The sequence below is a fragment of the Rhinoderma darwinii genome, chromosome 13 (genome assembly GCF_050947455.1).
Source record: "Rhinoderma darwinii isolate aRhiDar2 chromosome 13, aRhiDar2.hap1, whole genome shotgun sequence".
NCBI lineage: Eukaryota > Metazoa > Chordata > Amphibia > Anura > Rhinodermatidae > Rhinoderma > Rhinoderma darwinii.
The window spans coordinates 14,309,493-14,381,581 of NC_134699.1; the positions used below are offsets into that span (position 1 = coordinate 14,309,493).

General features: G+C 43.5%; 1 protein-coding gene across 3 annotated transcripts; it reads right to left on the bottom strand.

The window, feature by feature from the left end:
• Positions 1 to 17,121: 17,121 nt before the first annotated feature.
• CDC27 (cell division cycle 27) lies at positions 17,122 to 45,779 on the bottom strand. Of its 3 annotated transcripts, none has more exons than XM_075846477.1 (19): positions 45,665 to 45,779; positions 39,128 to 39,203; positions 37,945 to 38,092; positions 37,002 to 37,127; positions 34,914 to 35,011; positions 34,545 to 34,702; positions 32,542 to 32,753; positions 32,305 to 32,416; positions 31,566 to 31,681; positions 29,640 to 29,739; positions 28,245 to 28,440; positions 27,084 to 27,253; positions 25,954 to 26,106; positions 22,942 to 23,150; positions 22,343 to 22,460; positions 22,083 to 22,211; positions 21,885 to 21,959; positions 19,939 to 20,095; positions 17,122 to 18,792 (listed from the first exon to the last, which is right to left on the bottom strand). In XM_075846477.1, the coding sequence occupies exons 1-19, from the start codon at positions 45,689 to 45,691 to the stop codon at positions 18,710 to 18,712; spliced, it is 2,463 nt and encodes an 820-aa protein (XP_075702592.1). In that variant the 5' UTR covers positions 45,692 to 45,779; the 3' UTR covers positions 17,122 to 18,709. The 3 variants fall into 3 exon arrangements, with proteins under 3 accessions (XP_075702592.1, XP_075702591.1, XP_075702593.1); XM_075846476.1 differs by having other exon boundaries at positions 27,084 to 27,256; XM_075846478.1 differs by lacking the exon at positions 21,885 to 21,959 and having other exon boundaries at positions 27,084 to 27,256.
• Positions 45,780 to 72,089: the final 26,310 nt, after the last annotated feature.

Here is a 72,089-nt window from a genome sequence, read left to right on the forward strand (position 1 = left end):
AGTGCTGCACTATACTCATGTTGTACTATACCTGTGATGTACTATACTAGTGCTGCACTATACTCGTGTTGTACTATACCTGTGATGTACTATACTAGTACTGTACTATACTCACCCTGTACTATACCCGTGATGTACTATACTAGTGCTGTACTATACCCGTGATGTACTATACTAGTGCTGCACTATACTCGTGTTGTACTATACCTATGATGTACTATACTAGTACTGTACTATACTCACCCTGTACTATACCCGTGATGTACTATACTAGTGCTGCACTATACTCGTGTTGTACTATACCTATGATGTACTATACTAGTACTGTACTATACTCACCCTGTACTATACCCGTGATGTACTATACTAGTGCTGCACTATACTCGTGTTGTACTATACCTGTGATGTACTATACTAGTGCTGTACTATACTCACCCTGTACTATACTAGTGATGTACTATACTCACCCTGTACTATACTAGTGATGTACTATACTCACCCTGTACTATACTCCTGATGTACTATACCCGTGCTGTACTATACTAGTGCTGTACTATACTATACTAGTGCTGTTCTATACTCATTCTGTACTATATTTGTGCTGTACTATACTCACCCTGTACTATACTAGTGCTGTACTATACTCCTGATGTACTATACTAGTGCTGTACTATACCCGCGATGTACTATACTAGTGCTGTACTATACCCGTGATGTACTATACTAGTGCTGCACTATACTCATGTTGTACTATACCTGTGATGTACTATACTAGTGCTGCACTATACTCGTGTTGTACTATACCTGTGATGTACTATACTAGTACTGTACTATACTCACCCTGTACTATACCCGTGATGTACTATACTAGTGCTGTACTATACCCGTGATGTACTATACTAGTGCTGCACTATACTCGTGTTGTACTATACCTATGATGTACTATACTAGTACTGTACTATACTCACCCTGTACTATACCCGTGATGTACTATACTAGTGCTGCACTATACTCGTGTTGTACTATACCTATGATGTACTATACTAGTACTGTACTATACTCACCCTGTACTATACCCGTGATGTACTATACTAGTGCTGCACTATACTCGTGTTGTACTATACCTGTGATGTACTATACTAGTGCTGTACTATACTCACCCTGTACTATACTAGTGATGTACTATACTCACCCTGTACTATACTAGTGATGTACTATACTCACCCTGTACTATACTCCTGATGTACTATACCCGTGCTGTACTATACTAGTGCTGTACTATACTATACTAGTGCTGTTCTATACTCATTCTGTACTATATTTGTGCTGTACTATACTCACCCTGTACTATACTAGTGCTGTACTATACTCCTGATGTACTATACTAGTGCTGTACTATACTCACCCTGTACTATACTAGTGATGTACTATACTCACCCTGTACTATACTAGTGATGTACTATACTCACCCTGTACTATACTCCTGATGTACTATACCCGTGCTGTACTATACTAGTGCTGTACTATACTATACTAGTGCTGTTCTATACTCATTCTGTACTATATTTGTGCTGTACTATACTCACCCTGTACTATACTAGTGCTGTACTATACTCCTGATGTACTATACTAGTGCTGTACTATACCCGCGATGTACTATACTAGTGCTGTACTATACCCGTGATGTACTATACTAGTGCTGCACTATACTCATGTTGTACTATACCTGTGATGTACTATACTAGTGCTGCACTATACTCGTGTTGTACTATACCTGTGATGTACTATACTAGTACTGTACTATACTCACCCTGTACTATACCCGTGATGTACTATACTAGTGCTGTACTATACCCGTGATGTACTATACTAGTGCTGCACTATACTCGTGTTGTACTATACCTATGATGTACTATACTAGTACTGTACTATACTCACCCTGTACTATACCCGTGATGTACTATACTAGTGCTGCACTATACTCGTGTTGTACTATACCTATGATGTACTATACTAGTACTGTACTATACTCACCCTGTACTATACCCGTGATGTACTATACTAGTGCTGCACTATACTCGTGTTGTACTATACCTGTGATGTACTATACTAGTGCTGTACTATACTCACCCTGTACTATACTAGTGATGTACTATACTCACCCTGTACTATACTAGTGATGTACTATACTCACCCTGTACTATACTCCTGATGTACTATACCCGTGCTGTACTATACTAGTGCTGTACTATACTATACTAGTGCTGTTCTATACTCATTCTGTACTATATTTGTGCTGTACTATACTCACCCTGTACTATACTAGTGCTGTACTATACTCCTGATGTACTATACTAGTGCTGTACTATACTCACCCTGTACTATACTAGTGATGTACTATACTCACCCTGTACTATACTAGTGATGTACTATACTCACCCTGTACTATACTAGTGCTGTACTATACTCACCCTGTACTATACTAGTGATGTACTATACTCCTGATGTACTATACTCCTGATGTACTATACTAGTGCTGTACTATACTCACCCTGTACTATACTAGTGCTGTACTATACCCGTGATGTACTATACCAGTGCTGTACTATACCCGTGCTGTACTATACCCGTGCTGTACTATACCCGTGCTGTACTATACCAGTGCTGTACTATACTATACTAGTGCTGTACTATACCCGTGATGTACTATACCAGTGCTGTTCTATACTCATTCTGTACTATATTTGTGCTGTACTATACTCACCCTGTACTATATTTATGCTGTGCTATAATCACCCTGTGCTATACTCACCCTGTGCTATACTCACCCTGTGCTATACTCACCCTGTACTATACGTGTGTGTGTGTGTGTGTGTGTGTGTGTGTGTGTGTGTGTGTGTGTGTGTGTGTGTGTAAATATATATTTGTGTGTATATGACTTATTATAATTATTTATTTAAATATAGGTAAGAATATGTGTGTGTATAATTATATGCGCATGTATGAAGATTTCTGTACGCATATCTATATGTGTGTGCGTGTACATGAATATATGTGTGTGTGCTATCTATATTAACTCTTTAGTGCCCAGTGCCCCATGAGCCTCCTGGCATGCCCTCCTGTCATGTACCAGCTGCATCCTACACTATGCACTGGCACAGAGTATCATAGCACAGCTGATCATACAAAGTTCCAGTATCTGGCCTGTTTATTGCTGAGGAAGAGAGAGGCATATATTACAGCTATTCTCCACATCCAGCCACTACAATACAGAATACCTAGCCTGCCCCCGCTTCCCTACATGCCCAGGGGTGCCCCTCTCCCCCCACCCAGTGCCACCTGGTGCATGAACCCCACTCCCCACGCACCCCTCTGCTTGCACCTACCTGCACAGCTCAACCAGGGCTGCTGGCTACGGCCTCTCCCATCTCCCGCCCCTGTGAAATTCTGATTGGAGAAGTGTCCGGAGCTCGTTATCTGATTGGCTGATGAGGTGCCAGTCAAGCTGTTGAAGGCAGGCAAGTGGGCGGGGTTTAGTGCCGTTACTGTGTGCCTGGGTTCAAGCTTGTTAAGGGGGAAGGGGGGCAGGGGGGCAAGCATGTCATGGTATGAGAGTGTGACCCATGTCTGTGTGCCCTGGCACTCACTATATATACACCATGCCCACTGTAACCCCCTGTCTAGTAGAGGGGAGGCTGGCATCAATATTGGGGGAAATGCACCCTTAACTCCATATCACACATCATATATCTGTGCCCCCAGTTTTTAAGGGGTTAAACTGATATTGTAATGACTTTACTTATCAGTGGAGCTGAACCCCTGAGGTTTTGTTTCCCTGTATCCTGCGTTATGTACTTAGGGCCATCAGACAAGGCCATATACAGCATATTGGGCCTATGTTTACATAGCTGTACATTGGTAGCTGCAGCGGCGACAATAAGCGCTCCTGATAAGTTGTATGTCGAAAAGATCATTTCTGACCCGAAACGCGTTGCCGTATTATTTATCGGATCTGCACTTTTTTGCGTGCAATACGTAAATGACTAACATCGGTCTCATATGCCCTATACTGCTCCTACAGAAATGATTGAGATAAGCGGACCATAGGCGGAAAGATTTATTCTGCGATCAAACGTGAACAGATATTTCCCACCATCGGATATTTCGGGTATATTGTATTTACGGCCATATTCAAATAAACGGCTGACTGTTATACATAGACGAGACAGATCTGCCAGATTTAGAGCTGTTGGCGACAAAATCCCTTTCCCGTACCCCATCATGTATGTGGTGGTGGTGGTGGTCAAGCGTGCGCGGAAACGGATTCACAACCACCCTCTTGCTCTAGCATCTGGGGTTTTCTACGTTTAACCCATTCAGCACCGCAATCCATACTGATTGCGGGGCTGACAAAAAGAAGGGGTTCACTTTGTCATCCCACCGCCAGCCCAGTATTGCGATTGCCGAGGCTGACGGATTTATACTGTCAGCCAGGAACTTAAAATATGTTACCAGGGATGTCCAGTATATAGTATTGTCGCTGCTAGGACACAACTTGTGTATGTCCCAACAGATGCCTGTGCTTGTGTGTTCTAATGACCCATGCAATAAAATGATTTTGTCAATTATTGTAAACGGTGTAAAAAATTATTTGGAAAAAAAAAACATGCGGCAATTGAATTTTTTTATGCTTTTCGCCATTGTAAAAAAAATCATATACATTAAACTTTCACTTAGGCTCTGTTCACCTCTGCGTTGGGATCCCGTTCTGATGTTCTGTCAGAGGTTTCCGTCAGAACGGGACCCTGAGGAGACACAAACTGACACCGAGGGAAACCAGAGGTTTCAGTTTCCATCACCATTGATTTCAGTGGTGACGGAGCCGGAGCCCGTGGTTTCCGTTTGTGTCTGTTGTGTACCGGATCCGTCATTTTGCCGGAAGCAATGGCGTAGTCGACTACGCTACTGCTTCCGGCAAAACGACGGCTGTATGAAAGCTTGTTGGTTTTTTTTTACAGGAGGAATATATAATGTATTGTATAAATTTTATTTAAAAAAATTGGGGGGGATAGAAAAACAAACATACAGCAATTCCGACCTTTGTTTTTGGTGTTTTTGTTTAGTAGTGTAGTTTTGTTTTTTATAGTGGTCACCCTGCAGTTAAAATGATTTGCTAATTTTATTCTGCAAATTTTGACGTTTGCAGCAATATCAAATTTCGATATTATTTGCATGTTTTACTATTTTTCCACAATAAAACCATGTGATTTTTGTGTTGCCGCATTCCAAGACCTATAATATTATTTTTTTTCCATCGACGTAACTGTGTGAGGACTTTTTTTTTTGTTTTGCGGGACGACTTGTAGTTTTTATTGGTACCATTTTGGGGTACATATGACTTTTTGATCACTTTTTATTCTGTTTTATGGCAGGCGGGATGACCAAAAAAACAACGATACAAAATATGTATTTTTTTTCTTTTTCGTCAGCACAGGAAAATCTTGTTTTTTTTTTTGCTTTGGGATTTTATATTATTTTTTATTTAATTAAAAAAAAAAAATCTTAGTCTCACTAGGGGACTTGACCATGCGATGGTTTGATCGCTTCTGTAACATACAGTAATACAGTATTGCAGTTTATAATGCCTGTCAGTGATCAGGCAGGGCTTGATGGTAGTATATATATGGCAGACCTGGGGGCCTACATTAGGGCCCTGGCTGCCATGGAAATCAATCGGCACCCCGTACTCGGGTCACACCGATGTGGTGATAGAGGGAGCCCCCTCCCTTTGTGTAACCGCTTAGATGCCGCCATACCTATTGACTGCAGCATCTAAGGGGTTCAATGGCTAGGATCGGAGCTAGATCCAATCCCAGTCATTGCAGCACGGTGTCAGCTGTATTTTACAGCTGACACCTGCTGCTTATAGCGGCTGAGCTCGCCCCATCTCCTCGCCGTACACTTATGGTGCTTTGTGTTAAGGTACAGTCGTCCGCGTCAGCAGTGTATGGCGCAGGACTGGAAGGGGTTAATCAGTGCACCCTACATTACATTTTGCCTATTTCAGCACATACACTTTTGATTTAACCTCTCGTCCTCACATATTGTACCTCCATAATTTACTACTTTTCTAGATGATTTTAATATTGGCCAACAGTAGAGACCTAACTTGAAGCTTCTGGTCCCCAGTACAAAATCTGTAATAGGGCCCCCAACTATGATATAGCACTGGTCTCCTCCTGTGGAACAGAGAGGGACTTTTTTGTCTCAGGTGTGACCCCATATGTGTACTCCACTGGCACACAGTACCGCAGCGCAGAGCAATTGAACCTAGTAGTAGGCATAGCAGCCAAAAAGTCAAACTACACTTAATACCTCCCGACATTTGCTTCACCATTCACGGGACACTTTTAAGTCCTACCCCCAATCCGCCAGGTACTGCAAACAAAAATACCCCGAGAGCGCCCACTTTTACGTAAATGTGCATAACCCCAGCCAACTTTACGACCGGTTTGCGGGACAATCCCACAAAAAATGGGTCGGTTGGGAGGTACGGGTGACCTGCAGCTAGTGATCACTGTGGATGATGGGGAAGAGGAGAATGCAAAGGGGTTGTGGAAAATTGAATGCTTATCTGATCCTGAGGGTATGCCATAAAAGTATGAGTGGAGAATATCCCTTTCTAATGGGGGCCACATGCATCAGAAAAATATGCAGCAAAATCCGCTTGTGTTTCATGTCAATTTTGTTGCGGATTTCATACTCCACTCCTCTACATTAAAAAGGTGAAAAACTTTGTAAAAATCTGCAGCGGAAATGAACATTTTAAAATCTGTACCACAGGTCAATTTCTGTGTCAGGACTTTGCCAGGGCCTGATGTGGCAGCCGGAGTGGATCCTGGGCGGGGGCCCCCTGAAACTATGTTTGTTTCGACACTGGTCATAAGTATGCTTTCTTCTATTGGGGGGTCCAAGTCTCCTGCTTTCCGTCATAGAGTTAAAGGATAGATCTACAGCCGCCATTAGCACCTTTCCTACAGAATTATACAGCTAGTATTGAGTTCAATAGGAGCTGTATGCAATGTGCTCCCCCGAGTAGTAGCTGCAATTCAGCACCCTTTTATGATTGGATGTGTTAAGGGAAGAAAAGTAATTATGAAAAATTGGACCCCTGTATATGTACAGTATCGGAGACTACAAACAAACCTGCTAACCTGAAAAAATTATATTAATAAAATCTGTAATAGTTGGAGAGAATTAGGTAACTTTCCTGATCTAATAGTATTGATGTGACTAATAGGCGGTAAGCCTGCATATTGCGCTACACATAACTGTCTAACTGGCACCTTATAGAAGTCTTATCTGTGAGCCATTATTATACTAAGCAGTCCCCCCCTTGGATGATAGGTGTGATAGTGGCTGTTCATAGGTATTTTACTCATGTGAGACCTCCCACCATATAAGGCCTCGTGCACACGACCGTGCATTACAGTCCGCATACTACCCGCACTTGCGGAGCCGCAATCGTGTACAGTATAGGACACAGTCTATTCTATAGGCCCATGCACATGACCGTGTTTTCCACAGTCTGTGCATTGGCCGGGAGCCCGGACCGCAGAAAAATAGGACAAGTCATTTTACGGGCCGCATGTGCATTGTCATGTCAATGCACATCTTGTAAGTGCACAGTCAGTGATTGCGGACAGCCCGCGGATGACACTCTGCGACCGTCCGTGCCCACAATCACGGACCATGTGCATGAGGCCTAACACTGTGGCTGGTCTGCATCCTGCTGGGAATCAGCATTTTAACCTGCCCTACTAACAGTAAGTACGCCCTTTTTCTGTGATATTCTGACATATACATAGCTTATTTAGACGAACGTGATATACGTCCGTGCAACGCGCGTGATTTTCACGCGCCTCGTACGGACCTATGTTAGTCTATGGGGCCGTGCAGACTGTCCGTGAGTTTCACGCAGCGTGTGTCCGCTGCGTAAAACTCACGACATGTCCGATATTTGTGCGTTGTTCGCACATCACGCACCCAATGAAGTCAATGGGTGCGTGAAAATCATGCGCAGCACACGGAAGGACTTCCGTGTGACGCGTGTGATTCGCGCAACAGCAGTAAAAAGTATGAATGAAAACAGAAAAGCACCACGTGCTTTTCTGTTCACTAACATACAGAGTGTCATAATGATGGCGGCTGCGTGAAAATCACGCAGCCACGCATCATACGCTGCTGACACACGGAGCTGTTAAGTGCCTTTGGTGCGCGCAAAACGCACACGCTCGTGTAAACTCGGCCCTACTCTCAAAATTCCTCGCTGGTCCCCTGAACTCCACTGTGACAACTAATAAACAGGGACGTTTGGCACAGTCACATTTTGTTCCTAGGGACGTAATGTCACTATGAATTTAGTCTCACTGCGGCACAGGCATTGCACTGGATTGCGGAGGACCGGTGATGGGAGACCAACAAGGAATTTGGACGGTCAGTATACTAGACATTCTCAATTAATTAGAATATCATCAAAAAGTTAATTTATTTCAATAATTCAATTCAAAAAGTGAAACTCTTATATTCTATAGATTCATTACACACAGAGTGATCTATTTTGTTTTCTTTTAATGTTGATTATGGGAACAGTTAATGAAAACCCAAAATTTTGTGTCTCAGAAAATGAGAATATTATAGAAGCCCAATTTCAAAAATTATTTTTAATACTGACATGTTGTGCTACTGAAAAATATGTCCAGTATATGCCCTCAATACTTGGTCGGGGCTCCGACTCTGCATGAATTACTGCATCAATGCGGCATGGCATTGAGGTGATCAGCCGGGGGCACTGCTGAGGTTTTATCAATGTGGCGTATCATGGGGGCGATCAGCCTGTGGCACTGTTGAGGTGTTATCAATGCGGCGTGGCATGGAGGCGATCAGCCTGTGGCACTGATAAGGTGTTATCAATGCGGCGTGGCATGGAGGCGATCGGCCTGTGGCTCTGCTGGGGTGTTATCAATGCAGCGTGGCATGGAGGCGATCAGCCTGTGGCACTGCTATGGTGTTAACAATGCTGCGTGGCATGGAGGCGATCAGCCTGTGGCACTGCTGAGGTGTTATGGAAGCCCAGGTTGCTTTGATAGCGGCCTTCAGCTCGTCTGCATTGCTGGGTCTGGTGTCTCATCTTCCTCTTGACAATACCCTATAGATTCTCTATGGGGTTTAGGTCAGGTGAGTTTGCTGGCCAATCAAGAGCAGTGATACTGCAGTTATTACACCAGGAATTGGTACTTGTGGCAGTGTCGGCAGGTGCCAAGTCCTGCTGGAAAATGAAATCCGCATCTCCATAAAGCTTGTCAGCAGAGGGAAGCATGAAGTGCTGGGAAATGTCCTGGTAGACGCTGCGCTGACTTGATTAACTGTTCGCCATAATCATTAACATTAACAGAAAAAAATGCTGGAAATAGATCCCTCTGTGTGTAATGAATCTATGTCATATAGGAGTTTCACTTTTTGAATTACTGAAATAAATGAACTTTTTGATGATATTCTAATTCATTGAGAAGGACTAGTATTACGTCAGTACATTAAAAACTTTTTGAATCCCAAGAGTCTTGGGTGGTTGTAACTTTTTCCTCCAGCTATAGTTCAGTGTGGGTCTCGTAGGTTTCCTCTACATCTTCCTCACCTCGGATGCGGTCTTGTAGCAAAACAAAGGTTTATAGATCGTAATCTAAAAGTCTTTACAAGATTCAAGCCACATAAATATTTCTTCAAGATCTTTTTTAAGAACCTATGTAGATTCCTCCAGCATTTGGTGAGAGTACCCGAGGGTATAAGTGCTTGTGTTTCCAAATTACGGTTTGTCAAAATGGGTTCAAGTAACAGATTATTAATCATTTCCAAGAAATGACAAATTATTTTCCCAGAAAACAGATTAGACCGTTGTACGTCTCATCAACCCTTGTGACAATTGTATCATTCTCCCAGAGGAGATAATGGTCACTGCCTCAATTTGAGCTGTTCTCTTTATGCACTCATGGTAAACGTGGCGTGCCCGTCAGCTCATGACAGAAGTATATATCTATGCTATAATATACACAGACAAATATGATCAACCAATGTCTGTATCCAAGGTCTGCCTTAGGAGAGGGCGGCCTATGGGGTTGCCATTCATTACTCAGGGTATCACCTCTGGCTCTGATGGCATGGGGATCTGGAGCACGTACACCCCCCCCCCCTGCACAATTTCAGGATCTTACGTTAAGTTATTGGATATTGTACGTATGGGTATTCATGCACAATATATTGTATAAATGTATGCACTGTATACTGTGGGGGGGGGGGGGGGCCTGTCGAGCTTTGTCAAACTGGGTTTACCTCTCAAACTGGCTGAATTCAGTAGGAATGTCCCGGGGTGCTGGCACTTTCACACTTTCCTGAAATGAAACACTTGCAGACTCCACATTTGCCGTAGTATGGAGAATGGTGGCTGATTGGCAGCTCACGGTAAACTCGAGCTAGAGGAAGGTGCGCGTGTGGTAGAGGCAAGTGTTTAAAGACTATGTACACTTAAAAACGTTCCTTTTTCTCAAATAAAAATGTGTATCATTGTGTTTGTTGCACATTTTTTTTTACATTTTATTAAAAATTATTTAAACTTTTTCGGATATAGCTGCTTTGTAGCCTGTATATAGGACGGTTACCGATCACATCTAAGTTCATAACTTAGATGTGATCGAGAACAGATGGATCCTGCGTGTCAGAGATAAGCAGGACCCGCTGACATTGAACCGGTCAGTCCCGCTGACCTGACGGATTCAGGTCTCAGTGCAAGATACAGCTGCTCTGTATACAGAATATAAAGCAGCTGTATTTCAAAAAATAAAAATAAATTTTAAATAAAAAGTAAATATAAAGTTGCAATAAAGGGGTTTTCCAGTCCCTAAAACTTGATGGCCTATCCTCAGGATTGGCCATCGATAGCTGATCGCTCGGGGTCCGACTGCCGGGACCCCCGCCGATCAGCTGTTTTGAAGGCGCCGTAGCGCTCGCATGATTCTGGCCCTACACCGCGGCGGTTCACAGTATTACATCCTTCTCCCATTGAAGGGACTGGGAGAAGGTTGTCATACTGTGAACCACCGCTACTGCTGTGTTGCGATTTACAGTTCAAACAGTGACCGGAATGAAGGGCTGGAATTGTATGAGCGCTGCGGCCCCCTTCAAAACAGCTGATTGGCAGGGGTCCCGGCCGTTGGACCCCGAACAATCAGCTATTGATGTCCTAGAATGGCTTAGGGACTGGAAAAACCCTTAAAAGACACCGATACACATTTTTATAAAAAAAACAAACAAAAAAAAACACTTTCAAAAGGCGTACATAGCCTTTAAAGGGAATCTATCAACAATTTTAAACACTCAAAACCACTGCGATATAGGGATGGCGGAGGGCATTGTAACTATACCTTTTATCTCCGTTATGCAAGTTGCATGATGGGGAAATTGAGGTTTCTCACCGGCGTTGTGGTCGCAAGTGACAGTGAAGCGGGCACTTGAGGTGAAAGTACTCCTTGGCTCTCATTACTATATGATGCCAGGGATGCCCCTCTGTTGTGTGTGACGGCTCAAGCGATATCCTGATTGGCCACTAGAGCGGTCACAGTTTAGAAAGTGGCACTTGTGACTACGGTCAGCAGTTTTGAGGCCTTTAACTATGGCTGCATCCTATTGGGGGCGCTGTATCTGTATTTCACATGGGATAACGTGGCTTTCTTTTCGGTGATCGCTCATGTGGTTGTCTTATTAGGGCACTATGCTTTTAGCCTCCTCTGGGCAACCATGTATTATAGGGTCACTTATTAATTTGAAGGGGAGCTATGTAATACTACAAGGTCTGAACATTACTCCGAAATAAACTTAGCAAGAAGAAATTTATTTGAATCTATCTGTAAACAATTGGTCTTGGATGTTTTTATTCTGGTTGCCATTTCTGCATCCAGGGTCATGTAATGTTGTATCCACATAATTTACATTTTAATGTGACGGAAGGAAACGCAGCCAGCAGATCAAGCAAGCAACATACAACTCCAGAGGTCTCTCTTAAATAAGAGCTTTGCTCATATATATACTGTACTATTTGTGATGGGGCTAACAGCCTTGGCCCACCGTCTCATGTCAGGACAAAAAGATATTGCACAGGTTCTAGTTGCTTCATCCAAGATCAGAGACATACAGACAGCAAAGGGCCCCTGTGCAAGAACAGTATATGGGCCCCTTGCTCTCAAATACCTCAGGATAGAGCACCCCCTTATGTCTTTCTAACAACCCACCCTTACATGCAATCTTATAGACTAAGCCGCTTTTAAAGTGACATTGGGCCCCGATGCATGAGTGTGATAGATGCAACTTACTAAATACATTTAATTAAAAAATATTTTTACTTTTCGAGATACAGCTGCTTTATATTCTGTATACAGAGCAGCTGTATCTAGCGCTGAGACCTGAATCCATCTGGTCCGCGAGACTGACCGGTTCAGTGACAGCAGGTTTTGCATGTCTCAGCGTGTTCCTAACTTAGATATGATCGGTAACAGCGCGATCCTGATCCGACAGGCAGGACCTGCTGACACTAAAGCCACCAGTACCACAGACCTGACAGATCCAGGATTCCGTGCAAAATACAGTTGCTCAGTATACAGGGTACAAAGTAGCTGCATCTCAGAAAGTAAAAATATTTTTTAATAACATTTATTTAGGAAGTTGCGCCAAACACACTGCATTTAAAAAAAATAAAAATAAAAATGTCCTCGCTACTCTGTGCTCCCCTGTAGTGTCAGCCACACAGTGTCTCCATAGCAGAGCCAGCCAAACAATATCCCCTCACTAGTGTCAGCCACCCAGTGCACTATTAGTACTTACCGGTTTCTGTTCCCGTGCCGCGGCGCTTCTCTCTGATAAGAAAGATACCTGCATTGATATCTATGATCAGTGCAGGGAAGAGAGAACATAGATGCCGTCCAGCGATGGAATGGTTCTCTACATTGGAAGGATGCAGCTGTCTTTCTGAGCCATTGGGACACAGACAAGCCTGCCTGTCTATGTCCTTATAGGTCGGGGACACAGAATTGCAGGTTGTGCACCGATGCTTTATTGTATACACATTATTGAATTTTTGTGATAAAAATAGGAAAACCATTGCACATCATCATTCAAGTAATTTATCTCTGGATTACATTCATGTGTACTAACGGTCTCCTACCACAAGGTGGCATAATAGTGCCTACTGAGATAGTAATATCATCTGAGCATTGAAGGTATTTAGTATTGTTAATACATTACACTTATATACACAAAAATATATAGTGATACATATATAATCTTATGAACAGGATTTAAAGTTATTTTTAAGGGCTCATTCAAGCATTGACATTTCATTTTACATTGTTTTTTTTAGTTCCTTCCCTTTTTCTGTGATCTGTTCACATTATCTCTTACAAAAAATATAAGGGAAATGTATGATTAGATGCACAACTTTACTAACAATTGGATGTCTGACTACCTGTACAGGAGAAGATCGCTCAGTAGATACACTAATGTTTACAACTTACAAGAATTGCATCCACTGTACGACAAGGCCTGGTGCTTGCACTACCTACAATGTGAACGTCTATCTGGAATTGTGGCGCTATACAACCATACCAGGTCCTCAGGAAAGGACAGTGGAATGGCCTGCCAACTGCACGAACACAAAGCTGGGCCTACATCTCTTTGTCATAGACACAATACAAGCAGCAGCTAGACCCGACCAGTACTGTAATAATTATCATTTTCACAGGCCACGGACGATAGAGAAACAGCATGGCTGCTTACAGGAAGACTTCACATGTAAAGGGGGTTTTATACTGGACGATTATCAGGCAGACGAGTGTTCATATAACGTTCGTTGCCAATAATTGTCCTGTGTAAACAGGGGAACGATCAGCAGATGAACGAGGAAACGCTGGATCATCTGCTGGTCGTATCGTTTTAAAAAAGTTGAATATTATCATCACATCTTTCTGTGTAAACAGGGAGACGCGCTGCCGACATGATAATAATGTATGGGGACAAGCGATCGGAGTAACGACCGCTCATCCCCATCTATAGCTCCATGCAGGAGCAAATGAGCGCTGATCAATGGTCTCGTTGATCGGCGCTCTCTGCACGGGCCAAAATCGGCCGGTGTAATAGAGGCTTTAGCCACCACTTGTGATAGTCACAGAAGCCTCCACACTATGCTAACCACAGCTTTGTCAAATTGCCCTCAATCCCCAGCATGTCTTTTTTGGACCAACTAATTTCCTTGTATATTGATGTGTGCAATATGACCAACTCCTTAAAGGATTTGTCCATTTAAGAGAATGAGTTTTCATATACTCTATTAAGGAATTCAGAGTTAATAGAGGGGGGGGGGGGGGTTGTTCTCTGTTCAGGATCTTCATCTCTTGGCCAAAGAATGGTTCCAAAGTGTATCTCGCTCTGGAGGAGCTGTCCTGCCCTTCATTTTATATATATATATATATATATATATATATATACACACACATACACATACACACACCATGGATTAGAATGGCAATTGTGTAATGCTTCATTTCCCCTGTGGTGGCGCTGCAAGGAAAGTAAACACTTATTGCCAGGTTTCCCTACAAATAAAAGCTGATCGCTGGGGTTTATTGTCAAGGGACCCTTCTAAGAAGTAGAGATTGTCCAAAACAAGGAACCCCCTATAATAGGTTTGTAGGTCCCTATCAACAGATCATTTACGTTACCTCATTTGGAGATTCAAGAAACCACTAAGCAGGCGAAGCTGAAGCACCCATCCATGTATTCCAAATATACTGTCCAGCTGGGTGATAAACCACCACCACTGCAGTTCCCCCAGAGGTCGTCATCGAGCTTTCCTTAAGTCCTGAGAAGGAAATGTCTCAAGTTATGCAAAAAATACATTCCCCGATCCCCACAATGCTGCATACAAGGCAGATGTGTAGTGACTGATGACTTTTTTGAGATCTATGATAATGGCTTTATTGGTTGTCACATCACTGTCACCGTAAGACCTAGTTCACACGGAGGAATTTGCAAGCAGAAAAAAAATCTGCCTCAATATTCCTTCAGGAGTTTTGAGGAAGATTTTTACCCGCCTGCACTTTCTTGCCACGTCTTGCGCAGCATTTTTTTTGCCCACAGCCATTGAGGGTCATGGGCAAAAACAACCTCAGCGATGTATGCTTGCTCTGCCTCCCATTGATTTCAATGGGGGGGGGTGTCAGAGGCGAGAAAGCACATGCAGCTTTTTTTTCCTGCAAGCAGCTAGACGCCACCACGGGAAGAAAAAAAATGCTGTTCCTCAGTTGTTCCTCTTAGAAATTTGTGAATAAATTGTTTATTATCTGGTACTAGACAGAACCTTTAATTTCAGGACATTAAGACAAAAATAAAATAAAAAATGTGGTGATTCATCTGCACTTACTGTGGTCAATGACATTGAGGGCCCTTCTTGGCCATAGCAACTGATCACATTGCAAAAAATAAAAGTGGAGCCCTGAACGGTCGCTATGGACATTTGGACAGTTTTTCCGTTAGACAGTTTGGATAAATAAGGCCCAGAGCAGGGACTGTCTGCAAATTTTTGTTGCAAGGATATGCCATCACTTTCCGATCAGTGAGGGTCTAACATCCGATCCCGAAAATTTAGGATTTGCTGTACTTGTTTAGCATTGCGGCCCCTTTACCTCCTGGACACCCGGCTGTGGCAGAAACTGCAGCACAGCTCTATTCAGGTGAAACCAACGAGGTTGAATGCACACGGATCAGACAATTATGGCATAACCTAGCAATATGCCGACACTTTTTGTGATGGAAACGACGCCGCTACATGCAGCAGGTACTATCAGATCATTTGAGAGGGCCAACTTGGCTACAGAATTATTTGCTTTTCAATTAATGTACACTGCCCGTCTGCAAGATCTATTATCCGCTTCTCAAAAAGGAGCAAGAACAGTAATTTACACCATGCCAGGGTCTTGTGGCCGCAATACAAACATCCGATCGCGGTCTTGCAATGTAGATTGTGTAGTGGTGGGCCGCTTCCGTCTTACCTGTAGCAGTCACTCAGAACCTACCTGTAGCAGTATCATCTTGTAATAAAGAACAGGTGGAGGATTATACAGAACAACGGGGATGCTGTGGAGGAGGACGCAGGACAGGAAAAATTCTAACTAATATTTCCACAAAATAATGTAGTCATTTGAGAGGAGAGAGATCCAAAAAAAGGGGAAATGCCAAACTTTAACCTTGCTACAACCCAATGTAATTGTAATAATGCATTAATAAGCTGCTAGATACATGCCGAGGTATTGAATTCTTTACATATAGACTGGCGAGTGTTGGTTAATGCAGAATTCATACTGGATACAATAAAATGCAACTCTAATTCATGTCCACACTGAATGCTAGAAAAATAGGTCAATCCTCTTTGAAGTCAAGTTTTCATTGTTGAATTCTATATTAGGGCTCAAATCTCAGAATAGTAACCATTACAGCCGATTAGAACTGGCTATATTGCAAAAAAATGTTTGTAGGAGAAATCCTCCAGCTCACCTTAAGCAGATTCACACCGCTGGCTGCGCTCGGATCGCCGTGTCGGCACACGGCATAGGAACGGAGACAAAAGCAAGAGGTGGATCCAGCGCCAAGACAAGGAAAGTGTTTAAAAAGGAAGCTCTGTTCCAATTTTATTCCATAAATGTATTTAAAGTGAGAAAAATATATTCCAGGTACAAAAGTGGGTATAGGCAGGGCTTACGCGTTTCGGACAAGCCATGAATAAGGCTGCTGCAGTCGTCCGAAACGCGTAAGCACCGCCTATACGCACTTTTGTACCTGGAATATATTTTTCTCACTTTAAATACATTTATGGAATAAAATTGGAACAGAGCTTCCTTTTTAAACACTTTCCTTGTCTTGGCGCTGGATCCATCTCTTGCATTTCTTTCTGTGGCTATATTGCAGCTTAGATCGCAACCTGCATGTCGCACTCCCATTGTGACAATCCATTAACTTTCCCGGTGACATTTTTAAAAGAAGTTTTTATTTTTCACATCCTTAAATGATTCGCAAAATATATTAAACAGGAACCTCCTGACCCAAATAATGGAACACTGTACACTTCCCAAAATAAAAATAAAAAAAAGGAGGGGGGTTGGGAAATAAAAAGACAATAAAGTCACATCCACACAATAAAAAGGGACCCGGCTCCACCAGAGACCAGAGCAACTGTCCATCGGCTGGCAGTGACAGGCCTATGATCCATTAGACATTATGCCAGCAATTTCAGAGGGACCTTTTTTTAGCCTCCTGATTCCAAGTGAAGTCCCTGAATGCAAGATAATGAAGACTGGATGGGCCTGGAGAATTGGGACAGGAAACCTGAGCAGAGAGAGGGGACGGTGACAACTCTCCTACAGAAAACCAGAACCATAAAATGTAATATGGCGGCTTGATTTCATGGAAACGCGATGGGCAGACAGAACCTTCTGTAAAAGCAAGAAAATTAGGAGAAGTGGCAAAGAAAATTTTGCACGCTGTATAGTAGAGGGATGGTTTGAATGAATGCAAATCTGCAAGTTTTCAAAAACATGCCCTTTGTGAAATAAATGACATGATCCACTCGAGAAAGCCATATCCAATGATAGCGATTTCACTAGGAACACGGGGGAGATCAACATGGCAAACCGTGAAATCCCTTGTTTCTTACCGAACATGAGATATGGCCCTCTTCATTACCCACAAGCACGCTCGCAACCATGATTATTCAGACGAAGCAGAGCAACAACCGGGCGCACGTTTGGAAGATTATGGCTTTCACTCTTCACGTATCTGCTTTATAGGAATTCTGCACTTGCAACATATTCATTCGGGTCATCTTGGCGCAATACTTAATTTTGAAAACATTGTGTAATTGAATATTACAGGCGGAGATGTATTTAGTCAAAGGTTTAGTCATCAGTTTAAAAAGGGTGGAGGGGGGGGTGGGGGGGGGGGAGTATGGTTTAAAAAAAAAAAAAAAGTATCACAAGTAAAGGGGGGTGGGCGACAGGCTTTGTACGGGAATGGTTGACAGGTTCTCTGTGGGTGTGCCAGGATCACATGATGATGCCACCGCCTCATCTCTTTCGAACAATATGCTGAATAAATGTTATCCACGCAGTCAAGGCTTCTCCGATCTCTTCTCAGGAAAGGTGGAAAGAGGAATTTTGCAATTTGAAGGTTTTCGTTTAGAAGGCTTTTACTGTTCGAGGCGAGTCTTGTGCTCCCTTGTTGTTAATCGTCTTCTTGGGTGTGAACAGGCGACGCACGGGTGTCAACCTCTGCACTGCGCACCCAATTGGCAGCCGGAAAAAAAATAAAAAAAGCCCAGGAAGCCAGCGGAGTGCTACCCACATATTGTCTTTAATTCTCTGCAGGACTTTAAAATCAGGAGTGGGGGGAGGAATGGCTGATGATGAGGATGATGATGATGACAGAGGCAATGATGATGATACAAAATGGCGGCCCATGAAAGGCGTCTGAGAAGGCAAGGGTGAGGCTGGGGTGGTGCGGAGTAAAATAACAGTCAGACACCACAGCGCCACATGTCCGGTGGGGAGCGAGGGCTGGTTTAAAACTCATCACTCTCGGCTGCGTGCAATTGTGTGTCATCTGCATCCGTCATGCTGCTCTCTTGCGACTCATCGGTTCCCACTTGAAAGCAACAAAAAGAAGACGTGTGTTAATTATCATGAGAATGATGCCAGCTCAAGCTGACGGCTTCTGATTTGAGAGCGAGTACGGTAGGCTTTTAGTAAAATATTAAAAGCCTTGAATGTTTCTCTTTAAATAACCTGGCAATAAAGATAAAATACAGCTTACATTTGAAATACAATCGGTCACCTTTGTTTTACAGACAGAGCTCCATCTGCAGGTCGCAGATAACAAATCTTTTAAGAAAATAAAAATAAATAAAAGAATCTGAAACATTTAAAGCGAAGGCTTTCCCTTCCGCCTCAACCTAGACATTACATAAAGCATATGATCTATCATTATCTAGTTGCTATTTGAACAATCCTACCATAACTTTTAAGTTACGATCAGGTGATAAATGTTTGATTACCGGGGACCCCACCTCTAGAACGGAGTACTCAAATTTTCCAATTTGAACCATCCATTTACATATATCTAATAGGGCTGAAGCAGTTAAAGGGGTTGTCCAGGTTCGGGACTTTTTTTTTTTATACTGATGACCTATTGACAGGATAGGTCATCAGTGTATGATCAGTGGGGGTCCGACACCTGGACCCCACACCGATCAGCTGCTCCGGTTTCCTCCAGGTTCCAGAAGCTATGCAGTGGTTGGTGCTGGAAGCAGAAGGCTCGTACCACTGTATAGCGGCCGTGCTGGGTTACTGGCTCTGCTCCGAGCTGCAGTACAGCCACTACACAGTGGTTGGAGCCATCTGATTCCGGCACTGACCACTGCATAGATTCCGTCGCCCGGAGGCAGCTGATCGGTGCTGGGTACAGGTGTTGGACCCTCAATCATATACTGATGACCTATCCTGTAAAATAGGTGATCAGTATATAATAAAGAGCCCCAAAAAACTGCCCCCAACCTGGACAACCCCTTTAAAAAAAAACAAAAAATACTCTTACGGTTTGCTCGTGCTGAAGCATTTCAGTGGGCTATACAATACAATTTTGTGCTGCACAAACAATACGATCAACCGATGAACGAGCGTTTGCTGGTTCATCGGCTGATCGGGACTGTTTATACAGGGACATAATCGCGAACAAGTGTTATGTGAACGCTCGTTTGCCCAATCTTACCCGTTTCATATGGGTAGCACTCACCGATTTGTTCCTCTTGTGTCACAGTCTCTTCATCATCTGGCAGGTAACGCTTATCTATGGCCTCTTTGATCTGGTTATTAGCTCCTTTGGGATCCAAGTCCATGGCCCATGAAAAGTTCATGAGGGCTAAGTGTGTCTGACCAAGTTTCTTATACACCTGTGGAAGAGGATAGAATAGAATGGGCGATGTCATAAGTTTATGAATAAAAGTGACGACTAAGGCCCCATGCACACGACCGTAGATTTCGTCCGTAATTACGGACCATAATCACGGCTCGTAATTACGGACCCGTTTATTTCTATGGCCGACGGACACCTTTCCATATATTTACGGGAAGGTGTCCGTGCAGTAGAAACCTTATGTAAAAAATGGGACATGTCCTATTTTTTTTTTTAATTTACAGACCGTGCACCCATACTTTATAATGGGAGCACAGTCCGTTAATGCGGACGACTGTCCGCTGCCGTCCATGCCCGTAATTACGGGCACGGTCGTGTGCATGGGGTCCCAACTAGTGTGCTCTTCTTAGGCATTCTATATAAAGTGGGTTTCTGGTTTCATGCAACTAAAGCTCCATCATTGTGTAATGAAAAATTATACAACTTTCTAATACACTTTGTATTTCAATTCCTTACATTTTCAAGATCTCTTGGCTTTCAGCGAAAGGGAACATCCAGGGGTTAGAAAAAAACAAAAAGGAAAAAAAACATACAGAACAAATACATTTTCACAGCTGCCGGTAGCAAACTTTAAAGGCTCTGTACACATTACACATTTTTCTTTAAAAATAAAATTGCACATCAGTACGATTGGTGCAACTTCCTAAATAAGATTTAAAATAATTTTTACTTTTTGAGATACAGCTGCTTTGGATTCTGTATACAGAGCAGCTGTATCTAGCGAGGAATCCCGTATCTGTCAGGTCCGCGGGCCCTGCGTGTCGATCGAGCTGTTAACAATCACATCTAAGTTCATAACCTAGACGTGATAGATTACAGGTGTCAGACACGCAGGACCCGCTGTCATTGAACCCGACGGTTCCGCAGATCTGACGGATTCAGGTCTTGGCGAACGATACAGCTGCTCTTTAGAGAGGATACAAAGCAGCTGTATCTCAAAAAAGCAAAAATTATTTTTAATAAAATGTATTTAGGAAGTTGCACCACACTGATAGTGTCAAAAGTGTACAAAGCCTTTAAAGGAAAATAGGAGGTATTTGTGCTGCTGATGTACATCGTAATCTAGGATTGTCTAGACTGGATACAATTTTATCAACCTCTCAGCTTACCGAAATATATATTACAATTTTGGATATAAAAACAGGAATGTCCTCATTCAATGAAAGCAAGCAGAGATGTTGAAAATGTTGAGAAATTAAAACAAAGTATATTACAAAGCAGCGCAACTTTTTATTATATAGTGATTATTAGGGAATAGGTCAGCCGTTTTGATGCCTCAAAACTGCTGACAGGGTAATATAGGGGAGGAGGGCATTGTAGTTCTACTTTTTGTCTTGGTCACGCACCGGTGGTCGCAAGTGCCCCTCTCTGCTCTGAGTGACGGCTCTAGCACCCAATCAGGAGACCACTAGCGCAGTCACTCAAAGCAGGGGGGTAGGGCAGTGAGAAGCCAGGAGCACTTCCACATAAAGTGCCCGCCTCAGTGGCACTTGCGACCATGGTATCAGGAATTCAACATGGATTTCTCGTTCACGCAAGTTGCATGACCGAGACAAGAGGTAGCGTTACATTGTCCTCCCCCTTCCCTCAAAACTGACAGATTCCCTTTAAGCTTTATTTACGGAAAACCCCTGTATTCTGCACCTGTCGCTATTTCATGTTGCCCATGGTTAAGGCAGCGTGTTCCCGCTGACAGGTTCCCTTTAAACTAAACAGGAATTCTGAATTTCGGATGAAGCCATTTTTGTTGCGCTTCAATCTCTTACCTTTCCTATTAAAAAGTAAACTAGGGATTCCTTGGGAACTATCTGTTTTAACTCCTCCAGCTCTTGTAGTGCAGACTATTAAATATAAAAAAATAAAATTAAAAAAATAAATAAAATTTAGAAACAAACAAAAAAAGGAACATTGTAATTGGCACGGATAGCCATATATAAACATCAGACGTCATCATCGTTTCGTACCTTATATTTCTCATTGGCAAACAAAATTGAGGCTCGGTGGAATTTGCATAGTGGGTTTTTAGGATCTATGGAAATAGCTTTGTTCAGAGTATCCAAAGCCTTATCTGATTTTTTGAGTGCGTGCTGAACCTATAAGAATAATATATAAAATAGTACATCTGATTTCAACGAATCCTACGACCGTGAACTTACATTCTGGTTTAATTTTGGTGCGAATGAAGACCAGATGACTCACTATTGACTGGAACAAAAACACTCACCACTCCTATATGGCACAGCAATACTGAACTTTGAGGGTTGATATCTAGTGCTTTCTGAAAATGCATCTCTGCCAAGCTAAATTTCTCTTGCTTGTAGTAAATCATTCCAAGACCATACCTGAGGCAATGAGGAAAGAAAAGAATCTAAGTGTTAAATAGTTTGTAAACCGGTGACCACCTATAGAGATGGAATACCGGCTAAAAGGCTGGATTCACACGAGCATGTTACGTCCGTAATGGACGGAACGTATTTCGGCCGCAAGTCCCGGACCGAACACACTGCAGGGAGCCGGGCTCCTAGCATCATAGTTATGTACAACGCTAGGAGTCCCTGCCTCGCTGCGGGACAACTGTCCCGTACTCTAATCATGTTTTTAGTACGGGACAGTAGTTCCACAGGGAGGCAGGGACTCCTAGCGTCGTACATAACTATGATGCTAGGAGTCCGGCTCCCTGCAGTGTGTTTGGTCCGGAACATGCGGCCGAAATACGTTCCGTCCATTACGGACGTAACGTGCTCGTGTGAATCCAGCCTAATGGTGTGCCCATAGTGTTACAGAATCGTTAACATGACGGTAATTGAATACCATGTATCTCACCATGCGTTGTAGTGCCTGGGGTTGACACGGATGGCATTTCTGAAGCAAGCAAGTGCTTTGTCCAATTCCTCTGTTAGTACAAATTCGTGGCCCAAGAGCGTGAAAGCATATGCATAGCCAGGATCCACTTGAATAGCCCGCTGGAAAAACTTAATGGCAATATCGTGCTCCCTTTGCAGACTGAAACAGTTCCCAGCAGCGCACCAAGCCTAAAAAAGACAAATCTTGTAAGATATTTAGGAAAACCAAACCAATTCCCATCAGAATATGGACACTTGTACTACAGGTATCACAAACGCTGAATAGTCTTATCCAAATGATGTAAATTAATGGACGTCAGTCAGGTCAGTGTGTGCTTAAAAGGGTATTCCGAGAAACAACATTCGTGTCATATCCGAAAGATCTGCCATAATAATGGGTGGGGGTTCTGCACCCCTGATGGGTCCGGCGACCACTGTTGCACCTGAATCTGTCTCGCTCTCCGAAAGAAGCATCGAACAATGACGGCCGCGCCGATTTAAACACTAAGGGTCCGCTTACGAGACAGCTAGTTGATCGGCGCTCGTTTGCTCCTTTCACAAGGTGCAGACATTACTACGATCGCTCGTCCTCATACATTTCTATCTCATCGGCAGCACATCTCCGTTTACACAGGAAGGTCTGCTGCCGATAATTATATTTTCCTGCTGCAAAAACGATACAACCAGCTGATGAACGAGGGTTTGCTTGTTGATCGGGTGATCGTTGGCCTGTTTATACACAGGGCAATGATCTGGAATGAGCGTTGTGAACGCTCGTTTGCCTGATAATTGGCCCGTGTAAGAAGACCTCAAGTCTGACGTATTCATCAGCTGTGGACTCCCCCTGACCGACGGCTGCTCAATGAAAGCGGTCACTCAGCGGCAGGTGGAGCCCGCAACTCATGAGCGCACTGGACCACATAGCATGCGTGTAAATACTGTGTTTCCATTTTGCGAGCGTAAAAAAATGCAGCATTTTTCTTGCGTTGCAGTTCCGTGTGGCACCAGTGTACGGTACGCGTCTGCATTTTCTTATGCGCGCGTCATGCGTTTTTAACTTCAGCAAAAATAACTAAAAAAAAAACAAAACTGATGATGTCCGTGTGCTGTCCGTTGTTTTCACGCAACCATTGACTTCAATGGCTGTGCGGTGCGCAAAAACGCACAAAAGTAGGACCTGCAGTAAATTTCACGCAGCGGACACTAAAAAAAACAAACGCAGGTCTGAATAGCCCCATTGAATTACATTGGACCATGTGACGGCCATTGTTTTATCGTCCGTAACCCAGACGTAAAATACGCTCGTGTGAATCATAGTATGTAAATTCACCAAAAAGTTTTTTTTTTTACAGATCAGTTTACATTTCATATCGTTAAAATCAGCGAGTCTGTCACTTTGTCTCAGAGAGGGCAGCATGAACTAAGTGACAGATTCCCCTTTAAACACGTCCACAAGTTTGCTTTGTTCTAAAAACTTTAAGAAATATCGGATTTAAAAAAAATAACGCAGCCACAAATGACAGGAGGAGAGAGTAGGCTGCGCACGTGGTTCGCTACATGGTTCCTTTCTGTTCGGCTTTTCTCGGAGCAGCGTATGGGATTTCCTTCGAAACGAAGCGGCACAGTGATCACCAGAGCGCTTCTGCCACTACATTTTAGTGATAGGTGGGGGTCTCAGTGCTCGGACACCCAACAATCAAAACTTCCACATGTTACGATGACATTTCAAAAGTTTTTCAAAAAGTTTGGTTCCCCCCTTTTTTTTTTTTCATGACCTAAAAGGTCCATTTTACATAGCAGGAGGAATGCAAAGTATACAAATGAAGAAAAAAATATGAAGGCAATATTCTTGGTGAAGAAACATTATCCTGTAGAGCATGTGTTTGTGTTTTACTTTTTTCTTACTTTTACTTCTCTATGGGGGCTGCCATTTTTTTTTTCCATCTCTGTATGTGTCGATTAACGGCACATACAGCCCCATAGAGAATGCGAACGGGAGCCGTTCCATTCACTATAGCGTACGCCGTCTGTGTGGGAACAGGGCATGCGCCGCTCCCACACAGACCAAAAGGAAGGCCTTCGGCCGAGCGACATCCGGCGCCATTTTCTTGTGGACCGGAAGCCGCGGCCGGACAGTAAGATGACTACTTCCAGTAGCGGCTTCCGGACATGTGGTCAGAAGCAAGGACTAGGAGCGGAGGGAGCAGCGGCGGCAGGAGCAGGTAAGTTATGTTTGTGTTTTACTGTGTGATTACCACTGTATCTAAGCCTACTACACTGTGCATTCGCTCAAAAAATGGTGGCACACAGTGTAGGAGGTTTGAACATTCAACCCCCTCCTTTCTCCTGGCACTAGCCAGGATAAAGGAGGGGGGATTGTGTGAGGACACTAGAGCAAGTGTGTCTTCTCCAATTTTGCAGCATAAAGCAATGAGGTTGCTTTACCAAATGCCAATGCTGCAATTTTGGGAATTGCTCCCTCTAGTGAGCAGCACATGGAAGTGTTATAAATTAGAATCTAATTTATAATATTTCCTGACTTGTGAAAAAATGAGAACAATGTCTAATCATGTATATACTAACTGTTTAACTAAAAAAAAAATAATTCTAGCGACACATTCCCTTTAATGGGATGCAATGGCGAGCGGTCATCACTAAGAAGTGAAGCAGTGAGCGTTTGTATTGCATCAACAGGGAAGTCGCAGTGATGGAGGAGGAAAAAAAAGCTGGGTCCAAAGGCCAGTGTCTGTAACCTCGTGGATCACCCTCTTAACACCCTACCAAAATAACCTAAGTAGAGAGCAGGACCAAAAAGGTGTGGAGGAGGGTACCATTCTCCGAGCCACATCTCCAACAAAGGGGAGCGGTGATAGGGAAAAACCGGTGTAGATTGTTACCCATTAAAGTCTTTGGGAGTTTTGTCAGCAGTCTAGGCAGGGCGCTTGGCTTCTGCTTTCACACAGCTGTAATATAAATCCACAACCACTTTTACCTCTGGTGAATTCTTGTCCATATCTGTGAGGTCCTTGGAAAGTACTGACAGCGCTACGTCCTTCTGTAAATGCCACAGTGTGGTGGAGTAAATTTCCATGCCTTCAACACGATAGTTTTCAATTCTGCGCACCTCAGAAAACACTCGCTCTGCCTGTACAAACAGAAATCCCAGTGCTTAGTTACTATATGATAAAACAAATCTAAACCCTAAATTCAAAGGTTATTTAAGATCCAAGACTTCAATATAGGGAAGTTATTCATCAGTTACATAGAAGTCACCAAATATACGAATCTCATTCATAAAAATGTAGAGCTTAAAGGGGTTTTCCCAACTTAGACATTTATGGCATATCCACAGCCATTAATGTCTGGGACCTGCACCTATATCGAGAACGGGGGGGTGGGTCTTCCGATCCTCGTTTCGCATGGTGCGGTGACCACTGCAGAAACCAGGCAGGGGCTAGTGGAAAGAGGGGTGCTCCCTCCATTCTGTTGTATGAAGAGAGGGCGGCTGCCTTAGTTCTGTTTGGTTGTAACGAAAACAGTCGAGCAGCGCTCGCTCGTCTGTTTCCATAACTCCTATTGAATAGAATGGAGAGCCACGTGCACGACCTTCTCTCCACTAGTCCTTGCTTGGATTCTGCAGATCCTCGGCACTAACCTTATTTGCTCTGATGCTACCTTCAAAGTGGCAAGGGTTTTACTCAGTTTTACTTGTCATGCTCGGATTTTTAGCCAACCACATAGGTAACAGCTGAGACTCCACTGAGCCCTGGTCTATGCGTCTCACTTGCTCGGAGGGTGCAAAGGATTTCGGGATGTGGTTTGCAATCTTGGATGAACCACGATACAATAAAATGTATTCTGAAGAGGAGCAATCGTATCCTCTATTTCAGGGGAGGGAAACATCACAATGCTAAAGTATTTTCGATAATGGAGCTTGGTTGCAGTCCAAGACAGACATACGTGGGCAGAAATCACATGGGATGAGGGTGAAGCCTAACAGGGAATCTCTTCGTAGGGCAGCTAATCTTTCTGGAAGGTCCCGCAATGCACAGTCAGGGTCTGGCTGAATCTGGGAAAAGCAATTCTATACAATTGTGTGAGAGAAGAAACTTTGTTTCTTACCTGTAAATATTCTGCCAACTCAAAATAGGCTCTGCCAATTTGACAAAGTACCCAACCTGTGTTGTAGTGATGGGAAGGGAGGTGGCTCAAGATGTTGATGGCTTCTTTGCAGTTATAGGAGCACAAAGCTACGTAGCCTTTTCCCATGTCCCTCAAGAGGCTCATTAAACCTTCTAGGAAAACAGAATGAATCAAGAGACAAGAAACAAAAACCTGTTTCTGCAGTGTCTTATCCTAGATAAAAAAACTCCAGGTATACCCCACAACTGACCCCAAATAGCATCCCACTTAAGATGGCCATACACAAAGAAATGATCTGCCAGAATGCGGCTGATCAATCGTCCGTGGGATGGTTCTTACCAACAAACCCATCAGAAACATTACACAGTAAACTTGCCGATCGCCCGAATTGACTGGATCACGCCATACACTTGTAATTTTGGCTGAAATTTACCAGCCTGGCAGATCAAATGTTCACCATAACTGCAGTCATTAATTTTGCAAGCGATGGTCGGCTGAAATTGTAAAAATCGGCCATTTCGGACGACGTTGATCCCATGCTTATGGCTAGCTTGAGGCTACGTTCACACTTCGTTTGTGATCTATGTTGGGCAAACGGATCTATAAGGCTCCATTCACCCAATGCAAGCCAAATGGGTGACCTCTTGGCATAACTCCGGGATGGTATGTTTAAGAATAGCTTCTATTTCACTACAAACACACGCATATATATATATATATATATATACACATACATACACACACACACACACACACCGCAGTATTCATTTTTCTTTTTTTATGGGGAATCCTATGGGTGACATATGCCACTGTATGCCTAGAAATTTGCATAAGTTGCAGCCTTCTATCTGTGCTATACATTCGATGGCAGGCTCAAACAAAGTGTGAACAGAGCCTTACCAACTCAGGTCCTCTTATTTGTCTCAGACATCCCAAGAATCATTCAGTTTTGGAATATCCCAAATGTAAAAATTGGGATCACCACATCCTTGCATTTCTCCCATAAAAAGAGCTTTTTTGTAACATTTTCCTTCAAGTAAACTTTGCTGGTCCAGGGTCAAGGATATAACAATCTGGATTTCTTGACACCATAGCGAGATTACCTTGTAACACAGGAAAGTGTAGGAGACAATCGCTCACCTGCTGCTGCCTTTTGTATAGTCAGTGCTTGGATTTGAGGACTGGAGATTTTGCCCTCAGAGAGGATTGAGGAATCGAGCTTGCAAATGTCCAAGCTCTCGTTGGCCTGTGTAACACCACCTTTATTGGCTTTGCTTTTGTTTTTACGATTTGGTATTTTGGGTGGAAATTTCATTTTTAGTTTTTTACTGTTCTCCTGTAAGAGGAAAAATACAACAGGCAGTTTTACTATTACTTGTAGCTTTTTACACAACCATTCCCTTCCCATCGAACGATTTTGCATGAAGACGGCCAAGTCAACTTTTCTAAGATTGTTCCTGCCCTTACGATCAGGAGTTGGCATAGAGGGCTAGCTATCTTGCTACTTCCCGTTCTGTACTATGGATCCATTGGGACGCATAGAATAATAGCCGTTGACTACAGCTATTGTGTCTATCACATGAATAGACCGTATTGTTAGCGAGATACAAGATGTCACTTACAGTGAAGAAGAAGGCGGCATCAGGACAGGCAAAATGGAGGACTTGAGTTGAAAACACATCACAATATACTGCAATGTATTTTATGGTTTTACAAGTGGAGTTAGGCTGTAATACGTATTTGATCTATTTTAGCTTATGTGTCGAGCAGAGGCCTTCAAATAAGAGTGACGTGTTAGAATTTCATGGTTTATGATCCCAGAACCATCACGACCAATACTTAAAAGGGGTTGTCTAGTTAGAAGAAATTGATCCTCAGGATAGGCCATCAACATCTGATAGGTGGGGGGGGGGGGGGGGGTCAGACTATCGGCACCCCTACTGCTGGGGCTGTTTTGAAGGGTCCACGGCACTACGATTGCAGCTTCCCCTTTAATATGGTCACTGCTCCTCGTACTGTAAATCGCCGACAAACTCGTAGGGGCGGTTCACAATATTACAGCTTAATCTGGTTCACTTCAAGAGGAGAAGGCTGTAATACTGTGAGCCACCACTATCAGTGTGTCGGCGATTTACAGCATGAGCAATGACACTAATGAAGGGGGAAGCAGCGCTCGTACAAGCACCCCTTTAAAACAGATGATTGGAAGGTGTCCCAAGAGTCGGTCCCCCACCAGTCAAATATTGATGGCCGATCCTGAGGATAGGCCATCAATTTCTTATGAATGGACAACCCTTTTAAATTAACTTTTTCCTTCTAGGTCACTTGACAAATCAGATCTGTGGTTTAGAGCGCTCATATAATTTACCACACGGCGATCAGTCATTCAGTGACTAGTAAGAGCCATAATTCCTAGCAAATGTATAGACTGCATAATAAAAGTCTAAATGCCTCTCCTTAGTTTCAAACGTGGGTTTATATTTTCCATACACAAATGCCATATAGATTTTAAAAAGCACCGCTGCAAAGGCCTACCTTGGTGGTGGAGCTGTCGCTGGTGAAAAGTCGGGAACTTCGACGTGGTAATGCGTTAGGGGGGGCAGCTATAGTTGGGCTCAGTACCTGAGGTGTAGTGCTATAAAAAATAAAAATAGAACACGATTGTCATATAAACATTTAGGCCTCATTTACACGAGCGTAATATACGCGCGTGCGACGCGCGTGCTTTTCACGCGTGTCGTATGCACCTATATTACTCTATGGGGCAGTGCAGACTCGAGTGCGTTGCGTAAAACTCACGACATGTTCTATAATCGTGAGTTTTTCGCGCATCACGCACCCATTGAAGTCAATGGGTGCGTGAAAACCACGAAGGTCGCACGGAAGCACTTCCGTGCGAACTGCGTGATTCGCGCAAGAGCTGTCAAACTGAATGTAAACAGAAAAGCACCACGTGCTTTTCTGTTTACAAACATCCGAACGGAGTGTCTTAGACATGAGCGAACCGAACTTTACCGGGTTCGGCCGAACCCGGCAGGAGACAGTCACTGTGCAGGGTGCTGAAAGAGTTAAACTGGTTCAGCACCCTGGACAGTGAATTCCGATTCCAATATACGTGAACGTGTAAAAAAAAAAAAAAAGTTCTGACTTACCGAGAACTCCCGGCTTCTTCCTCCAGTCTGACCTCCCGGGATGACAATTCAGTCCAAGTGACAGCTGCAGCCAATCACAAGCCAAGCACAGGCTGCAGCGGTCACATGGACTGCCGCGTCATCCAGGGAGGTGGGGCCAGATGTCAAGAGAGGCGCGTCACCAAGGCAACGGCCGGGAAGTTCTCGGTAAGTACGAACCTCTTTTTTTTTTTCCAACAGGTTACTCGATATGGTGATCGGAATGCACTGTCGAGGGTGCTGAAAGAGTTACTGCCGATCAGTTAACTCTTTCAGCACCATGGACAGTGACTGACGTCGGCTAGAATCATCTCTATGATGGCGGCTGCGCGAAAATCACGCAGCCGCACATCATACACGGATGACACACGGAGCTGTCAAGTGCCTTTTGCGCGCGCAAAACGCACACGCTCGTGTAAATGAGGCCTTAGACTTCGGGCTAATGTTAAAGAGCATCTGTCACTTATTATGGAGTTCCAATCAATACCAGATAACAATATATCCTCCAAAGGATTCAATTACAGTGAACGAGTCCAAGGGGTTTGACTTTCTCTGAATGAGTCTGAAGGCTACAGCTTTAGTGAATACTCTGCGTTGTACGAGACAATGTGATAAGCCGGGCCGATTATCTATCAGCATGCAGGAGGAAGAGGCTAAGAGGGCTGGGCAGAAGCAGCACCCCTTATGAATATTCAGGAGCAGCCATTTCGATTTATATACACAGATGAAATGCAACCGAACCAATGCATGTTATATAGAGAAAATAACTACCACAAATAAATATATATTGCACTATCAATCTAAAACAATTTCTGCAAAAATAATTGATGCTCTCAAAAACCAGCCCAAAGCTGGAAATTTAGTTTTAGTCCATACCCAGGTACTGCAAATATTACCCCAAAAAGTTTTACTCACCCGAATACGGCCATTTGAAATATTTCCCACTGTCCTCTGCTAGACTGCAGCGTCAGCCCCTGCTGGCCATGACAACCAAACAGCAGTTTCATATTGAGGAATGTATAGGGAATACTCCATCAGTTGACAGTGCAGTTGGAGCATTCCCTATGTTTGTTCATGTTGCTTGGTTGTCATGCAGCGTCAGCCGAAAAAAAGCACAGCAGGAGATCTCAAGACCCTCCAGAAAAAAAAACAACCATTGAGCGAAGCGTAACTTTGTTTTTAGTTACACTCTAAATATATAGAAAAATAGGATAAAAACGTGAAGAGCTATTTAACAAGTAAAGTGGTTAATAAAGTCCTGCTCCGGGGATTAAGGAGTTAATATTTATACCTAGTCTGAGGTCCGGAGCCCTGAGTCTGTGCGAGAAGCACAGGATTCATGTCCCGGCTGTTGCCGCTCTGTGAAAACACTGACTTTGTTCCTGGTTGGCTGATTCGGGCGACAGACTGTTGAGAAGCAATAACAAGGTAGTACTGAGCAGAAGGCCATGTTCACATTTGCGTTCCCCTATCCGTTTTAATATCATCCGTTATTTATTAACGGATGGTATCAAAATAACGGATGCAAACGGATTACATTGGCACCAATGATAAAAACAATCTATCCGTTAGACATCCGTTTGTTTGAACGGAGAAACAAGTCCTGCATTATGCACTTTTATGGGACTGTTCACACCTGCTTTGGAGGCTCCGTCAGGGACCTTCGTCGCAGATTCTGCCAAAAATACTAGAAACAATAACGCAACGGTAATGAGTTCCGTTGCTCGCTGGTTGTCTCAGTTGTTCAACAGAGCCTGTGACGGAGCAGAACATTGGAAACCTGAACGCAGATGTGAACAGGGCCTTACGCAGTAAAAAAAAAAACGGACGACTAACATAACAGACACAAACGGATGAAATTAAAAAGCCCATGGATTTCAATGGGAATTTTAACGGGTCCGTTTTTATCCATTATTCTGATCTAAAAACGGATCAGAGTAACGGATTATATAACGCAAGTGTGAACTCAGCCTTAAACTAACAGAACAAACATGACATGATATACCAGCATTAATGCAGCATTTACAGACCTTTTTAGCAGGGGTTCCAGAAGATGGCACATCAAGGACGCAGGAGGAATTATACGTTTGTATATATGACCCATCACATGGGCTAGGGGTTTCTAGTGGCAAAATTCCAAAACTGGGAAAAAATTAAAATGTAAAAAGTCAACAGAAAGGAGGGGAAAAAAAACCAAGCTAAAAACCATCTTGAATTTTAGCAGAAACCGTGGGATGTTTTACAGTGAAAAAAATTCTAATTATTACCTGGGTGTGAGCGGGCTCAATGCTGCTGGCCCACCTAACAGGCTGCGCCCACTCTTTGGTTTGTTCTGAGCCTGTTTCACCAAGATCGAGGGTCCTGTCCCCAAGGGTAAGGAGTCAGGGGAGATAACAGCAGGGTCTATGTAGGACATTGAGGAGTCCGAGTTAAAGGAGTATTTTACATTGGATGATTCCAGATTTAATCTATTTAGTTCCTACAAGAGATAGAAATAAGGATGATTATTAGTATGTAGTTCATTTTAATAATCACACAAGACCTTTACATTTTTTTATTTTAGGATGAGAAATTTAGGTTAACCTATTTGGGATTTACAGGAAACTGGAAAACCCTTTTCTAGGTGATCAGGACAATGTCTGTCCATATGCCACATTATTGCTGGTGGTTCTAGCTCTGGAAGGGTCAGGGCAGTCATGTATTAAATGGTCATCCATTCACTTGAATGGGAACACACCATTCACATCGCAGCAAGGAAAACGTGCAAGTTCTCCAGAGTACAAGGAGGTGGTTCATTGGCACGAGGGTTTGTCTCGCTGGCGCAATCCCTTTAATAATTGTATAATCAAAAGTTATGCAACTAACTAATACCTTATGTTGCAATTCTTCACCGGTTTCCATATTTCGCTTTGCTTTTAGTCAATGGGATGAATCTTCTTTACATACAGAAGCTGAAAACCTGTCCGGACTGATTTCTGCTCACAAATGAGTTTATTACAAATAGATCACGTCTGGAAACGAAATGCATTGGCAGAATGTAGGTAAAATGTCCAGACTGTTTAGCTCACAGAGGATTGCCGAGACTGGAAACAGCTGTAGTACATTCAACAGGTTTTCAGCCATTGGATGTGAATAAGATGGTTCCCATTTATTGGCCGCTAACGAATCTTGAAAACGGCGAGGGATTGAAACACAAAGGGGGAATTGATAAATAGTCTTTATGCTGCTTTTCTGGCGTAAAAAAAAAAAAAAGTTGCATTTTGGCGCCCGCCATACTTACATTGCAATTTGTGACTTTTCACTCCTCGTTCCACTTTTGAAAAGTGGCAAGAAAAGTGTTCAGATTTAAGCAGGAGGAGCCAGCAAGACAGAAAATGGCGCAAATTGTAGCGATTTCATTTTCTGTCTTTAGGACTGCCCCAGATTCTCCTGTGCGTCTCTTAATAAATTTGGAACATTTCACTCAGACGTAGTCAGTTAAGGAGAACCTTTCGCCTGCTCAGACATGTTCAGCTCAGTGCTCCATGTAATAGGCAGAGCTGCACAAACCTGGTCTCGCTTTAATTTTCTTTTCCATCCTCCTCCGTTATTTAGATATCGGTGGCGTTATATTTGGTGCCCGATATGTAAATAATCCCCTGAATGGTCAATGGGGCGTGTAAATGGCATGGGGCCGTGTAACGTATCGTTGTGACACTGTCCAATCCGCTACGGACAGTGTCACTGCGGCTTCCTTCACTGCCTAGCATGATCTGTAGAGAGGAGAGCGTGTGCCGCCACGGAACACAAGAGGAGAAGAATGTAAATTCTTCTTCTTCGGTTCCATGGCGGCGGGAGTGTCGTCGGCGAGATCAGTCTTGTCGTCCCTGTCTACCGAGAGCAGAAGAGTGGGAGCGTGCGCGCACAGCTCCGACGCCGCTGCCAAAGATACTCCCGCCGCCACAGAACAGAAGAAGAACTCACATTCTTCTTCCCCTCCTCCTCTTCTGTTCCGTGGCAGCAGCGAAGCGCTTTCCTCCCTCCAGCTCTCATCAGACATTGAAGGAAGCCGGTGTGACAAGGTCCGTAGCTGATTGGACAGTGTCACAGCGATAAGTAACATGCCCCTATGCAATTTATATGCCCATTGACAGCTCAGGGTGTTATTTACATATCGGTCTCCAATTATAACGGCACCGATATCTAAATAACGGAGGAGGATAGAACATGCACATAAAACAAACCTCTTAAAAGGTGAGCATTTTAGGTATAGATCTATATACACACTTACTATAGTGTCTTGCGGCGTCTCCATTAATACTGTGTCAGCTTGCCTGTGGGATAGAACATTGTGGTTGTTAACCATTAATGTGCAAGTGTTAGGCAGGCAACTACTAAAGTTCTGGAGGGAGGTCAGTTTGAAGGTCTGCTCGGGGTCTGGTTTTTCACCTAGAATTCACATCAAAGAAGGAAAAAGAAAAAAGCATGAGAGAGTAGAATTTCAATGGCTGCAGTGACATGTCCGAAAAACAGAAACAATAAGAAATGCAAAGGTTTTGTCAAGGCCAGTATGACCTGTGAATATCGATTCAGCACAATGTCCTAGAATGTGCAGTAACCTCGAAATCTATGACAAATGTAACAACCAAGCAGCGCATACCTATTTCACATAACGCTTCAAAAGGGGACCACAAGAAAGGATTTAGACTAAGGCTCTTTTGGTAACATTCGGATCCTTTGGCCAATCGATCTGTTTTGCTGCAAAGAGATTATCGGTACAATTAAGTGTTGCAAATACTCATATGAAACCCAGATTAATCATTTGCGTCTCTCTTTCTCGAGGACCCTGCCTATGAATTGCAATGGCAACGGTGTAATGCTTCATTAATCCTGTAGTGACGCTGCAAGGGAATTAAATGCTTGCAGCCCAATATTGCCTATAATGTAGAAAGCAATGACTGATGGATCGCTTTTCTTCTTTCTTTTTGGTCCACTCTAGTGTTTGGCTCAAAAAACGGCATCAAAACTGTGTGATGCTGGACGTAATGTCTATAGAGGAGGAGGATAGAACCTGTAAAATGCCTTCGTACAACTGAACTAGTAAATGCTCCCAAAAGTGCTAATTATGGGAACAAGGAGAGGTGTGCTCCACCTTCTGGCCCCTTATAAGTCCGGGTTCCCAAGTAGCGTAAACTCTGGGGAATTTCTTCAATGGAATTCTGTGCAGAAATTCCGCAGCATTTACAGGAACAGCAAAGTGAATGAGATCACAAAATCTCCTGCCCACACTGCGGAAATAAAACGCAGCGAAAAAGTTCATAAATTGACCTGCGGTGCGGATTTTAAATCCGCAGCATGTCAATTTATGCTGCGTTCTTTGTTGCAGGATTTACCCATTGAATTCAGTAGGGATGTAAAACCCGCAACAAATAGCCAAGTTTTGCAACTATTGTGGTGGAATCGCAGCAATTTGACCTCAAAAATGACAACTCCCCAAAAAATTATAAAAAAAAAAAAAAAAAAAAAAAGCTTATACTTAAGAGGCTCTGTCACCAGATTTTGCAACCCCTATCTGCTATTGCAGCAGATAGGCGCTGCAATGTAGATTACAGTAACGTTTTTATTTTTAAAAAACGAGCATTTTTGGCCAAGTTATGACCATTTTTGTAATTATGCAAATGAGGCTTGCAAAAGTCCAAGTGGGTGTGTTTAAAAGTAAAAGTCCAAGTGGGCGTGTATTATGTGCGTACATCGGGGCGTTTTTAATACTTTTACTAGCTGGGCGCTGTGAAGAGAAGTAACATCCTCTTCTCTTCAGAACGCCCAGCTTGTGACAGTGCAGATCTGTGACGTCACTCACAGGTCCTGCATCGTGACGGCCACATCGGCACCAGAGGCTACAGTTGATTCTGCAGCAGCATCAGCGTTTGCAGGTAAGTCGATCTTACCTGCAAACGCTGATGCTGCTGCAGAATCAACTGTAGCCTCTGGTGCCGATGTGGCCGTCACGATGCAGGACCTGTGAGTGACGTCACAGATCTGCACTGTCACAAGCTGGGCGTTCTGAAGAGAAGAGGATGTTACTTCTCATCAGAGCGCCCAGCTAGTGAAAGTATTAAAAACGCCCCGATGTACGCACCTAATACACGCCCACTTGGACTTTTACTTTTAAACACACCCACTTGGACTTTTGCAAGCCTCATTTGCATAACTACAAAAATGATCATAACTTGGCCAAAAATGCTCGTTTTTTTAAAATAAAAACGTTGCTGTAATCTACATTGCAGCGCCTATCTGCTGCAATAGCAGATAGGGGTTGCAAAATCTGGTGACAGAGCCTCTTTACAACCCAGGCATTGTCATAACTATTCTTTTTTTCAGTTGTTCTTCCACGTCGGCCCCCTGGGATAACGTTTCGTACCATGTGACTGCCGCAGCCAATCACAGATTGCAGCGTCATCCCAGGAGGCTGGACTGCACGTCAGCAGAGGGACGGATCACCATGACTACGGCCGGGGTAAGTATGAACTTTTTTTTTTTCTAGCGCTGCATTCGGCTTGAAATGCTATTCGAAAGGTTTTTTGGCCGCAGCGGTTTCCAGGTCGTATACGCTGCTTAGTTTTACGCAGCCTATACGACCTGTGGGAACACGGCCTAAACAATTCTTGTCAAAAGACGCCTGCTCTTGCATCCTAGTGTTATTTTTCCAGAAATAAACTTTACAGACGTGACAGCAGCAACCGCTTACCAATATACATGGCCGAGCAGCGACAGTGTAAAGCAGGCAGAGTCTCCAAACTCTGTAACGATCTCTTCCTGGCTCTTTTGTTTATTCAGAACCCCACCAGACAGGATCTGTTCACCCTCAGCCAGTCTGCAAGGGAAGAAATGGTGATGAACAGGTCAAAAGATTCAGACCTCTAAACGTGGCATAGAGCAACTTGGCAGGCAACGCGAATAGCAAATTTGTCTTTATGGTACTTTACGGTTTGTCATAATTTAAAATAAGGTAAAATAATAGTTGTGGTCAATACCGCAATTGAGGCATTCTCTGTACGGCCGTAACACGATTACATCTTAGCGGCCGTTTAATGTCTGCAAGTGCTGGCCCAACCGCCGGTCTAATGTCCCGAGCTAACAGCATGATAGATCTCGGTCACACGTCATTGCGCCATCTGAATGAGGACTTGCATGCATACACGGCTGGACAAGCATGTTAGTTTGGTGGAGACAGTGGTGAAGAGGGGAATATCAGCAGCTCAGACACCTCTAGCACCACTTAACTTGGGGTACACCTAAGATTTGGACAGAAAACCATTCAACGTGTTCTGCTCAATAACATCCCGCACTGCAGACCTTAAAGGAACACTCCAGGAAAGCCTGATACATTGCGTTGTGTGTAGTTGAAGGCCTGAGTATGACACAGATAAGCTCGATGTCATGCACTGCTCCCTCGAGCTCCGCACTAGGCATAACAGTATAGTTTTTTTCTGTGCGCTCCTTTAAATGGCCATACAATTAATTTCACCGTGAACGCTCCAACCAGGAAGATATGTATATTATTTGCCCCTTGGGGTCAGGGGTGTAACCATAGATGGCTGCCATACACTACAAGCGTTGCAAACCTCCTGGAGGACAAAGGATCGGGGCAAATAATACAAACACATGTAATCAAGAGGTGAAAGACTCACTTGCTAAGGTCCATGCAGCATTTTGCGAGAAGATATTTACATTGTGGGGTGGTACAGCTGTGGGTTTTCAGGAGCCGGTAAGCCTTATACGCTTTCCCTGAGCGGTAATAACATGTGGCTAGGAGAAATAACGCCTCTTCTGAATGCACTGTAGGAAAGAGAACATATTCAGACAATATTCAAGGAACATGCTCCAGCCTTCTCTGGACCACAGAATACAACATACCTACAGCACACAAACCCCCCACTTTCATACCTGTACAGAAGCACCAGTATAAGTTACAGCTAAACTAATAAAGCCGCCATCAAAACTCAAGGCAAAAGTCAAGAGGAGAAAGGCGATTCTGCCATTCAAGTCAATGGGAGATATGGGAACAAGCACCATAGACTCCGCAGTCCTCTTCTCCACTCTCCTTTTGTCTTTGGTATATAGGAGTAACTTCTCCCTTCTACAATGCTGACTAGCGAATGGTACGGGTAGGTAGATCCATGTGACATCGTGGTAAACAACTGTTTCCGGGCTGATCGCCGGTAGCAATAACCCCACATAATCGGCAAATTTTTGGAGAGAACAGCCACTGGACAGCAGATGCTGCCCAAAATTAACCCCTTTAACCCTGCCTGGGTTCTAGCAGTGGATTCCAAATGTGCAGTCCTCTACTAATAGTGTCTGGACATACAGCAAACAATAAACTTTTGCTAATCTTCATCTTGTTGGGTGAGAGATTAAATGGTAACTAAACTTTTTAAAAACTTTCGACATGTCATAGTGACATGTCAGAAGTTTTGATCGGTGGGGGTCTGAGCACTGACTCCCCCACCAATCGCTAAAACTAAATCGTCAGAAACGCTCGAGTGAGCGCATGGCCGCTTCCTTTTTGATCAGCTTTTCTCGGCTTTCCTCGGAGCCGTGTACGGGCTCAACGGAAAGTCTATGAGTTCGTACATCGGTCGCTCGGCTTTCTGTGAAAAGCCGATTAGAAACAAAGCAGCACAGCGCTCATCCGAGCGCCTCTGCCGCTTCGTTTTAGCGATCGCTCGGCTTTTCAGTGCTCTGACCCCCACTGATCATAACTTCTGACATGTCAAAAGTTTTTAAAAAGTTTAGTTACCCTTTAATACACTCTTTTCTCTGCCACTTGATTGTATGGGCACTACAGTGTATAAAGATTACATCACATACCTTCTGCATAAAGTCGCTCTGCCAAGAATACGGCATCTCGGTATGCGTAGTGATTCAGTGCTTGCCATATAGCAGCCTGGATGTGCGGGAGAGAAAGAGGAACAGTTTATACAACATAAGACGCCTATACAGAGTAAATATTATATACTCAAAACCTTTAGGGAAAAATTGTCATTGAAAAATATATACAATCAATAAATATAACAAGCTGGTCTTAACCTGCATGGCTAGACTGTTTACATTGCTGCAGTTATTTATTTCTTAATAAATTACTATTGAGATTTCAGATACAATAGGAATACAAAAATAAAAAGGTTTTATTATTAGTTAATTGGAAGGTCAAGACAAAAAAAAATTATGATCGTCATACAATGTGCACTGGAATTATCTAACCAAGTTGCCCCCAATATAGTTCTTATACCCTCGTTGTGTGTTCTGGGGGAAGACAAATAAAAATCTGCCTGGGCATTTTTTTTTTTAAAGCAAATGTGTCACCAGAACAGACATAGTTAAATCTGGACCTCTCTCAGGCTACGTTCACACGGAGTATTTTGCCGAGTTTTTTGACGCGGAAACCGCGTCGCAAAACTCGGCAAAAACGGCCCGAAAACGCCTCCCATTGATTTCAATGGGTGGCGTCGGCGTCTTTTTCCCGCGAGCAGTAAAACTGCCTCGCGGGAAAAAGAAGCGACATGCCCTATCTTCGAGCGTTTCCGCCTCTGACCTCCCATTGACTTCAATGGGAGGCAGAGAAAGCATATTTTGCTGGGTTTTATGCCCGCGGCGCTCAATGGCCGCGGGCGAAAAACGGTGCGAAAATCGGCGTGCAGGGAGAGGAAAATCTGCCTCAAACTTCCAAACGGAATTTTGAGGCAGATATTCCTCCTGCAAAATACTCCGTGTGAACATAGCCTTAGATGGTCAAATATAATGAATCTGTACGTAGCAATCTTTAACCCTTTCACTGCAAAAAACATATGTAATACGTCATGACTAAGCGCTTTCTGTGGCCAGAATGTAAGGACTAGAGCTCAGATGGGGGTCACAGAGTCTGACGTTATCAGCGCTGGTCCATCGGAGGGGGTGTCTCAAACTTCAAAAAAATCTCTCCATAGGCAAGACTGCGGCGGGCAATTGGGACAACCTCTTTACATTTTTACCAACGCACTTACTATACTCACATCAAAAACGACTGTTCAATATGATGCCCCCACTTGGCCAGGCTAGTCCAACGTGAATGAATCACTGTGCCAACCAGAACTGCTTATAGCACACTGTGATGCCAGGGAGGGATTCTCCTAAACCTCACTGCCTACTCTTCCAAAAACGAGGACCAGCGGAGTGTCCCAGCCATCCCTGACTATGGCATTATTTTAAGGCTAGCGAATGGCACAGTTCTACATTTCATCCTCCATAAAGGACACTAGGAGAAAGTCGCAGCTTCCAGTATGGAGAATGAGTTTTTTAGCGCTAATGTGAACTGGGTCATAATTTGCTCAGCTTTTCATGAGCGCTATATAAAGATTATTACACACACACTCACATCATGTTGTTTGTTGCTTGAGAACACTTCAAGGAAAATAAATTTAAAACTGGATTTAAAAGGAAAACATACAAATTATTGTATGAATGGGATTATGTCAAGAATGCATTCAGAAATGTAAACTCCAATGAGTCACACAGTTATTACCAGAATCCATCATTACTGCATGAAACTGGTCTACAGTGCATTACAGATTCACCCCGGTCATATATACTGTAATGCAGGGGTCAGCAACCTTCGGCACTCCAGCTTTTGTGAAACTACAACCCCTGGCAGCCTGCGTCTGTCAGGGCATGCTGGAAGTTGTAGTTTTACACCAGCTGGAGTGCCGAAGGTTGCGGACTCCTGCGGCAGTATATAGGAAGTGTGGCAGCCATAAATGTTTGCTTGGGTGTTCCGGCTGATAAGACCCCACTGATGCGGAGAAAAGGGGTCATGGTTGCTCACATGTGGGAGATTCGACGCACAAGTTTCTGCAACTGTCCCATTAAGCTGAACGGAGCATGCCGAAATCCATGCACATGCTGCAGAAACTGCCCCATTCACATGTCTTGAACTCATTTTTAGTCAAAATTTTGCAACAATTCTTACATGTGTGAACATACCCTTAGGGTACAGTCCCACGTACCGGTGTCGACATGCGGCAGAAACCCGGCTCACTTTTGGTAGCCAGTAGGAGCATGCTTTTGCCAGGAATTACCAGCAAAATCAAGCTTTCATTGGTCACTGCAAATGAGCAGGGTGTCAACAGCATGCGGGCGCTGCTACATCGGGCCGTACCCTTCTAGTGTATGGGAGAAATGGAAACATCTGATCATGCTCGATTGGTATCATCTGCACCCCCTATATACTAATATGAACAGGGACCATGCACAACGGTTCAACTCTCCACCTGGAGGTGCAGTTAGAAAAAAAGACCTGGCACATTAAGCACCCGCTGGTATAATAAGTTATCCATGAGAGCCCGCAGGGAACCCGAAAGGGCACGGAAGTCTAAGCAACAAATGGATAGACTTAAAATAGATGTACTTAAAATGATCACTATACTGCTCAGGGTTTATTTCATAGGGGCGACAGGTCCCATTCAAAGAGCACTCACTATTGTATTATTGGAATCAGGCCCTGGGGTACATGCGCCAACTCTACAGCATTTCCCTATCCATCCCCATCGTTATGGACCACATCCAACTGACTTTTCCGTTACCGACCAATACCACAATCTTCGCATCCATGTGAAATTTTGTTCCTTCACTGCCCAAACCAAACGGCTCTTCTATTACTGCCAGGGTCCTCCGGATCCTTCCCACTCTTCCACATTTAGATTGTCCTGGTCAGTTCTAATCCATTTACTCCAAGCCTTCGCTCTCCTGCTATAGATCTAGCTATAATACCTGCTAGCCATAAACAAAGTCTACACAATCACATGAGCATTTCAATATCGTTTAAAGGGAATGCCCATCTTTAGTTATCTTGCAAAGGGTCATTGTCAGAAGACATGCCAGGAGTCGGAACTGGGACCCCCACCATTTCCCAAAATGAAGGAACCATGGAGCTTGGTAAGGGGCCCATAGATTTAACCAAAATGAAAACTCCCACACAGCTCTCATTTAGAGGTGGCGTCCATTCATTTCAAAGGGGCCATATCATGCGTGTGTGACACAGTTCCATTGATGTGAATGGTGCACATGAGAGAGGTACATTAGAGTTTCCTACCAGTGGAAGATAGCCAAAGCTGGAATAACCCTCTAAAGGCTATTGGTAGAATTGATAGGATAGGAGATAAGCGTCTTATTGATGGGGTCCCAACTACTGTGACCCCCACCGAACACTAGATCGGAGGTCCTGAGCCTCCTCGTTCCTCATCACTGCCCCACTTGAGATTGAATTGAGCGAAGGAGATTTCATGCTCCACTCAATTCAATGTCTATGAGACTGACAGAAATAGGCGAGAGCGGTGCTCGTCAGTCTTCAGTTCTATAGAATTTGAATGGAGCGGCACCGGGCATTCTCGACCGCCGCGACATTCAATGTTTTCCTCAACGCAATTGTGCAGTGATGAGGAAGTGGGGACTTGAGACCCACGGTCTAGTGATCGTGCGGTCCTAGCGGACAGACACCTATCCAGCGGTTAGGTGATAAATGTCAATTTTGGGAATACCCCTTTAATAATTGAATGTTTATGCTGTAATGACATGAGTGCTGGGATTTTCTACTACAGTGATTTGTGCCAATGGGAATCCTTTCAAATCATAATGAAAAAAACACAAAAAACAGCAAAAATGAACGCTTGCATTGCCGCACATGCGAAAGTCTGATCATATTTCACGTACTAGTGCCAATTTTTGGACGGACTGGACAAACTACTGCCGAACCTAAAACTGGACTCCGGGTCCTATTTCACGGCCCGACCTGGGCCCTATAAACGAGCGCCGATCAACAAGACAGTTCGTTGATGGGCGCTCGTTTGCTCCTTTCACACACACAGCAATGATTTCTTATGTATAGGGACTAGCGCTTGTTACTTCGAACGCTCGTCCCCATACATGTTCATCGTGTAAGCAGCGCGTCTCCCTATTTACACAGACGTACTGCCAACAAAGACGATTTTTAATGCTGCATAAAGGAGCAGATTGCGTTTACTCGTTCATCGGTGCGTCTGGTGCAACTTTATAATCAGCTTTTATTAAAAATTATTTTTACTTTTTGAGATACATCTGCTCTGTATTCTCTATACAGAGCAGCTGTATAGTTCGCTAAGACCTGAATCCGTCAGTACCGCGGACCTGATGGATTCAGTGTCAGCGGGTGCTGCAAGTTTTTGACTCAATTTCACTGAACTCGTCAGTCCCGCGGGCCTGACGGTACAGAATTGATCAAACGATACAGATGCTCTGTATAGAGAATACAGAGCAGCTGTATCTCAAAAAGTAAAGACTTAAAAAAACAACAAAAAAAACTAATTATAAAGTTGCACCAATTGACCTTTTTATTATATATATAAAAAAAATATATATATAAAAAAACAAACTTTCAAAAAAGTGTATATAGCCTTCATTATACATGATGCACTTCACTTCCTAGTTTTGAGGAGTTCATAAGTTGGGAGAGCGAGCCACAGATACCCACCTCATAAGGCGCCAATCACACAAGTCTCCACCTAAATGACAGTCGCAGAACAACACAGTAACAAGGCGTCAGTTTGCCTTTTCTGGTATCAGTTTTAGCCATAGAATGGAGCTCCCTCCGTGACAAGGCGCCTGTCACGCGAACCATCCTGCCTCAAGTCGCACAAGCCATCCCGTAACAAGACGCCAGCCGCACAAGCCATCCCGTAACGAGACGCCAGCCACACAAGCCATTCCGAAACAAGGCGCCACTGTACAAACCTTCCCGTTACAAGACGCCAGTCGTACAAGTCATTCCGAAACAAGGCGCCACTATACAAGCCATCCCGTAACGAGACGGCAGTCGCACAAGCCATCCCGTAACGAGACGGCAGTCGCACAAGCCATCCCGTAACGAGACGGCAGTCGCACAAGCCATCCCGTAACGAGACGCCAGTCGCACAAGCCATCCCGTAACGAGACGCCAGTCGCACAAGCCATCCCGTAACGAGACGGCAGTCGCACAAGCCATCCCGTAACGAGACGCCAGTCGCACAAGCCATCCCGTAACGAGACGCCAGTCGCACAAGCCATCCCGTAACGAGACGCCAGTCGCACAAGCCATCCCGTAACGAGACGCCAGTCGCACAAGCCATCCCGTAACGAGACGCCAGTCGCACAAGCCATCCCGTAACGAGACGCCAGTCGCACAAGCCATCCCGTAACGAGACGCCAGTCGCACAAGCCATCCCGTAACGAGACGCCAGTCGCACAAGCCATCCCGTAACGAGACGCCAGTCGCACAAGCCATCCCGTAACGAGACGCCAGTCGCACAAGCCATCCCGTCACGAGACGCCAGTCGCACAAGCCATCCCGTCACGAGACGCCAGTCTCACAAGCCATCCCGTAACGAGACGCCAGTCGCACAAGCCATCCCGTAACGAGACGCCAGTCGCACAAGCCATCCCGTAACGAGACGCCAGTCGCACAAGCCATCCCGTAACGAGACGCCAGTCGCACAAGCCATCCCGTAACGAGACGCCAGTCGCACAAGCCATCCCGTAACGAGACGCCAGTCGCACAAGCCATCCCGTAACGAGACGCGTCGCACAAGCCATTCCGAAACAAGGCGCCACTGTACAAACCTTCCCGTTACAAGACGCCAGTTGATACAGATTGCTCCCTCCCGTTACCAGACTTTAGCTAAAGAATAGCCCCCCTGCAAAAACCTGTTAACATCTGCATAGGAAGCTCCATTTGGGGCCTCTGTCACAGATCCGGTCTAAAATATTGAAGAAAAAAAAACAGCGCAGCGTGCCGTGCGATTCTTTCCAGTAAAACAATGGACCCAATGACGGAAACCCAACGGTCCCGTCAGGCAACGGAATCTGCGCTTCCGGTATTTTCGCTATTCTGCTCCTCTGATGGGGCAGAGCAACGGAAACACTGACGTGGAGTGAACAGCGCCTAACAAGTCATCGGTCTTAGAAGCCCCACACCCGTTAAAAGGGGCCACAAATGTAAATTCCGTATCCGGTGATTTTAACGGTACAAACCGCACAAATTTGGAGATTTACCATCAAAACCAGCGTACTGGAAGGGGGAGGACGTATTCTTCATCCTCTATATATCATTACTGGTCTCCTGTAGCGTGAGGTCCACTCCTGTCATGTACACCAGTATACCAGGCCAGTCCTCCAGCTCCCTCCCCCTTATACCCGGTAATATGGTAATTCTCCTGTCATCTTCGCCTACAGACGTCCATGCTCATCATCCCCTGTTGTCACTGGAAAGGTTCCCGTCTCCAGCTCCTTCCCCATCTCCCTGTGCCCATCACTAGGCCTCAAGCCTGGATGTGTAGTATCCGGATCAGCCGGGCCGCCAATTACCTGGACGGGTTCTTGCAGCACCGTCATTCTCCGGCCTCCCGCGTTCTCTCCCGCTGTCGGGACCTCTCTCCCTATCGGCTACTCTCAAGACGTCAGACGGGCGGCTCCGGCTCATTTAAACTCACAGCGACCGTTACCGGGGAGGCCGCCGGAGATAGCCGAATCTTGGCGAATACACCCGAAAGCAGCCGGCCTCAGCCGAGATCTTACGGAAATTGCCGACAACTAACGGAGACAGTCGAAAATCTGCGGCAGTGGCCGGAAACCGCCGAATGGATACGGAAGCTGCCGAAATCTACTAACATGCAGCCGGAAATAACGTTACACAAGAAAGAGCGCCCTCTAGCAGTCAAAAGTATATAGCACTGAACCTGACGCGCACAGCAAAGCTGATTTAATTATGTCAATGTATTTTTGGGGTTTAGAACTGGGCATTTTTTGTTTGTAGACAGAGTTTTTTTTGTACTTTCTTCCTTATCCGTCTCATTGAAGATCACCTCAGCCAGCCTAAATGGCTGATAACAGAGAGTTTATATGAAAAATAAGTTTTTATTATGCATTAGGTTAGTATCCCATTAATGCTATCTATTAGTGTGTGTGTTTGGAGGCTGCATCTATAATGAATTAATGCTTCAGTGATATATTGCAATGCCTAGACGGTGCCGCCACGCCACGTAAAAAGCTACAATAAATACAGTGCCCTATTTCTGTGGTCACACAAATTCACTTCCTGCTAGCGGAGGTCAAAGTGCAGTCGGTAAATCAGATGGCACTGTGGTGGTCTGATATGGGACGCTTTTGTTGCAAACTGGCGTACTGTAGGCGCTACAAGCGTGTATGTATCTGTGTACGTGACTACGTATGTCTGTATATGTCAAAGGACCCCCATAGTGGTGCGTCAGGTCTCTACTGTACCTCCATATGCCGCCAATTTCAGTAGGATTTTTTTGAATGAAAAGAAAAACGGTGGCACGTTCCACAGGACTCCGTATGTATGGAGGTTTTTAAAGGGAAACTGTCAGCAGGTTTGAGATCTCAATACTGCTCACAGAGCGATATAGGGGAGGGCATTTTAAAAGTACCTTTTTTGTCGTGACCAATAAAATTATGTTTAATTCCCCCGGGGCACTGATCGCAAGAGTCACTGAGACGGGACTTGATGTGCAAGTCCTGATTGGCCATGAGAGCCGTCACTCTGAGTGTCACTTGCGACCACCATGCCGGGGGGAATGTAACGTTGGCTTTTCGGTCATGCAAGTTGCATGACTGAGAAAAAGGTAAATCTAAAATGTGCTTCCCATCCCCTATTTCTTCCTGTCATCAGTGTTGAGGCCTAAAAACTGCTGAACAATTCCCTTTAAGAGCTCCGATTACACGGCACTCGGCCATATGTTAACCTAGATTTGCGTCCACTTGCCTGCCGTTATGCGCGTCGTTGCATTTTTTTTTTCATGTATTTCTTTCATTGATTTATATTTGGTATCTTTTCCTGGTACACAATGGCCTTCAAGTGCCCCCAAAATTAAAAAAAATAAGTTAGTTGAGGTCTGGGGGCCTCAGAGGCCATTCCACTGGAGCATGGGTACCCATCTAGGAACCCGAAACTAAGGCCCCATGCACACGAACGTGTTTTTGCGTCCACAATTCCCCCGCAAATCCACGGGAGAATTGCAGACCCATTCATTTCTATGGGCCCATACACACTATCCGTGTTTTCACGGGTCCCCGCATGTCCGCAAATCCGTGCCGCAGAAACTCAGGACATGTCTTATTACGGCCCGCAAATTCGATGCGGACATGCCCATAGAAGTCAATGGGCCCGTGGAAAATGCGGGTACACCTCCGTGTGTCAACCGCAGTTTGCGGATTTGCGGAAGTGTTGCTAGGCGACGACCGGGAATAAGTTGTGTCGTCATCCTGTTTTACCTAGGCTTTTTTTTTTAATCCGCATTTTGCGGATTACATACGGATGAACTGCGGAGGACATTTCACGGAACACGGTCCTGGAATTTGCGGACCAGAAAAACACTACGGTCGTGTGCATGAGGCCTAAGAGGCCCACTATTCCCTATGTTTGGAGACATTTGAATCCCCCTGTATGTATACAGCGTTCAGCCATAACCCAAAAACCAGTGACAGGTGGAGTAAATAACTTTGATCATCTGGTTACAATGGTGCCTGTGGTGGAGTGGAATATATTAGATAGCAAGTATACAGTCAGTTCTTGAAGTTTACGTTTTAAGCAGGTAAATCTTTTTTTTTTTTTTTTTTTTTTTTTTGGGGGGTAGGGGAGAGCATCATTATGTTTATTTTGAGTTTTAATGGTTGATTCTGAGGGTATGTGCACCCACAAAATAAAAAAGTGTCTGAAAATACGGAGCTGTTTCCAAGGGAAAACAGCTCCTGATTTTCAGCCGTTTTTTTTTAGCAACTCGCATTTTTCACTGCATTTTTTACGGCCGTTTTTGGAGCTGTTTTTCTATTGAGGCAATGAAGAACGGCTCCAAAAACGGCTCAAGAAGTGACATGCACTTCTTTTTCGTGGGCGTTTTTTTACACGGCCGTTTTTCAAAACGGCCACGTAAAAAAAAACGCCCCGTCAGAACAGAGCGCCGCTTTTCCCATTGAAATAATTCTATCTATCTATCTATCTATCTATCTATCTATCCCATATCTATCTATCTATCTATCTATCTATCTATCTATCTATCTATCTATCTATCTATCTATCTATCTATCTATCTATCCCATATCTATCTATCTATCTATCTATCTATCTATCTATCTATCTATCTATCTATCTATCTATCTATCTATCTATCTATCTATCTATCTATCTATCTATCTATCTATCTATCTATCTATCTATCTATCTGTGAGTGTGTTTTTCTGAGGTAGTGACTGCACAATTTTGGTCCACATCAGCCATTGTACTTCTGTCTGTGTAGCTGGTTTCCATAGTGACCTGACTGCAGTTCAGTCAGAAGATAGAATAGGGAGGGTCAGAGAGATTTCTACCATTATGTTAGAAGTAAAAGGCAAAAACCGATTATAATGTCACATGGAAACTATAATATAATTTAGTCAAAAACTGACTGAAAAAATGGAGGACAAATTGCAGATACTGAGGTAATACCCGTCTGATGAATTAACCCCTTCCCGCTTTGGCCACTTTTGACCTTCCTGACAGAGCCTCATTTTTCAAATTTGACATGTTTCACTTTATGTGGTAATAATTTTGGAATGCTTTCACCTATCCAAGCGATTCTGAGATTTGTTTTCTCGTGACACATTGGACTTTATGTTACTGGCAAAATTTGCTTGAGACCGAACACACTGCAGGGAGCCGGGCTCCTAGCATCATAGTTATGTACGACGCTAGGAGTCCCTGCCTCGCTGCAGGACAACTGCCCCGTACATGTTTTCAGTACAGGACAGTAGTTCCACGGAGAGGCAGCGACTCCTAGCGTCGTACATAACTATGATACTAGGAGCCCGGCTCCCTGCAGTGTGTTCGGTCCGGAACTTGCGGCCGAAATACGTTCCGTCCTTTACGGACGTAACATGCTCGTGTGAACCCAGCCTTACAAGCAGATACATTAAAATGAAGGAAAATGCAAATTTTCAAAATTTTTCGCTCCATTTTGGTGTTTTTCACAATTAAACACTGAATGTATCAAGCAAATTTTGCCAGTAACATAAAGTCCAATGTGTCACGAGAAAACAAATCTCAGAATCGCTTGGACAGGCAGTTATACCACACAAAATTGCTGCTAATTAACATCCCCCATATGTCTACTTTAGTTTGGCATTGTTTTTTGAACATCTTTTTCTTTTTCTATGACATCACAAGGCTTAGATCTTTAGCAGGAATTTCTCACATTTTCAAGAAAATGTCAAAAGGCTATTTTTACAGGGACCAGTTCAGTTGTGAAGTGGCTTTGAGGGCCTTATATATTAGAACTCCCCATAAATCACCCCATTTTAAAAACTGCACCCCTCAAAGTTTTCAAAACAGCATTTAGATAGTTTCTTAACCCTTTAGACGTTTCACAGGAATTAAAGCAAAGTAGAGGTGAAATTTACAATTCATTTTTTTTTTTTCAGAAATTAATTTTTAATAAAAAATTTTTGTTACACAGAAAGTTTTACCAGAGAAATGCAACTCAATATTTATTGCCCAGATTCTGCAGATTTAGGAAATATCCCACATGTGGCCGTAGCGTGCTACTGGACTGAAGCACCGGCCTCCGAAGCAAAGGAGCACCCAGAGGATTTTGGGGCCTTCTTTTTATTAGAATATATTTTAGGCACCATGTCAGGTTTGAAGGGCTCTTGCTGTGCCAAAACAGTGGAAATCCCCCAAAAGTGATCCCATTTGGGAAACTACACACCTCAAGGCATTTGCCTAGGGGTATAGTGCGCATTTTTATCCCGCAGGTTTTTTGCAGAAATTATTGGAAGTAGGCCGTGAAAATTAAAATCTAAATTTTTTTCAAAGAAAATGTAGGTTTAGCTAAATTTTGTCTCATTTCCACAAGGACTAAAGTAGAAAGAGCACCGCAAAATTTAAATGTAAAATTGAGGCCTAATTTGGCGATTTACAAAGTATTAGTTCACAATTGCAGAGGCTCTGATGTGAAATAATAAAATAAACCCCTGAGAAGTGAACCCCGTTTTGGAAACTGCACCTCTCAAGGCATTTATTATGGGGCATAGTGAGCATTTTCACCCTACAGGTCTTTTCCATAAATGAATGCGCTGCAGAAGGTGCAAAGTAAAAATAGCAATTTTTCCCTAGATATGCCATTTCAGCGGCAAATATGTTCTGCCCAGTTTGTGTCACTGGATACACACACCCCAAAAATTGTTAAGGGCTCTCCCTAGTTTGGCGATGCCATATATGTGGAAGTAAACTGCTGTTTGGGCACACTGTAGGGCTCAGAAGGGAAGGAGAGCTATTTAGCTTTTGGAGCGTGGATTTTGCTTGGTCAGAGTTTTACTGGTATTTTAGTTTATAATGTGGAGGCATATGTGAGCTGGGCAGAGTACATCAGGGGCTTAGTCAGGTGGTATAATAATGGGGTAAAATATTCCATATATGTGTGTTACGCTGTGGAGCAATGCTTTCTGCACAGGCCGGTGTCGTTCTGATAAATGTCCTTCCTTATCCCCCTTTTGGTCCACACTCGGCATCTTTGCAGTGACCAAAAAACAAATTCTGGTATAGTTTTTTACGTTTTTTTTTACGCCGTTCACCGCATGGAATAAATAACAATATTTTTATCGTTTTGGCCGTTACGGACGCGGCGATACCAAATATGTATATTTTATTTATTGTTTTCAATAATAATGGGAAAAGGGCGATTGTGTTTTATTTTATTACTTGAAACTTTTATTATATGTTTTAAAACTTGAAACTTTTTTTTTTTTTTACCCTTTTTTTACCCTTTTTTTTCAAGTCCCACTAGGGGACTTGAAGGTCCAACTGTCTGATTTTTTTTCTCTAATACATTGCACTACCTATGTAGTGCAATGTATTAGATCTGTCAGTCGTTCACTGACAGCAAGCCGATTAGGCTTCGCCTCGCGGCCGGGTCTGATTGTCTTCCGTAATGGCAGAGCAAGAGGCCATTGTTAGGCTTCCTGTTGCCATAGCAGCATCGGCAGCCCTGATTGCCGGGCTGGCGATCTGCTAGCAACCTCTAAGATGCAGCGATCGCTTCTAAGGGCTTAATGGCAGGAATCGGAGCTAGTTCCGGTTCCTGCCATTACAGGTGGATGTCATCTGTAACATACAGCTGACATCCACCGCTGATGACGCCGGCTCAGCTACTGCCATCTGCAACGGAAGCCTTTCAGTCGCCACCTCCGGGCTATGCCTGCCATGCTAGCCATACCGAGAGGCCAGTGTTAGGCCTCCGGTTGCCTTTGCAGCCACCGGAACCCCGGCAATTTCATTGCTGGGGTTCCGATGAGCTGCAAAATTCCCAAATGCAGCTATTGCGTTTGACCGCTGCATTTAAGAGGATAATGGCGGGGATCGAAGCTAACTTCGGTCCCCGCCATTACAGCCGGATGTCAGCTGAAATACACCGCTGACATCTGGCGATGATGGCACCGACTCAGCTTCTGAGCCGGTGCCATGCATTTGTCGTATGGATACAGCAAAATGCGGGAAGCACTAGCTTTCCATGACGTATGTCGGGAAGGGGTTAATGACGTCCCGTAAACCCTATATACTAAATTGTATGATACGTGGAATATTAGAATAAATCATAGCCGTATGGGAAGATTATCAATCAAAAACTAGCATAAAAAAATGACACACATATTATTTCAAACTCTGTTTCATACCCCTTTACGATTGCGGCTGCCTGGCACGATCAACAGATTTTGCCAGGAAAAGCCTTGTCTTGTCATGCAGTATTACATGGCAGCCATTCCCATGAATGGCCATCCATGTGATACATGGACAGTTCCAGTCTGCCAGATCGGGAACGTCTCTTACAGGGGTACCCCCTCTATGATGTCCATATCCGAGGTGTAACTAGGGGTTCAGCACAGGGGGCAAAAGCCCGGGGAAAGCTCCCGACGTGTATGTTAAAGGCTATGTAAACCTTTGAATGGCATTATATATATGAATTAGAATATCATCAAAAAGTTAATTTACGGACCTAGATCTCCCCTTCCCCGTCCCCCATGTTTCCAGTCTTGGGTAACCCGGCGTTTCCTCCAGGGCGGGAGGGGGGTCCATTTCGGAGCTGGTTGCAGGCAGGCAAGGGCCCCGCCTCTCACTACCTGCACGGGGAGTCATGGATGACCGGCACGCAACTGATGTCTTTGACCGACCCTCTCCCCCTCACTCCCTGGCAGGTCACTCAGCTGAGACACTTCCTGGTATCCTTGCCTAACCCTGCGGAACATGCGCGGGTCAAAACTCTGTTTGAACTCCTCTACGTGGGCACGGGCTCGATGCGTCACACACTATCCAGACTATACTCCCTACTGATCTCCCCGTCTACCCTCTCCACACCCACATATTTGCTACGATGGGAAAGGGACTTGGGAATCACACTCTCGGCGGAACCACTAGATAGGGTATACACGATGACACATAAATCGTCCATGGCCAGCAGGTATCAGGAAGCAGGATTTAAAATTTTAACGCGCTGGTATAGGGTGCCTTCCAGATTACATGCCATGATCCCATGGGTCTCCCCGCTGTGTTGGAGATGTGGTGACCAGGTGGGAACGATACTACATGTCTTCTGGGAGTGCCCGAGGCTGACGGCATTTTGGTCAGAAGTGTGGCGTATCACCTCCAAATTCACGGACTTTCCACTCCCGTGCACACCGGCCTTCTTCTTGCTCCATCTGTGCGAGGTTCCGCTGTTCTCATATGGTGGTCCGCCATCTGGTGAATGCTGCCAGGGCCTGCATACCAGCGCTGTGGAGACCATCTTGTGCGCCATCGCTCAGCATGTGGTTCAATAAGATACAGGAGATCATGAGGATGGAGGATCTCACGGCATCCATGAGAGGTACTCACGCCAAGTTCATCAAGACTTGGTATCATTGGGTCAGGTTTCAATCATCTCTAGAATTCAGGAACATCGTAGCCTCTTGATTTGTACTTTATGCATGACATGTAACCACGGAACTCGTTCCTTCCTATCCCTTTTCTGTCGTTCCTCTTTTCTCCTTTCCTTTTTCATGCTTCCCTCTAAGGCTGGGTTCACACAACCTATTTTCAGGCGTAAACGAGGCGTATTATGCCTCGTTTCACGTCTGAAAATAAGGCTACAATACGTCGGCAAACATCTGCCCATTCATTTGAATGGGTTTGCCGACATACTGTGCCGACGACCTGTCATTTACGCGTCGTCGTTTGACAGCTGTCAAACGACGACGCATAAAAATACAGCCTCGGCAAAAGAAGTGCAGGACACTTATATACATTATATGCAGGACACTTATATACATTATATGCGGGACACTTATATACATTATATGCGGGACACTTATATACATTATATGCAGGACACTTATATACATTATATGCGGGACACTTATATACATTATATGCAGGACACTTATATACATTATATGCGGGACACTTATATACATTATATGCGGGACACTTATATACATTATATGCGGGACACTTATATACATTATATGCAGGACACTTATATACATTATATGCGGGACACTTATATACATTATATGCGGGACACTTATATACATTATATGCAGGACACTTATATACATTATATGCAGGACACTTATATACATTATATGCAGGACACTTATATACATTATATGCGGGACACTTATATACATTATATGCGGGACACTTATATACATTATATGCGGGACACTTCTTTGCTACGTAATTTGAGCCGTTCTTCATTGAAGTCAATGAAGAGCAGCTCAAGATTACAAACGTCAAAGACGCCTCGCATAATACGAGGAGGAGCATTTACGTCTGAAACGAGGCAGCTGTTTTCTCCTGAAAACAGTCTGTCTTTTCAGACGTAAAAGCCTCTCATCGTGTGCACATACCCTAAGGGTATGTTCACACGATGAGAGGCATTTACGTCTGAAAAGACAAACTGATAACAGCTGCCTCGTTTCACACGTAAATGCTCCTCGTAATTTACGAGGCGTCTGAGACGCTCTGAGACGCTCGTAAATCTTGAGCTGTGCTTCATTGAGTTCAATGAAGACCAGCTCAAATTACGTGGCAAAGAAGTGCCCTGCACTTCTTTGCCGAGGCAGTCAAATTACGCGTCGTCGTTAGACAGCTGTCAAACGACGACGCGTAAATGACAGGTCGTCTGCACAGTACGTCGGCAAATCCATTCAAATGAATGGGCAGATGTTTGCCGACATATTGCAGCCCTATTTTCAGGCGTAAAACGAGGCATAATACGCCTCGTTTACATCTGAAAATAGGTCGTGTGAACCCAGCCTAAGAGATGTTTCACAGTAGGCCTTAGTGCATGTCTGCAGGTTCAGGATGCAAGGGGTATTGTATGACCATACTCAGTTTGTACATCTACCATGCAGGATGACCGCACATACCGGCCTGCATGCCGAAGTCTTATGTTGTCGCATATTCTTTTGGCATTAACGTGTTATGTTTGTTTGAAAAATTGATAAATAAAAGAATTTATAAAAAAAAAAGTTAATTTATTTCAGGAATTCAATTTAAAAAGTGGCTCATATATTCTATAGATTCATTACACACTGATCGATTTCCAGCATTTTTTTCTTTTAATGTTGATGATTATGGCGAACAGTTAATGAAAACCCAAAATTTAATATTGTTTTCCATAAACCGCACGTAAAGACGCCCGTGAAAAAGCAGTGCATGTCAATTCTTTGGGATGTTTTTGGAGCCGTTTTTCATTGACTCTATAGAAAAACAGCTCCAAAAACGCGAGTTGCTTAAAAAAGGGCTGAAAATCAGGAGCTGTTTTTCCATGAAAACAACTCCGTATTTTAAGACGTTTTTTAGTAAGCATGTGAACATACCCTAGTTCGAATTTCACACGAACGTGTGCGTTTTGCACGCGCAAAAAATGCTGCGCTTTTTGCGCGTTGCAGTTCCGTGTGTCAAAGTGTCATAGTGTTTGGTGCGTGGCTGCATGATTTTCACGCATCTGCCATCCTTATGACACACGGTTTTGATGTTTAGAAAAAGAAATGAAGGAAGTGTTTTTATTTTTCCCTTCGTTTCTTGATCTACTGTTGCGCGAATCACGTGCGACACACAGAAGTGATTTTCACTCACCTTTTGACTTCAATGGGTGCGTGATGCTCAAAAAACGCCCATGTATAGGACATGTCGTGAGTTTTACACAGCGAACACACGCTGGGTGAAAATCACGGAATGTCTGAACGGCCCCATTGACTAACATAGGTCCGTGCGACGCGCGTGATTTTTATGCACGTATCACGGACGTTAAACAGGTTTATGTGAATAAGGCCTAAAGGCCTGATTCAGACGAACGTGGCGTTTTTGCGCATGCAAAACACGCAGCGTTTTGCCTGCGCAAAAGCCACTTACCTGCTCCGTGAGGCAGCATCATATGATGCGCGGCTGCGTGCTTTTCGCGCAGCCGCCGTCATGACTCTGTTTGGATGTTTGTAAACAGAAAAGCACGTGGTGCTTTTCTGTTTACATTCATCCTTTTGACAGCTGTTGCGCGAAACAGGCAGTTCGCACGGAAGTGCTTCAGTGCAACCTGCGTGGTTTTCACGCACCCGTTGACTTCAATGGGTGCGTGATGTGCGAAATACGCCGAGATATTGAACCTGTCGTGCTTTTTACGCAGCGCACAAACGCTGCGCAAAAAACACGGACTGTCTGTACTGCCCCATAGACTTCTATTGGTCCATGCGAGCCGCGTGAAAACCACGCGGCTTGCACGGACGCAATTCACGTTCGTGTGAATTCATCCCCCTAAGGGTAATGTTCACACAGAGTATTTTCAGCCGTTTTTCGGTCCGTAAACGTCCCGAAAAACGGCTGAAAAATCGGAAGCAGAATGCCTACAAACATCTGCCCATTGATTTCAATGGGAAAAATGGCGTTCTGTACCGACGGGGCGTTTTTTTACGCGGCCGTTCTTCAAAACGGATAGACCTATTACTACTCAAAAAGTGAGCGGCTAGCAGATAAAATATTTTTAAAGTACGCCGTCCTAGTTTTAAAAAAACCAAAAACCGGCGACCAGAACATGAAAGTTCGTACAACCCATGAGAAAAATTATCCACATCCAAAATAATATGGCTTTAGGCTGCAAAACTTGTATAGGTGCAGCCATAATACACATCAAAATGCCGCAACAATTTATTGTAAAACCACCATTTTTTTCTTGCAACCTAGTTCTTGGCCACATGGCACACTACAGGGAACACAACTTCTACGTGTACGGCCAGCCTAAGACACATTTATCACTTATTCGTGGGGGTCCGACCACTGGAATCCTCACAATCAATATGTGCAGTTTCCATGCCCCAATGGTTTTACCAAATTTCTTATTGACTGGCATAGGTGTACTACAGTCATGAGGTGGTGGAAGTGTGTCTTAGCTGCACCAAATGTGGCATACGCAATTTTGATGAATGCAATCTCTGTTTTCTATAGTAAAGTGTCGTTCTTACAACATTATCTGTCTGTACATTAGAAAAAAGGGTTATATGTAAGTATATACTGTATCCAGCGTGCACTATGCAGCATTCTCTGTACTAATGTAACGTGATATAAAAGTGTGAGATCCTCTCGGAGTATAAACACCTGCTCCGGCAATGCAGAAATCTGTCCACCTCCATAACAAACTGTACCTATAAAGGAAGACCGTGGGTGGAAGCCCCGAGAACCTTGTGTCATATAGTTTATGAAATGAATAAAGAACAAGAGTGGATGCTATGACTGGAGTCCCAGAGGAAAGCTCCGCTCATCCTACCCCATGTCATTCTATTCATTCGTCATTCTAAAAACATCCACTAAAATAAAGCTGTAACTTCTACATCCATGAGTGCTCTGCATGCAAGGAAATATGAAAGACATTGGCACCTGCCCAGCAAATACATTACTGATCATGAACTGAGCCTGAATTAAAGCCTGTAATATAGTGCAGAGCTGCATTCACATTCCTGCGTGCTTCAGAGCTAAAATCTCCCAGAATTCCTTGCAGGATCTGCACAGAGCTTGCATTTTAGGATGTGTCGTCTTTGCATCAGATTATACCCCAATCTGATGTGCATTACAGGAGCACAGCTAAGCAGTTAGGGTATGTTCACACGGCCTATTTACGGACGTAAATCGGGCGTTTTTGCCCCGAATTACGCCCGAAAATAGCGCCTCAATAGCGCTGACAAACATCTGCCCATTGAAAGCAATGGGCAGACGTTTGTCTGTTCACACGAGGCGTATATTTACGCGCCGCTGTCAAACGACGGCGCGTAAATAGACGCCCGCGTAGAAGAAGTGACCTGTCACTTCTTTGGCCGTAATTGGAGCCGCTATTCATTGACTCCAATGAATAGCAGCGCTAATTACGGCCGTAATTGACGCGGCGTTCAAGCGCCTGCACATGCCGGTACGGCTGAAATTACGGGGATGTTTTCAGGCTGAAACATCCCCGTAATTTCAGCCGTTACGGACCCCCGCCGTGTGAACATACCCTTAGGGTATGTTCACACGCTGAGAGGCAGTTACGTGTGAAAAGACAGACTGTTAACAGCTGCCTCGTTTCACACGTAAAAGCTCCTCCTCGTAATTTACGAGGCGTCTGAGACGCTCGTAAACCTTGAGCCGTGCTTCATTGATTTCAATGAAGAACGGCTCAAATTACGTGGCAAAGAAGTGTCCTGCACTTCTTTGCCGAGGCAGTAAATTTACGGGTTGTCGTTTGACAGCTGTCAAACGACGACTCGTAAATAACAGGTCGTCTGCACACTACGTCGGCAAACCCATTCAAATGAATGGGCAGATGTTTGCCGACGTATTGCAGCCCTATTTTCAGACGTAAAACGAGGCATAATACGCCTCGTATACGTCTGAAATTTGGCCGTGTGAACATACCCTTAGAGGTGTGCCTGTTGACAAGCCTGTTGACTGTTTCCATTAGCAACCAGCAGAATGGTGAAGCACTGGCCTGCAGTTACTGTGTTTCACTGCCCTGTGGTTTAAATAATATATTACACTCACTCGATTGCTCGCCCACACTTTTTTTTTGTTATGGTTGAATAGCATCTCCGTTAAACAATGACCAAAACAACAAAACTAAAGTTAAACCAGAATCACACACACAATTTTGATGCAGTTTTTGTAAGCTAAACACAAAAATGGACACAAAAGAATGGAGATGCCTCAGTCTTTTAGTTATACTTTTCCTTCCTTTTGGATTTACTTTTGGCTTTGGCTAAAAAAAAATAAGTCTGAAAATACGGAGCTGTTTTCAAGCGTAAACAGCTCCTGATTTTCAGACGTTTTTGTAACTACTCGCGTTTTTCGTGGCGTATTTTACGGACGTTATTGGAGCGGTTTTTCAATGGAGTCAATGAAAAACTGCTCCAAAAACGTCCCAAGAAGTGACATGCACTTCTTTGACGCGGGCGTCTCTTTACGCACCGTCTTTTGACAGCGACGCGTAAAATTACACCTTGTGGGAACAGAACATCGTAAAACCCATTGAAAGCAATAGGTAGATGTTTGTAGGCGTAATGGAGCCGTTTTTTCCAGGCGTAATTCGAGGCGTAAAATGCCAGAATGACGTCTGAAAATAGGCCGTGTGAACATACCCTAAAACTGCACCATGAACTGCATCAAAACTGCATGTGCAATCCTTGCCTTACTGCAATCAGATTCAATAGTAATTACTATTTCTTCCCACCAGGGGGCAGCAAGTCCCAATCTTTCCAGAAGATCTAAATTTAATGCTGCATTTCTGAGAGCAGGATGTTAGATGTTTAGATATTACTGGCAAGAGCAAATAATAAATTTATCTGTTCTGACAATGATTTATCTTCATCTGCTTCATCATATTTTCATAAACTGAACCTAGCCTTATTCACATTTAACAGTAGTGGTGCAACAAAAAAAGCTGCAGCATGTGGCATGTTTTTTCTTGCAATCATCAGAGAGGCTTCAGATGTCCTCTGAACTACTTCTATGGAAAAAAACGTGTGTAGCCAAAAACTGCATTAGGCTGGGTTCCCACAGTGCAGACTTACTCCAGATTTTGTATGCGTTTTTAAAGCCAAAACCAGGAACTGAACCTAAGAAATATATAAAGAAATGCCTTATAGGTCTGCTCTACTGGATCCAATTCTGGTTTTGGTTTACAGCAGGCAAAATCTGCTGCAAAGCTGCACTGTGTGAACCCAGCCTTAAAGCGTCTCTGTCACCACATTATAAGTGCCCTATATTGTACATGATGTGATCGGCGCTGTAATGTAGATTACAGCAGTGTTTTTTATTTAGAAAAACAATCGTTTTTGACGGAGTTATGACCTATATTAGCTTTATGCTAATGAGTTTCTTAATGGACAACTAGGCAAGTTTTACTTTTTGACAAAGTGGGCGTTGTACAGAGGAGTGTATGACGCTGACCACTCAGTGACAAATCAGCGTTATGGGCTTCCTCAGGCACCAGTGCTACTACTACCTTTGCATCTTATATAGCCCCTGCATGCAGGCAGTAAATAGTCCATATTGAAAAATGAATACGGTCCTCTAATTATTGGGATTTAGTTCCAGAGGGCTCGCTGATAATGATCTTTGCCAGCAGCAACACCGCTGCTTGTAGAGGAGACTTGTCTTATCAGGAACATAAAAAAAAACAAAAAAACACAGTGATGTCAAGGGCAGGACTTGCACAAGCACTGCTGCCTGTAATTGTTATAAATGGCTAATGTTCACCTTTCAGGAAAGCAATCTGCAATGACCACCCAACATAAAAATGTGGCCTGCAGTTCCTTATAATGTCCACTAGATGTCACCAGTTTTCCAGGGAAATAAGTGGCTTCCAACACATGATATTTGGAATATACATCATGTTGTTTATTCCCTTTATGGAATTAGATAGGGTTTGTAGAAAATATAGTGTTGCTTTTCTAATCTCCAGAATGGTAACATTATATTGGTAAATAGTTTCTGTATTGAAAATTAATCAGTAGAATTATCCAGAAAACTGAAAGTGCATCAATGTATACATCTAGGTGTAATATCTTAACAAAAACAAGAAGATGCTGATTATGGCTTCATTTAAAGAGGCTCTGTCACCAGATTTTGCAACCCCTATCTGCTATTGCAGCAGATCGGCGCTGCAATGCAGATTACAGTAACATTTTTATTTTTAAAAAACGAGCATTTTTGGCCAAGTTATGACCATTTTCGTATTTATGCAAATGAGGCTTGCAAAAGTACAACTGGGCGTGCTGAAAAGTAAAAGTACAACTCGGTGTGTATTATGTGCGTACATCGGGGCGTGTTTACTACTTTTACTAGCTGGGCGTTCTGACGAGAAGTATCATCCACTTCTCTTCACAACGCCCAGCTTCTGGCAGTGCGGACACAGCCGTGTTCTCGAGAGATCACGCTGTGTCGTCACTCACAGGTCCTGCATCGTGTCAGACGAGCGAGGACACATCGGCACCAGAGGCTACAGATGATTCTGCAGCAGCATCGGCGTTTGCAGGTAAGTCGATGTAGCTACTTACCTGCAAATGCTGATGCTGCTGCATAATCAACTGTAGCCTCTGGTGCCGACACGATGCAGGACCTGTGAGTGACGTCACAGCGTGATCTCTCGAGAACACGCTGTGTCTGCACTGCCAGAAGCTGGGCGTTGTGAAGAGAAGTGGATGATACTTCTCGTCAGAACGCCCAGCTAGTAAAAGTAGTAAACACGCCCCGATGTACGCACATAATACACGCCCAGTTGGACTTTTACTTTTCAACACGCCCAGTTGTACTTTTGCAAGCCTCATTTGCATAAATACGAAAATGGTCATAACTTGGCCAAAAATGCTCGTTTTTTAAAAATAAAAACGTTACTGTAATCTACATTGCAGCGCCGATCTGCTGCAATAGGAGATAGGGGCTGCAAAATCTGGTGACAGAGCCTCTTTAAATGTCTTTATAAAAGATTATTGGGATCAGTAGCAATTGTTCTCATGGGCACCAATGTTCATTGACTGTAGTTTTCTGTTAAATTAAAACATGTGCCTTTAAGGTTGGTGTGTGGCTAATGAAAGATATTGCTCTTTATTGCGTTATCAGCTGTTTTAGGCCTTAACAGGCTGCCTATAATGTCTTGCAATAAGCAGAAAATATTGTATGCACAGGAAAAAAATACTCCCCCACAATCACAGCTTTATCTTTTCAGTATTGCAAAGTCCTTAAAGAGTAACTGCACTTTCATCCATAGAGACATATCAAAAATTTGGATCTGTGGGGGTCTGGGTGCTGAGAACCCCAACGTTGTTAAAACAAAGGAACTGAGGCGCTCGACTCAGCGCCCAGCAGCTTCAGCTCTGATTGGCGCTCCCTGTTGGGCTGAAGACGGCTCTCATAGAATGTCTACATGAGCCGTCTTTGAACTGACGTGGAGCGCCGATTACAGCAGAAGATGCACAGTTGAGCTCTTCTGTTCCTTTGTTTCAGAGACGGTAAGGGTCTCATCACCCGGACCCCACCGATCTAATTTTGATATGTCTCTATGACATATCAAAAGTTTGATGAAAGTGTAGTTACTCTTAAAACTTATATATATTTGCCAATGTTATTGGCAGCTGTTTTTATGTAATTTAGCTTTTAATTTTAGGTTTAGGGGCTCATTAATAGTCCTGACATAAAATAATAAAGCAAAGGCAGCCACACTTCCAAGGCCAAAACATTCATAATATAGAGGCAGCCCTTGAAACTGTTATGTGGCCCCTGGAGAAAGGGGGCCCAACCCTGGTTGGTCCCATTTCCTTTGCTATTGGGTGGTAAGAACCTGTGCAGGAATTCCCTCTCCAGAGGAACTGCATTGTCAGCAAACAAGGGTGTTTGTGAGGAATAGGCCAAAGGGTCATGAATGAAACATCAAGCCCTTCTGTTTTGGGTGGCGGAACCCAGTACCAAAATGTGGGGCTAATTATGATATGGGGCTCCTCTTTTATGTACGCCGCTGTACCAGCAGGGCACTTCCCATGGTGGCTGTTGTGGACTGTATTGCTGTAGTTTAATCTAGACCCAATGTCCTTAGGACATGTTCACATCTGCGTTGGAGGCTCCGTTAGGCGCCTCCATTGCAGATCCGGCAGAGATTACCGGAAACAATAGCACAGCATGCTATTGTTTACGGTAAAACCACAGACACCCCGACAGAATGCAGACGGAACCCATTAAAGTCAATGGGTTTTGTCGGCTACCGGTGGTATCCGTGGTGCAATGGAACCATCGCTTCCGGTTTTCCCTGGTTCTGCTCCTCTGACGGAGCAGAACAACGGAAACCCACACCCTTGAGTTGAGTCCCTTGATCACTTTTGACTATTGGAGATTGATCGTGAAATTGTCAGATGAGCATGCGGCCAGTTGGAGTTGTTGGTCATCTTCTTACCTCATTTACCAGCTGTCAATAATAATCATTTCTAGTTACATAGAGACGGCATTGAAGGCACTTCTGTAATTTGGGTTAATTGCTATATTATTGTGTTGTCTGTAATGTCTATATGCCCTAATAGGCCTTATGGACAGGAGTCGTCTTCATGAGACAGGCCCTTTAAGTCTTATTAATGAGATTCCGTATTGCAGTATTTATTTAATATTTTTTCTTTTCATTTTCGTACCATTTTTTGACTATTTCTTTTATGACCAAATGTCAAGAATTGTAGGAGAAAAAATTTAAATGTTGGGTAGAAAAGGCATAGACAGATAAAACGTTCATTCGTCTAGTCCCTTTAATTATAGTCAAGATTTATTTAAGTATTAAATCTACATTCATGATGCTATGTTTATTTTTGCAGAAACGTTGCTAACTCAGCCGGGACTCGGATCCAGGCATGGCTGCAATACTCTGTCCTGATCTATTTTTGGTAAGACTGATATATAGGATTCCCTACAGAAAAAAAAATTGTGTGCTAAAAGTCTCGCTCATAAAAATTCAAGCTGTGGGACAGCGTGGGAACATTACAAGTAGGATTTAATTATTCAATTTGCTGCTAAGCTAATGACTTAAAGTGATTTATATATGAAAGCAAGTGTGGGAATTTGATATATCTCTGGAGAGGGTCACGATGATTGTCCAACCTCTTTCTCCTATGTATTGTGATGTCACTGAACGTGGAGAGGAGCAAACATCATTTTACTATGTTCTGCATTTAGTCAACATCAGAGGAACCCATTTATTTAAAATACTTTTTTACTCCACCCACAACAATTTTTTTTAATTTAGGCCAGGTTAACTCCTTTTTTTCCCAGCTTATTGACTTGGGCAACAAGGGAAGAGAGAACAGAGAGCAGACATTTAAAGAGATTCTATAGTATTAAGGGATTGTATGAGATTAAAATAAACAGCGCCACTCTTGTCCATGGGCTGTGTGTGGTATTGCAGCTCAGCGAGACTCAAGTGAATGCAGTACCACACACAGCCCATGGACAAGAGTGGCGCTGTTTCTGGAAGACAAAAGCCATATCTAGTCTTATACAATTTTTTTATGTGTTTTTCTTGCAGTAATCACAAAATCTTAAGTAACTTTGCAATTTACTGTTTAAAAATGTATCCTAAGATATCCGGGAACAACACTGTATGAGGAACATGTGTCATGCTATACGTGGCAATGACATTTGTTACACTTCAGAAGTCCTTTTTAATGTTTGATTTCCCCCTTAAATAGTCACATTTCCACCCGTCCTGTTGGCCTCATTGATTCTGGTTATGGTTATGTTTCCAGTTCTAATTTGTATTAGTGTTAAATGTCGATCGGGCTGACTCGCCAATGTTAAATGTCTCCAATCTTAAATATTGATTTGTGGTTTGTTCAATATTATAGTTCGATCTATAATAGGAGGAATACGATACTTATACAAAAAAAAATATTAACGATTATTTAAATACAGTCTTGGTGAATATTGTAGAAAATATACATAAACAGATACATAAGAAAATATAGAATAGTTTGCAATTACAAGAAAAAGGTTAATAATCCAACATAGTCATTGTATGGGGCAATTGACGGTCTCCATCTCTTTTTGAAATCATGTTGAAGGTACATGACATGACCCCTACCCGGATCTCTGTGTGTATCCGTCCATCGACATCAGAGGGTATGCCTTGGGTGAGTTCCCTGGCGTCATATATACCCAAAAGATACAGACGTGTCTTAACATACAGGAACGTCTGTCTCTATATATAGAAGACTTACAAATGTCACTCCTCATGCACTCCTTAGGGTACTGAATTAGCTATATGTTTTCTCAACTATCAATGTCAGCATATTGTATCTTTAGCTGCTATTGAATACCATTTATAATAATTTGCATTAATACTTAACAAACCGTATATGTCAGAGTCCAATCTTTAGCCTTCCTCATCTGGGATGTTATAGTGAGTACATGCTGGTGTGCTAGCCAAATGGATAGAGAAAATATGATCATTTCCATAATTAAAGGTCAAGTTCATAAAAAATTTTTTTGTAACGACATCCCTCGGATTGGGCTGTAGTAGTTCCAGCAGGGGGCAGTGTGAACCCTCCTTTTCACCAAGGGATTTGACTTGGGGCTACTCCGGGGAGCGGAGTTTAAAGGAACCCTTGGTCTTCACCATTTAACCCCTGTGCAGGGATGTGGACTTTGCTGCTGGGGAATCCCAGGTCGCTACACCCGGAGTAGTCTACCTTGGTGACAGCTGACGTTGGAAGAGGCAGAGTGGAAAACGTAGCAATAGGTCTGGGCAGAGGTTCAATACGATAAACGTAGCAAAAGGTCAGGGCAGGCACATGTGGTCAAAAACAGGAAAAAGGTCGGTACAAAGGAATTCAGAAAACAAGACTGCAAGGGAACTAGGAACGCTGGGTACCAAATTGCTTTGGCAATGGCTACTAGAACAGGAGGAGCTGTTATAGCAATTCAGGTGATGATTCACCCAGTGGACCGCATTGGCCGCTAAGGTAGACGCAAGACGATGAGCGGAGAGGAGAGAGGACTGTGCCACAGGAAGGTGAGCACAGCACGCCAGTGGAGGGGAGCGAGGCTCACTGCATTTTCTCTAACTATTTCTTGGTTTTCAAGGTTCCTTGACCAATAGAGGCATCATAACACAGAATCAGATGAGGAGAGGCGATTATTGAAAATTTCATTCACCGAACCTGAGTTTTTTTGGTCTGGGATGAAAAAACCTTTGACCTTTTTAGTATGTTTTTTTTAATAGAAAACCCTATGTTTATAGAAACCATGAAGGTCAATCATACGAGACCATCTACATATTTAAATGAGAATGGATTAGAGGGACATTCATTCACACATATCATGTTTTCCTTATTTAATTTCATCATAAATTATCAGGACCCGATCAGAAACTTCTGCCCAGTAATTTAATAAAATGAAGCATTATGCTTCTAATCAGGCACCACCTGCCAGCTTCCTCCACGTCTGCTGATCAGACCTTATACCTCCTGCTACATTAATCATAAGAAGACATACAAATTCATTATGTAATGCAACTCACCATGCAATAATGGCTGCTGCTGTATGTATTTTGCACAATGGAATTAGGATTGCTTTCGGTGTCTGGGCCCTTTATAGGAAGTGAATGAAGGCGCCAGGTCGGCTCTGAAATGCGTAGCACGTATCAAATACAGCTTCTACATTGACGTGTGTTGTCCATTTGGCACCATTATTAAGGGTAAGTACACACACGGAAAATCTGCAGCGTCGTATAGTAGCAGCAGAGTGGATGAGATTTGAACAAATCTCATCCACACGCTGCATGAAAAAATCAGCTGAGAAACCGTACATAAATTGACCGATGCTTTTTTTAAAATCAGCAGCATGTCAATTTATGCTGCAGAATTGCTGCTCTTCTGTTGCGGGTTATCCCCACTGTATACAATGGGGAGGTAAAACCCGTCACAAATAGAGAATGTTGCGATATTTTTAGTAGGAAATGCTGTGATTCCGCTGCAGAAATTGCAAATAAAAAAAAAATAATACTACATTTTTTGGTTTTAAAAATAATATAAATGTTAATACTTACTATACCACCAGGGCATTGTCATGGCGACTCGTTCCTCTGTTTTCCGTACAGGCCGGCCTCCTGGCACAACATTTAATCACATGTGACATCTGGTGATTTTGCGTTCCGCTAAAAACCACGGATCAGTTGTCTGTATTTGCGGTCCATTTGTCTGCAAAAACCTTTCTTAGTCCATCCGTGCGTCATCCGTATACACGGACCTGCAAAAAAAAAAGGAGGCTGGAATTGATGTCTCTAGTTTGTCCCAACCCCCTGAGTAGGTCACATGATCGACAAATACAGACAGTAAAATGACATATCTTGAGTTTTTCGTCCCGGACTCGCGGCCCCCACACGGATCCGTGAGCATCACAGTCATGTGCATTGGGCCATATAAATGAATACGTTTGTGTGCTTTCCACAAAATTGCAGATAACACACGGACAAAAAACACGGTTGTGTGCATTAGGCTTAAGACATTTCACGCGTCGCGGATTTGTCGCAGATTTTGAAGAAGATTTCAAGCAGATCTCACACTTTTAAATTGCAAAAGATAAAATTTGCAATGAAAATCTGCATCAAATCCGAGACGTGAACTCGGCCTAACACGTCTGTACATGCGGCTGCTCCTAGTACTGCAGTTTAGGCTAATTCTGCTGATTGGGGGGGGGGGGGGGGGGGGGTCGAACTCCAATGATCCCACAGTGATGGGTTATCCTAAGTATAGTATATGGGTATGTCTTGAAAACCCCTATAATAATCTGCAGCGCCCACTTCATCTTCCATATCACCCTGCAGTAGGAGGCTCTCTATACTGAATGGGGAGTTTGAACACGTATTCTACGTCCTGCCATCTTCCTGTATCAGGTGCGGGGTCCGTCGATTATCTGATTAAAGTTCGTGAGCATCTGTGCGTCTGAGTAACGGCTCCTGTCAGATAATGAAAGATAGTGTCGTCTCTGGTGACGCTTTGTCTGACTTCAGATATGAGAATATGACAGGACATGGTGCGAGACTGGTATTTAATACAGAGATTTGTCAGCTGAATAGATCGCAAGACGTGAGGTTTTTTCAGACTTCGGAAGGGAAATGTTCAATGCCGTGATATTTTCTAAATGTTTGTGTCAATATGAAAAAAAAAGTACCTTATTTTTGTGTTGAGATATTGGTGCTTGAACTAAAAGTCTAGTGCCTGCAGCTCATTTGCTTCTCTGTCCCCATGACAAACCTTCCTGGCATGTGCTCTCACCTTCTTAAGTGTTATAGGGACATTGTAAGGATTCAAATATTAATCCACATCAGAATTAGCTTGAATAAAATTATTTAGGATCCAAATTATTTTCCAATGTTGTCATGATGACCTTGAAGCTGAGGCATTAGGTCCTAAGCAATAATATCTCTGCTCTGGAATAAGGTCATGAAGGTTTCACACGTTTAATATACTCTAAGGGAGTTGTTATATAATAGGTCATCAACCTTTATTCTGGGACTTTATAATAATTATATTATATCATTTCATTGATATATTGCATAAAAAAACCAATAGGGAATTTGGATTGTGAGGCCCAGTGGGGACCGTAAGTAAGGACCTCTGTACAGCGCTGCAGAATATGTTAGCGCTATATACGTAACAGAAATAATAAATCATATCCAATAAGTAAAAGCATAGCGCGGGAGGAGAGTTTTGCTACTGTCTGTGTTTGTAATGCAGATCTGGCAGAGAAGACGCGACGTTTGTATTTTTCAGGAGAAACAAATTTTCAGATGCGCATCTTCGTATTCAAACATTGAAACCTGTCTTTGAAACGACAGCGTGGAAAGTGAGGGGAGTCACATGAGGCATTTGACCCTTGCACACTTGTCATTCTCACAATCATGACTTCTTAGCTGTGTACTATGTACAGGTCTGGATATTGTTTATGTGAGAAATGTTAGATTTCATTCTTGTTTGGCTAATCATTCTGGCTAGTATACGTAAAATCCGACTTACATGCGTATTATAACTTTATGTCCCAATGGGCGTTGAGCAGAGTTCACCAAGTGCTACTCAGTAAGTCACATAGAGAACACTTTCAACGTGTCCTCTCATATATTCTATTAGAAAGTAGGGATCAATTTAGCATCTGCTACTATTCAGGACCTGTAAGGGATCAGCAACCTTTGTCACTCCAGCTGTTGTGGAACTACAATTCCTAGCATGCCCTGACAGTCTTTGGCTGGAATAAAAATGCCTTTGGCTGAAAGGGCACGGTAGAAGTTGCAGTTTCACAACAGCTGGAGTGCCGAAAGTTTCTGACCCCTCGTGTATTATCTCCTCGTTCTCTGCCAGCATTGGGTTTTGCCCATGTTGGTTAATGTCTCTGTTCAAATCTAAAACATAGTTGCCCTAGGCACCGAATATAATAAATATGTGACGGGTTGCTAGTTGTGCATGCCACATGCCCCTCTTGCCACAAATCATCTTATTTTACTGGTTGGAAAAGTAGAGATGGGAGATTAAAGCCCTAAAATCTTTCCTAAACTTGCAGGAGTCCCAGGCAGAGAAAGGTCCAACCCTAAGGGTATGTTCACACACAGTGGCCAAAAACGTCTGAAAATACAGAGCTGTTTTAAGGCGAAAACAGCTCCTGATTTTCAGACGTTTTTGTAGCAACTCGCGTTTTTCGCGACGTATTTTAAGGCCGTTATTGGAGCTGTTTTTCAATGGAGTCAATGAAAAACGGCTCCAAAAACGTCCCAAGAAGTGACATGCACCTCTTTTTCGCGGGCGCATTTTTACACGCCATATTTTGACAGTGACGCGTAAAATTACACCTCGTGGGAACAGAACATCGTAAAACCCATTGAAAGCAATGGGCAGATGTTTGTAGGCGTAATGGAGCCATTTTTTCAGGCGTAATTCGAGGCGTAAAACACTCGAATTACGTCTGAAAACAGTGTGTGTGAACATACCCTTATTGTCATGGGCATCTTTTTAGCCAATCACGTATGTGTGAACATACCATTGGTTTAATATGTGCAGCTGCACAGGGGCCAAGAAGTAAGGGGGCCCACTGCCAACTTATAAGCAGCTGGTAGATTCCTACTGTCTATAGTTAACAATTACTGGTGGATTGTTGGAGAAACATAAGGGGGATGCTCTATGATAAGCAATTGGGGAGCAAGGGCCCCATATATATGGTACAGGGGCCCTCTGCTGTCTGTGTCCGCCCCTGCAATCACATGATAGTTATGGTCACGGATTTGTCCCTAATTGGCTGTAAAGTTGCACATAACATGTAGAGCTGGGACTGCCTCTGTTTGGGATTCGCGCAAGTATAATGTGCAAATGCTGCAGAAAGATATTATGGCTCCAGAAGAGCATACCTACGATAGAGGCATTCCTCGCAGGGGCTATGGGCCTATATACGATGGGGCCGAGCTCATGGGGGCCCTGGGCTGAGTGAACTCCACAGGGCTACCCCTATCTGTCATCACATTAAAGGGGTTGTCTCATTAAGACAAGCCCTTTTGCAATGGAACCTGGCCTAGCGATCGTCTTATCGCTGCAAGATGACCACCCTCCGAAATGCTATAATACTGAGAAAACCCCTTTTAACATTAGCAAACAAGTGAGGGGCAAATGGCCAATGGATTATGTTACCAGTCTTTAAAACTGATGGGGAGGGAGTGGGTGAGGGCAGCAAGCCCTCCTACCCTGTAACATCTCATAAACCAGTAACAGTGGGCGGCCTCATTTTGCTATGGGTTGCCTCTACTCTGGGACCTGTTCACTCCCTATGGGAAATAAAAGCAGAAATTATTCGCCAGGTCCAACTTTTTCATTATACAAAGTTTAGACATTGTTAATCCATAAACTCTACAATGTTTTCTGCTTATTTGTAAACTTTCATTTAACTACAAAGCCCGTCTCCCTGAACTGTTTAATATTCTCTGTGATAGAAGCATTGGTTTCTCATTTCTCTGTCTGCTCATTAGTTGTATGAAACCCTGAAGCTGCTTGCAGTTCATTAGTATTTATTTACACAAATTGGTGCGTGCGCGGAATACCAGTCAGGGGAAATACAGTCTGCAGATGGCTTACAAATGTAACAACCCTGCAACAGAACAACCGAGAGGGTCGTGTGGATGCGTTAGTACAAATAAGGCTATGTTCACACCTGCGCATGTCATTCCGTTGTTCTTCACCGTCAGAGGAGCAGAACAAGTGAATAACCCCAAGCACTGATTCTGTTGCATCGCGCACACCCCCGGCGGCCGACGGAATCCATTGACTGTAATGGGTTCCGTCGGGGTTTCCGTGATTTTACCAGAAACAATAGCGCGTTTTCGGTGGAATCTGTTACGGAGGCCGCTGTCAGAGCTCCAACGCAGATGTGAACTAGGCCTATAAGATCCTTATGGCAACCAATCAGATTCCATTGCTTTTTAAAAAAAAATGTTTCAAAGTGAAGTTAGAACATTTAAGTAAGCGATGGCGCTCGTATGGCCAAAGCTAGAATCTGCACTTGAGAACTATGCAGTTTGGTGACAGGTTGTCTTTATGATCCAGAGATCTGTTAAGGGTTTTCATTGGGTTTGGGAGCAGTAGTTTGAGTCAAGGATGTCCACACCAAGGTAGACACCACATTTTCTTTGCTATGAGGCCTTCGCTCCTGGGTAGGCGCACATGGAAAATATGTCATAGGCAAGTGCACAGCTTTTCCCTGAGCATTTACAGTATATAGAGGAAAATAGATTTCAGCAAGGCATAAAAGCCTGAGCTATAGACTTCTATTGTTTGCAGTGGCCCCTTTAACCCCTTAAGGACACGGCCAATTTTGGCCTTGAGGACAGAGCAATTTTTTTTACATTTTCCTCCTTGCATCCCGACGCTCATAACTCTTTTATTTTTTGTACGACTTAGGGTATGTGCACACACACTAATTACGTCCGTAATTGACGGACGTATTTCGGCCGCAAGTAGTGGACCGAACACAGTGCAGGGAGCCGGGCTCCTAGCATCATACTTATGTACGATTCTAGGAGTCCCTGCCTCTCCGTGGAACTACTGTCCCGTACTGAAAACATGATTACAGTATGGGACAGTTGTCCTGCAGAGAGGCAGGGACTGCTAGCGTCGTACATAACTATGATGCTAGGAGCCCGGCTCCCTGCACTGTGTTCGGTCCGGGACTTGCGGCCGAAATACGTCCGTCAATTACGGACGTAATTAGTGTGTGTGCACATACCCTTAGTTGTATGAGACTTTGTTTTTTGCGGGACGAGTTGTACTTTATGTACGTACCATTTTTTGGTACAAATACATTATCGTTTAATTTCTATACATTTTTAATTAGATTAAAATGCTGAAAAAAAGCAGTCGCGCAGCAGTTTTAATATTTTTTTTTTACACCATACACCAATCATCATAAATAATGTTATACATTTGTTGTACAGGTTGTTACGGTCGTGGCGATACCAAATATGTCTATATTATTTCATGTTTTGGGACTTATATTTTAAAAAGTTTATTTATTATAAAAAATGTGTGTTTCTGTGTATTTTATTTACTTTTTATTTATTTACCATTATTTTTTTTTTACATTCATTTAACTTTTTTTTTTAATCCCATAAAGGGATTTATCATTTTGGTTTTGTAACTGCAATGTACTGGCATATATCTATATGCCAGTACATTAGCCTGT

What these genes read in the sequence shown, in the direction of transcription:
- CDC27 (XM_075846476.1), bottom strand. Translation starts at nt 45,691, where the DNA reads ATGACGGTGCTGCAAGAACCCGTCCAG. An exon ending in AGACGCCGCAAGACACTATA is followed by an intron (nt 32,754 to 34,544) that starts GTAAGTGTGTAT and finishes TATCTCTTGTAG; the next exon opens with GAACTAAATAGATTAAATCT. An exon ending in TGCTGTGCCATATAGGAGTG is followed by an intron (nt 22,212 to 22,342) that starts GTGAGTGTTTTT and finishes TTATTCTTATAG; the next exon opens with GTTCAGCACGCACTCAAAAA.